The sequence below is a fragment of the Sturnira hondurensis genome, unplaced genomic scaffold (genome assembly GCF_014824575.4).
Source record: "Sturnira hondurensis isolate 20B ecotype Veracruz unplaced genomic scaffold, ASM1482457v3 Scaffold0011378, whole genome shotgun sequence".
NCBI lineage: Eukaryota > Metazoa > Chordata > Mammalia > Chiroptera > Phyllostomidae > Sturnira > Sturnira hondurensis.
In genome coordinates, this window is record NW_028084009.1 from 5,808,935 (window position 1) to 5,869,882 (window position 60,948).

The 60,948-nt window shown below is 57.6% G+C and overlaps 2 protein-coding genes across 6 annotated transcripts; one reads left to right on the top strand and one right to left on the bottom strand.

Moving 5' to 3' along the window:
• Positions 1 to 16,251: 16,251 nt before the first annotated feature.
• On the top strand, positions 16,252 to 21,394 carry PCK1 (phosphoenolpyruvate carboxykinase 1). 2 transcript variants are annotated; one of them, XM_037059963.1, is made up of 10 exons: positions 16,252 to 16,363; positions 16,560 to 16,824; positions 17,302 to 17,483; positions 17,870 to 18,073; positions 18,233 to 18,420; positions 18,748 to 18,910; positions 19,327 to 19,551; positions 19,641 to 19,772; positions 20,145 to 20,240; positions 20,460 to 21,394. In XM_037059963.1, exons 2-10 carry the CDS (start codon positions 16,601 to 16,603, stop codon positions 20,912 to 20,914), a joined length of 1,869 nt encoding a protein of 622 aa, XP_036915858.1. In that variant the 5' UTR covers positions 16,252 to 16,363; positions 16,560 to 16,600; the 3' UTR covers positions 20,915 to 21,394. The 2 variants fall into 2 exon arrangements, with proteins under 2 accessions (XP_036915858.1, XP_036915859.1); XM_037059964.1 differs by lacking the exon at positions 17,870 to 18,073.
• A 29,220-nt stretch (positions 21,395 to 50,614) lies between these two features.
• On the bottom strand, positions 50,615 to 60,599 carry ZBP1 (Z-DNA binding protein 1). Of its 4 annotated transcripts, XM_037059966.1 has the most exons (9): positions 60,354 to 60,599; positions 58,078 to 58,299; positions 57,439 to 57,504; positions 56,899 to 57,072; positions 55,561 to 55,728; positions 53,763 to 53,981; positions 52,542 to 52,772; positions 51,273 to 51,450; positions 50,615 to 50,910 (listed from the first exon to the last, which is right to left on the bottom strand). In XM_037059966.1, the coding sequence occupies exons 1-8, from the start codon at positions 60,385 to 60,387 to the stop codon at positions 51,296 to 51,298; spliced, it is 1,269 nt and encodes a 422-aa protein (XP_036915861.1). In that variant the 5' UTR covers positions 60,388 to 60,599; the 3' UTR covers positions 50,615 to 50,910; positions 51,273 to 51,295. The 4 variants fall into 4 exon arrangements, with proteins under 4 accessions (XP_036915861.1, XP_036915862.1, XP_036915863.1 ...); XM_037059967.1 differs by lacking the exon at positions 50,615 to 50,910 and having other exon boundaries at positions 51,157 to 51,450; positions 60,363 to 60,599; XM_037059968.1 differs by lacking the exon at positions 50,615 to 50,910 and having other exon boundaries at positions 51,157 to 51,450; positions 53,763 to 53,948.
• Positions 60,600 to 60,948: the final 349 nt, after the last annotated feature.

Sequence of the window (60,948 nt, forward strand, 5' to 3'; positions counted from 1 at the left end):
AAAGACCTGGGGGTGACCTTGGGGTTGGGCTCAGGACCTGAAATTTGGTTCTGTTAGGACTCCACGGTGGAACTAACCGAACCCAGAAGGCACTTGCTGCATCCACCAAGGTGCCGATTTCTTAATTTACAAAGAAAGCGCTACCTTTCTGGGGAGACAGACCCCAGCTCTGCCATCCAAGGTGCCCCGTCCCTATAGCTGCTGTGACCAGGTGGAAAGAGAGGCCCAGTACAGGGTCTCAGCCCCACGAATGACCTCAGACAAGCCTGCACCTTTCTGAGCCTCAGTTTCCCCATGTGTAAGACAGCCATCCTGCTTCCTATTCCGAGGGTGGTAGTGAAAGTCAAAGGGGAACATGTGTAAACTGCTGGGTCTGAGAGGAAGCGCCGAACGATTTTGACAAGACGGCCAAGTGCAATGGCGAAGGGCGTAGACTTTGGAGTCAGCGTGTGGATGCCCTTCACAGCGGCGGCCGCCCGAATAAGTGGCCCCACGTTCCTGAGACTCAGCGTCCGCATCTACGCCTCGGGACGGGAACGTCATCTAACTCAAGGACTTGTTGTTGCATGGAATGAGCTGCCACGTGGGAAGGCAGGTGGCCTGGGGCTTGTGGCCCGTGGACGTCGTAGGAGCTCCAAGGAATGGCAGCTGCCATGGCTTGTAGGCATATCCGCAGACACCAGCAGGAGCAGCGACTGCGGCACCAGCAGCAGCGCGAGCCAGAGAGCCAGCCGGTGCTGGTCGCTGGGTGGGCAGGCACTGGAACCAAGGGCGGACTGTCTGGGGAATCCATCCAGGCACTGTTGGTGCTTTGGGCTGGCTGGCTCTCTTGGGTGGGGGGCTGTCCTGTCCACCATGGGATGCTTGGCGGCATCTCTGGCCTCTGTCTGCCAGATGCTGGGAGCACCACCCAGTGGTCACAATCAAAGATGTCTCTGGATCTTGTCAAGTACCCCCAGGGAAGGGTGCACTCACCCAGCTTGAGAAGCTCGGGTCTGGGGGGGGCCTCTTCCCCCAGACCGTGGAGAGGCCTGAGGACCCCCAGGCCATGCCCGCACCTTTACGAACCCACACCAGTGTTTTGCTTTGATCCTCCTTTATCTAGATTTAGTCTCTTCTGTCCATTTGCGACAAATATCAAGTGGCCTTTGTGAATCCAGCGTCTGGAGGATAATCTAGGGGAGAACAAGGCTCAGCCCTTGCCCTGGGAGAGACCCCTGCAGACCCCCCCTCACCGGCTTCTGGCAGCTCTTCCTTCACTCCCATGGGTCACAGGGCCATTGACTAGGTCACAGCTTTCTTCTGAACCTTGCTGCTGTACAGACATGGCCCTGCAGTGACAATCCTCGTCTGCATGGAATGACTTCTTCTGAGAGTTTGACTTTTTCCTCGGGCAGATGCCCATGGTATTTACTAGTGTAATAACCCTGGGGACATGGATGTACCACGCTGGGTCTCAGATTCCTGTGCAAGACAGGGGCAGTGAAACAGTCTTCAGCGGTACCTGTGAGCAGATGGGTTCTGAGAGTCTGTGGGCTCTTTCCTTGTCTCTCCCCTCTCCGATGTCAACCCTCTTCCAAACTGAAGATGCACCTCACCAGGCCCCTTAGTATTTGCCACAGAGTGGCTTTTAAGGACAGAATTTACCTTAATATGTCTAAGCTCCCCTTTTCTGTTCTATTATCCCAGTGCCTATATTTGTCTGCATCAATGCTCCATTTGAAATGTCCCCTGCCAGCGGAACGCGGTGGCTTGCAAATCTCTAGATTTCAACCAGAGTAGTTGGAGCCATTGTAATTTCGACTGCTGTCTGGGAAGGCCTGCCTGAATGAGTAAAAGTTCAAATTATTTTCCAATTAAAAAAAGGCGTTTCATTGCCTTCAAAGTGAGCAAGAACTGAGCTAGGCAACCGTGACAATGACATTCTTTAGGGAGCTATTAAGTATAAGATAAGAGTGACTATTAACTATTAACTATTAAGATAAGAGTGACTCTGGACTTCATTCCGGGAGCTCCGTATAGATTACTCACCCGAGTCCACACAGAGTCCTCAAGGGGAGGAGACTGAGCAGAGGAGCCCAGCTCTGTTAACAGGTTTGGAAATTGCTCTCATTCCCACACAGTTTCAACAGCCCCCAAGACGGGGTCAGCATGGGGTTGTCGATTGACTTAGCAAAGGCACCCTGCAAAGACTTCGGAAGACGAACTTGAACCCGGCCCCTCTCAGAAGTCCTATTAGACATACAGCCTCGACGTGGTTTATGTAGCTCGCTTCCTTTTTGAGGGTAGCCGTTCCACGCATCTCAGATATGCAGCGTCCATGTCACATTTCATATTACAGAGGCTTCATCCAATGTCATGTGGGGCGCCCATGGTTAACCGTGCCCTGTCTTACTTACCAATGTGTTCCTGAAAAAATAAAATGGTTGTAAAAATAAATGGTTGTAAAAAGGATTTTAATCCGTGTTCCCAGGCGCTGGCTCTCTACCTCTCTCTGGTACGTTTCTGAATGACTGCCATGGGGCCTGCCAGCAAGTTCACGGCACTGGGCATCGGCAGACAGGGGCCAGATTCGGGTCTGTCTCCGATGGGCTCTGTAAACGTCTTCGGTATTCCGCTTTCTTGCTTTTGAATCCCCTTCCATCTTTCCAGCTATCAGAGCTGTGATGGTGGAGTTTGGGAAGCTGGTGGGGGGGGGGGGGCTGCACAGTCTGGAGACTAAAAGCAGAACTATTTTATACAACCCCCTGTCAACAGGGCCCTGTAAGCAAAATGAAAGTGGATGGGTTGGCATACCGGCATTCTGGAACGATCTTTGCGAGAGTGTGCAGAAAGGGAGCTGGGGAGAAAATGCAGGTGCTGTGAGGGACATTTCACAACCCCACGCTGCCATTTAGAGACAATTTCAAGTTTAAGGCAGGAGACACAGCGCCCTCTGAGGAGAGGAGGGCAGGGCTGGCCTGGGGGATGCTTGGTCTTCGGTTACGCGGGTCTGAGGGTCAGACAGGCAAGATGAGCAGATGGAAGGTAGGTTGGCGGTTGCCAAGGGGGGAGGTGGGGATGCGGAGTGGCTGCTGATGCGGAAGGGGTTTCTTTAGGGGCTGACAAAATGTTCTAAAAGTGATCGGGGCGATGGTTGTACACAGCTGTGACTATACGGAAAGTCACTGAATTCCGTAGTTTTAAAGGATGAATTTTAGGGTGTGTTTGTTGTATCTCAGCACAGTTGTTAAGGAGACAGAGGAAGAGAGAGGATTCAAAGGTTATGATCACAAAAACTGGAGATAGGATTTTTTTAAAAAAGATTTTATTTATTTATTTATTTTAGAGAGCAGGAGGGAGGTAGAAAGAGGGAGAGAAACATCAATGCGTGGTTGCCTCTCGAGTGATGCCCCCTACTGGGGACCTGGCCTGTGCCCTGAGTGGAATCGAACCAGCGACCCTTTGGTTCTCAGGCCAGAGCTCAACGCACTGAGCTACACCAGCCAGGGCTGAACTTTTTAAAAAATTATAATTTCTGAGAGACTTCGCCAAGATGGAGGCATAGGTGGAAACACTGTGCCTTCTCCCACAACCAAGTTGAAATACAACAAAGGTTTGGAGAACAAAGACACAGCCAAAGAACAGAAAATTGAATTATACGGAAGTCTGACTATAACGACCGTTCAACCGGGACGGTAAGAGGGGCGGAGCCAGCAGCAGAGCAGGGTCGGGCAGGAAAGATCCCCCAACCTAGGCGCACAGGCAGCCCGGACCCAGTAGGGGTGTGGGGCAGACCGACCGCGGTGGCACATTTGCGCACAGTGAGACGGACCACGCAGGCCCCAGGGGGCGAACCCAGTGGTGGAGGGCTGATGGTGGTGGCACACTCGTGTGCAGTGGGACAAAACGAGCGGGCCCCGGTGACGGTGGCAGCTGCTGCACCTGTGGAGGCCGCAACGGGAGGCGGCAGACGGGACACTATTGCTCCTTGTTGACGCTGCCCCCACATACAGTGTCACAACCCAGCGACTGAGTTGCCCTGCTCTGGTGAACACCTACGGCTCTGATCCTGCTTTGTAACAGGCACGAACAGCCCNGGTTATAAACTAAGGGGGGGAGAATGGTGGGGGAGGGAGTGTGCGGGTGGAGGGGAATGAAGAGGGGTAATAGAACAACTGTAAGGGTATAATCAATAAAATATGTTTTAAAAAATTATAATTTCTGTTCATAAAAATTCTGCTTCCAGAAGCTGAATTGCCAGAAAGAGTTGGGTTTTGGAGTCAAGAGACCTGGCTCTAGTCCTGGAGCAAGTCTCTCTGCCTCCCGGGGCCTCAGTTTCCCCAACGGACTATTAGGGAGTCTGATAAAAAATGACCCACAGGTTCCTTTCTGGCTCTAAAGACTACAATTGCCGAGATCCTCCCCCCGGACCCCCCCCCCCCGTCTGCTTTCTCCCCAAGCATCGCCCCAGGACATTCTCCTTTTGCCAGCTCTTACATGAGCAGAACCCACTGCGTTATGTGACTCCGGGTATTTTATGCGTTGGGTTTCCTTTGAGCGGGGCATCTTGGAACAAGAAGTTTCTAATTCTCCTTCAACTGTCCTATATGAGCCTAAAAACTCTTAGATACCCCACACCTGGGTCGCCAGAACCGTGACTGTGAACTCACTTTTACATAACCTCCTGGTTACGTAATAATCCAGTTCAGGTTAGAAAGCAGCATCTTGACTTCAGTCTTGGGTCCAACACCTGCCTGGCGGACTGATTTATGGCTTTATTTTTCTTCTCAGTCTCTGTTTATCTCTCCTGTTCTTACTCGAGGAGACTTGAAACCCTGAAGTACAGCATTTCAGCTGATTAAAACGATTAGTCAAAACCCAGACTGCTGGTCCGAAGCTGCAGATAAGACCGTGTCCCAGGGCACTGTGGACCCGGGACTTTAACTGGGCTGACACCTGAAAGTTGAAGGTGAAGGAGGCTGGGGAGGAGGAAGGAAGGATCAGCAAAGAAGCTGTGTTTGTTACAGCCGGCGAAGTTTCGCCATGCGTCACCAGAGCAGGGTTGGAAACCGAGTCATGTAATAAGGGCATAACGGTGGGCTGCCAGGCAGACAGTGGGCTAATGGCGAGGTGACGATGGATCCAGCGGGGGGCTGAGCCTCGCGAGGAGAGACGTGGGCTGGAGGGAAAACTCGAGGAAGGAATCGTCAAAGCCGGCACCGCAGGGGGAGCAGAGGCGTCTGTCACTTTGTCTTGGGAGAAATGAAGAAGCCAGACAAATTACGTGCACTTTCCTGTGGAAGCGCGATCAGGCAGTCTGAGATTGGCACTCTGCAGGGACGATGCGTGGCGCTGGAGGGTCCTGGGAGTGGCCTGCTATGACACGGCATGGGGACAGTCGGGACTTGCCGACGTGTGTAGGTGTCAGTGAAGTGCAGGGCAGGCTGAAGTCAGGGGTTTCGCTGGGTGCCCTTGACTTTGCTGTTCAGAAAGGGACTAGGAGATAAAGATAGGGACAGCCATGCTGACAGAGGGCCCCTGTCACCTCTGTCGTGGGTTCTCTCATATAACTGTCACACAGCTCCAACAGTCACGAGGGGGCACTGAGGCTGCCTGAGAAAGATCACACAGCTAGGACTCCTCACCCCCCGCCTTCCCCCTCCCTGGGGGTCCTTCTGAAACCTTCTGGGTCAAAGTGCTTCTCCCAGGGAGGGCAGAGGGAAGTCCAGCCACAGAGGAGGGTTTTCAGGGACCACCTCGGCTTGGGGGACACTGATGTCCTTTGTGCTGTGACCAACAAGGAAAAGGGAGAGGCCGCTCTGAACACTTGATCTTCTTCAGCGTCCGGTTACCTGCTGAAGAAGATGTTTCTTCTTTTCATTGGCCATTGGTTCACCAGTCTCTCTGCCCAAATAGTGCCTCAGAGGGTGTGCCTCCGTGTGTCTGGGGAACAAGTGTGCAAAGGACCCTGCCCTGCACACACACATGGTGGTGCCCAACCAGAAGGGTGTGGCAAAGACCCGCAGCTCAGATGAGCTTCAGGCCCGTGGACAGACTCAGGCCTGGTGTCCGGCAAGAGTGGGGCCTAGAAAGGCGGGGCTCCTCCCTCCAATGTGCTCCCAAGTTCACGTCCAGTCCTGCTCAGTCGGTCCCTGTGACCTCTGTGCGTGGAAGGGAGGTTCAGTATCTTTCTAGAAGGTTCCCTCCAGGTCTCAAATGTCATGCCTAAAGGAAGAGAGGAATGCGGGTCTCACAGTCGATGCTGGCTTCTTGGCCGGTGCACTCAGAGAGTGGTCGCTGCCCTTCATCAGGAAGGACCAGCGGGCGGCTCCACCTTTGTCTTCGTCTGCCCTGAAGTGAGACTTCAGGGCATGCGTGTGGGTGGCCGTGTCTGCCCCAATCTCCCCCAGAGAAGCTCAGAGCAAGACCAAGAGAGCTTCCCCTAATGTTGGAGCCCAGCTAATGTTGCATGAGGTTGACAGAAGGCATAATGTGTTTTCGGAATGTAACTTTATTACACCTTCATGCAAAAAGGGTGAGATGGATTCCCAATTATTTTGTAATAACTCTATCAACTTTCTAACACCATACTCTTATGAGAACCAGTTTACTGAGAGGGATAAATAGGTAATTGCATTTCTTACCTGTGAGCGTATTGTAATTTGCTTCCACAGACATTGCTCTTTTATCCCCTTACTTTCACTATGAAAAAATACTTTTCAAATTTTTCTAAAGCGGCTCATTCAGGCTTGTGCTGAGGACTTTCTTCGTCAAACCCGTCTTTCTGCCATCATCTCTCTTTTCTGAAAGCAAATTACCCAGAAAGGTTTGATAAATAAATGAGTGAAGGAAGTAATGGTGACCAGGAAAAGGTCCCAGGACAGTGGCCTGTGTTCAGGGACCTCGGCTGACATTTGGCAAATGCTCACTGGGGACGGCCTTATGATTGAAGACGCGTTTAATGTCCCCCCCCGCCCCCGACGCCCTCCTTCCTGACTAATCATAGTCTTCACTGGCACAGTTACGTAATTTTCTTTCTTTCTTCTTTCCTTTATTTTTATTGTTGACACTATTGCAGATGCTCCCATCCCCGCCCCACATTGGTTGCCCTCCTCACAGACCCTGCTCCTCCTCCCCTCTGGCTGGCACAGTTACATAAACGAGCATGAGGGAAATTATTGTTTAATCTCCAAAACGAGAATGAGTCCCGGAGGCAAAGTGCACCTGTGCTGCACACCTGTAGGTCTCAGGTGACTCACGGTGCAGCCCTGAGCTTTCAGAGGTAGGGCCTGGGGCGAGCTGAAAGGTCTGTCAGAGGACACGGTGTTCCTCCGTGAGCCACGGGGAATCGGGAAGCTCCACGTGTGGGCAGCGTTTACCCTGAGCACGCTCCACCGAAAATCCAAGGTGTTAGCGCAGGACAGGCACGGAGCCCCGTCCAGCCCTTCGAGCGGCAAGGAGCGTCCCTGGCTCCCACCCACTAAGTTCCAGTCATGATTCCCTGTCTTTGTGAGAACCCCAGAGACCCCCGTGTTCCCAAAGGGGGTCCCCTGGCAGGTGGAACTGAGGGCTCTGTTCCTGGGAGGGAAGGTGCCCCAGAAAGTGAGGCTTGGCCGAGCTCTCAGACTTGGTATGTGCCCACATCGCTAAATGCCCACTGGTGTCTTTGGTGTCGGCCACTCAGCCAACCTATAATCCACCCAGTTTGGTGCTGTTGTTATCTGTTCCTGCAAGACACTTGTTTTCAGTGTGTGTTCTAAAGGAAGAACTCTTGTACAAATGGGCTCTGGGGTCTCAGGCAAGGAGAAGGGTAAAGCGTCCCATTGTACACATAAAACCTAGAACCTTCTCGGGGATCTGTAAGAACCCCGAGTAAGATACAACAGAGGGGGCAGTTTCAGGCCGGGACATGAGCCCCAGGGGTGTCCCCAAGCTTCCACCCTTAGATCCAGTGTTATGAGCAACACAGCCACGGATGGCTTTCTGCGGTGCAGGGCAGGGGGGCAGCTCTCTTTACCAACTCATGAGACTGATGTCTCCTACGAGGAAGTCACCGTGCCAGTCGGCAGTGGAGCCAGGGCTGGGCTGGGACCCACTGGCCTTTGCAAACCCAGTTATAATCTCACGGTGCCCAGGAGCAGAGATTTGGAGCGAAGGGGTTGGTGAACAGACTGAGTTCACTCACTCACACCACAAATATTACTGAGCACTCAACGGTCAGGACTGGGACATGGCTGTAGCCAGGACTGACAAGATACTTTCCAACATGAAGCTCACGCTTGAATCAGGGATCCTGGGATTTAACACGTAGACAAATGAAGACACTGGTGTCAGACAGTCATAAATGCAGGAAGGATACACAGCGGGGGGCCACGGGTTGGTGGGGGTCTGGAAAGCCGGAGCTCTGTGCGACAAGGTGGCCCAGCCATGCACAAACCAGGTGCAGTGCTCTGGGCCAACAGGAGAGCGGGTGCAAAGGCCCTGAGGTAGGAAGGAAGGTGGCGCCAGGATGTGGCAGAGTTTCACTTACCCAGGAAAAGCTGACCATGAAGTTCTGAGGAGACCCTGGGAGCCCCCAGGGGCTGGCCACAGTCTGATCTCCAGGGAGGGGCCGGCAGATGGAACAGTTACAAAACAACAGACTACGGGTGTTCAGGATTCTTCTGGTCGCTCTGTGCGCCTCCCCACGCCTGTCTCACCCCTCAGAACATGGACACGGTGCTTGGTCTGTTAATCAGTAATGAGTGTCCCAGGCCCTGCAGAAAGTGGAATGAAGCGACAACGGGCAAACCAGCAGTAAATAAAGGCTCTTTTGTTAAAATGCAGGTGTCGGCAGCTGGGGTAACGGGTCCCCGTGTTCACAGGGTGGGCCTGTTCAGGCCTCGGTTTCCCTTGAAAAGTTAGATTCCATCTCCGCCTTGGAATTTTTCTTTTGCAAGGAACAACCTATGTCACGGGGAACTTTTCTTTGACATGACAATACCTAGAATAATTAGACACGTAAAGAACAATGAGGAGCTAAGCGTTTCTAAGTATATTCTGAGCACTTATCACCCAGTGCCAGCGTCTTTCAAATGTCACTTGTGGAGTGTTGGTGTGTTTGTGCTGAAGCACAGAACGTTTTCTCTGTTCTCCTCCAAAGTACTGGAGAGCATTTAAAATCTCTGTGGCGTGTCGCTCCGAAATTAAAATGCTCAAGAACCTCTATTTTGAAAAGCCCAGCTGGTGCCCATCAAAGACGCTGGGACCTCTCTCCCTCTCAGAACTCACTGAGCTGCACCCCTGGAAGGTCCTGTAAACACTCGTTTAAATAACATGACAAGTTGCAAAGAGACCTCAGTGGGGTGCGTGTCACCTTCAAGCACTAGAAGAGAAACAAAGGAAGTCCGAGAAGTCTTTTCTTTCCCAAAGAATCCTTGATTTATCATCGTTCCTCTCCCTGTCTCTGCAGACGGAGGCTGGCAAGCCTCGTGTTTACGTCACGGGCCCCTGGGGACAAAAAGCAAAGGGGCAAGGCTGCTTGCGTGGGTCCCATGCATTCTGGCATTCTGACGGGATGCAGCCGTGTCTGGCGCGAGAGAGTGCTCGGTGCCCGCCTTTAAATGCACGTGTTAGAAACTTGCTGTGATCTCAGCATGCGAACTCCTCGGGCACCACCGCCGGACGGCTCACCAAAAATTCGGTCCTGCTGGTGTGCGGGGTGTCGTGCTGTTTTTCAAGAAGGGCTCAATGTGCAGGGTGGTGAACTTTTATCCTGAAAGTTACGGTTTGCTGAGTGGTAATAAACAAGAGCCCCTGAAGGACCAGTCCACGGCCAGCCATTGTGTCCCTGAGATGTCACTGGCCTGGGTGTGGGGGAGGTGGGGCAGATGTTGGGCTTTCTGGTTGCTGTGCTCCTGTGGGACCAGTGAGGCCAGCGTGTGGGAAGGGTGCCCCGGGACTCCAGGGAGAGGACAGCCCGCCCTGGTGCCTGGGCTCAGCCTTCCCCTCGGCCCATCTTCCTCCTCCTTTCCCCACCACCCTTGGGAGAAAATGCAGCGTCCTGACACACGCTCTGGCTCTGTAATAGCCGGAGCCGAAGGCCGACCTCGGTGCCGGCTGAGCTCTGGAGATGGGGCAGCTCCCGCGGCTCACGGACCAGCCCACAGACCAGCCCCGGCTCCTGCGCTGCTGGGGAGCAAGGTGGGGCACCAGGACACAGTCAGGAAGCCTTTGCAGGCACAGGAAAGAGCCCTCTAAGGGGGAAAGTGTCCTCTGTCACAGCAGGTTGAGTCCGGCCGGCCTGAGTCACTGGGCAGATTGGGGATACAGGCAGTGCCATAGGAGGGGTGGCACGTCACCAGGGAGGGGACGTGCCCTGGGCCACCGTGTCCATTATTTCCTTCAGGTATGCCTGTCATTTAACAATGGTCAGTAGAGGGAACCTATTATTAATAACAACTAAGCCCCCGGCTCGAGGATGGGCTTTTGTTCGCGCCTCAGCAGAAGGCGAGAGGCCAAAGAATGTTTTCGGCAGCTTGTGGTCGGGATGAGCGGGGCCAGGTGGGCAGTGAATCCGGCTGGCCGCCAGGGCTGTCCTGCCGCATGTCCCGCCACAGGCAATATTCACAGAGCCCCTCCCACGGATGTCAGCGGCCCTGCCCGCCGACAGAAATGATGAGCCAGTGTCTGCCTCAGCCGGCCTTGGTGGGCAAACCGGATCGAATGCCCGGGGGGACTGACCCACCTCTGTACAGAAGGTGGTGCCTGGGAGGCCAGGCGCCCCGCCGCTTCTTAGCCCCGGGCAGCCGGCCGGAGGCTTGTAGAGAGGGCTCTCGGGGCCCCCGAGCTGCGGCCAGCCCTGACTCGGATGCTTGAGCCCTGGTGGTCCCAGCTAGTGGGCTCTGGCCGGGCAGAGAGGGCTGGACAGGGGCCTGAGGCGCCCTGGCTTGCTTAGTCCAAGCTGAGGGGAGAAGATTACACAGCTGTAGCCAGCTTTCGGCAGAATAACTGTGGGGCAGAAGTCGGCCTGATTGAGAACGGAGGAGTCACAGCATCTACTCCATCTGAGGGTGCAGAGGCGCCCTCAGCCCCTGCGCCCCGTGTCTCCATCTGGAATGCCGACTTCCCAACAGGACGACAGCCCCCCACCCACCTGGGCTCTGACAGCCCAGCCCTTGTCCCCAGCTATTTTACATTTTCTTTAAACATCCCAAACTCCAAAGTGAACGTTTCTTCCCCCATTTACAATTTAGTGTACTTGGTTGCCTCTTCCAAGCAGTGCAGGCTGGTTTGGGGAAGGGGCTTATTATGGGCTGGCATCTTTTCTGTCAGACTTGGGGGTCCTCGTGCAGACGGACAGGGGTTTCTGGCTGCGTGGAGACGGGCTTTGCTCCTGTCCTGGCATCCGAGCGCATCAGTCCCGAGGGGCTGTTTCCACTCCATCCCAACTTGGAAATATCCCAGGTTTCTGCAGCCGAGTTAGGAGCTCCAGCCCCCGGAGAGACGTGCTGGCTCACACGCCAGGGGGTGTGCTGTCAAGTCTCAGGGTGCAAATCCTCGCCCCCGCCCCAGGAGAGGAGCTGAGAGCGTGAGTTGGATGTCCTGGGTTTGGGAGTTATCTCGGCACCGATCAGAAAAGGCATCTTTTGTTCTGAGCGTAGACGTTGCGGGGAAGGGAGGAATTTGCCTAGTTACCAGGGAGGGCTCAGTTTCCCAGCCATAACCGCTATTTCCAATCGAGTTACCTGCACCTCGAAGTGGGTCCGTTTTCTCGCTGCAAAGTAAGCACCTTGGACTGTTTTTGTGGGAACTATGCAGTCGGGCCTGCTGGCCCCGCCTTTGCCTGGGGCTGCCGCCTCTCCTCTGCGTGTGTGTCTGGAGCAGAATTGGTGGCAAACTTGTTCTCGCTCCCTTTGCCACAAAACTCTCTCGGGAGATGGACTCGCTGGCTCCAGAACACCGGAAATCAGGGGCACTCGGAGCCAGAATGGCCATCTCAGGTTAGAGATGAGGAAACCAAGGCCGTGAGAGACCCATCCAGGGACACCGAGCGCTGGGCGGGGCCGGTATGGGGACATCTGTTGCCCACTCTCCGTCGGTCATTCTGGAGAGTGGAAGAGAATACAGATGACACAGCCCTTCGAAGCCACAGGGAACCCCGCTTGTTCGCACTCATTGGACATAATTTCTGCGCCCATCTCTGCAAAACTCATGCGTGATGAGCCCACGCCAAGCAGTGGGGTTTACCCCTCGTTTCGTTTCGTATTTTCATTGTGGAAAGAATATGCAAAAACAGTCACGACCCTCCCTGGGGAAAGTCTCCTGATGACATAAATTGTCTTCTCTGCATTCAGCCCGAGATGAATATCTTAAGACATTATGAGGCTATCGAGAGACGTGATAAAGATTAGGAAGAGGGCTGGTGGCTGGTGAGGGCTGACGGAAGGTGCGGGAGACATGCCCGCATCCTGGGGCTTTAAAAAGCCCCTCCCACGATATTCCCACCTTTGCCCTGGGCCATTGTTTCTGCACCTTCAACATAACAGACTGGACTCTTTTCTTTTTTTAATTGCGGTGGACTTCGCATAACGTAAAATGAGGCATTTTGCAGTGGGCAATGCAGTGCCATTCACCACATTCGCAGTTATGCGAACCCCACCTCTGTCTAATAGTTCCAGAACATTCTATCACCCCCAAAGGAGACCCCCTACGCATTAAGCTGGCTGACCATAATCTTTTAAGGACCCTTTTAAAAAAAGATTTTATTTATTTATCTTTAGAGGGGAAGGGAAGAAGAGAGGGAGAGAAATATCAATGTATGGTTGCCTCTCGTGCGTCCCCTGCTGGGAACTGGCCTGCAACCCAGGCATGTGCCCTGACTGGGGATCGAACCACGATCATCTGGTTCGCAGGCCCACACTCAATCCACTGAGCTACACCAGCCAGGGCCAGGACCCTTTGAACTACATAATTCTATAGCTGCAAAATGGGAAATCGACTCATTCAGCTCTGTAACAATACCCTCTGGCCTGCAGAGACGTGAAGATTGCCCCACGGGTGCAGGACATCTAAATATTCATCCCTAACAAACACTCCAGGGGTGGACAAGGGACAGCCGGGGCAGATGATTCCTTGGCCAATCGCTGGCACAGCCCAACAGTGCTGGAAATTTCCACAGCTGGGCTCCCTGGCAGCGGAGGCCTGGAGTTGATTTGTACGCATATCTTTGGCTCCGGGACAAGACACGGGATTTCCATTGTTAGTCTCTCACCCACTCTGGAAAAACCACCGTCCCCTCTGTCTTTATCAGACAAGGGTCTGTGAGTTCCAGTTTTTGAACCGAGGGGCATTTTGGGGGCCACTCCCTGGATGCAATGAGCTTTTAATGTCCCCTCTATCAGCAATGGGGTGAGACGGGAGGCTGTGACATTACAGTTAGGAGCCTTCGCTTGGGAAAGTGGTCTGTCTGTCTGCTTGTCCTCTCGGGACCTCGGCTGGCTCACATCCCCAGTGAGAGGACGACTGTGGATTTCCAACATGTCCGGCCTCGGAAATTCCTTGGTCTAAGATCCAATATGAGGAGGGTGCTGAGCACATCTTACTTGGCTTCCCCACCCCCCATTATGGGGCTCAGTGGACCCCCTCCAGTTCCCTCACGCACAGTGTGGAGACCACCCACCCTGACTCTGGGCGGAGCTCCAAGCACCGGTGTCTTCAGACCATCTGTTCATCATCTGTGGGTGTCTTCTTTTTTACTGGCCACCGGGGAACCAAGAAATGTCAGTGTATGTCACCGCCCCCCTCCAGAACCCTCTGTGAGACCCCTTGCGAGTTCAAGGCTCTGTTCTCCATCAGATACCTAGAACACAGCCATTTCCCACCCCGACATCTACCTGCCCAGACCTCTGAAGTCTCCTGGGGCCCTGCCCAGTTCCCAGGCTCACACACAGGTTCTTCACTGCTTGGTTCCCTACTGCACTTACAAGTGCCGTGGTGACTCGCCGCACCTCTTTCTAGTTGAACTTGCTGTTTCTCCCCTGGAAGACTCGGGACACGAATTCCTACTGGTGTTTAGAACTGCTAATGAGTCCCTGCTTCACATGTCTGCTTTCAGTCTATGTGCTCCTGGAGGGAATGAAACCCCTCATTGCTTCACCAGCTAAATGGGTGCCGGACCCATTTGTTGGGAAGAACCACACTTTGGTGTGAATGTGTCTTTTTTTTTAATCCTTACCTAATGGAGGATATATTTATGGACTCTATTATTTTTATTTTTAAATATTTTACTTATTTATTTTTAGAGGGGGGGAAGGAGGGAGAAAGAGAGGGAGAGAAATATCCATGTGTGGTTGCCTCTCACATGGCCCCCACTGGGGACCTGGCCCCCAACCCAGGCCTGTGCCCTGACTGGGATTCGAACCAGCGACCCTTTGGTTCGTAGTCCATGCTCAATCCACTGAGCTACGCCAGCCAGGGCTGTATTTATTGATTTTAAGGAGAAGAGAAGAGGGAGGGAGGAAGGGAGGGGGGAGAGAGAAAAAGAGAGAGAGATGTGGGAGAGAAATGTCAGTCGGTTGCCCCCTGCATGCGCCCTGACCTGGGATCGAACCCATAACCTTCTGGTGCACTCCAAACAACTGGGCCACCTGGCCAGGGCCCTGTTGCATCTTTATGGCTGTGCACTGGGCAGGCTAATTTCGTTGACGTCACAGGCTAAGAAAGCCCCTCAGCAACTCAGCATGTTTGCATCAGGGTTACATCTGGGCACGCACTTGTACGTGGTTGGCGATGCCACTGGTACTGAGTTGTAAGGCTCTAGACGGGCAATAATCACAACCAAACAGCCACAGCTCACAGTGCATTGCCATTTCGAGACTCCACTGGTTGGAGGGGAATCTAGAGACAGGAGCCACAGCTGTGGGGGGGGGGGCAGATTTGATGGGAGGTGGTAGCGTGTGCACAATGTTGCCATGCGAAAGAAGCTCTCCAGGACAGTCCTCTGATTGCTCTGGGTCCGACACTGCCCCTTCCCAGTTCCCCTCTGTTTGCCACAGCTCCTCGCAGGCACCGGCAGGGGCTCATCTCTGTGCACACACCGGGTGGCGGGCAGGTGAGTCCCCACCCAACCTCACTGGAGGGAGGGGCCGCCCTGAGCCATCGGGCTGGCTGTGGGGAGTCAGGGCCAGGCCCCCTTCTCCTGACTTCTCACCAAGTTCTCTTGAAATACCAGCAGCCACTGCACAGTTCACTAAACTGAACCGAAGTGCCAACGGCTTGCCAAGCGCATTTTCTGAAAGAACTGTTATAAAGGTCTTGTTGCTCAAGTGTGGTCCAGCGAAGCGGCCAAGCCCCTTCCTCCTCCGCTCCCCAGATGCTCGGACTGACAAGGGCAGTGAAAAGTGAGAGCTGGCACCAGGAATAACTGTACCTGGCCCAGAACCACTTGGAGAATACACGGAAAGTTCCAGAAGAGGCCCTGGCATCTCACAAGGGCTTCAGAGCCCAGCTTGCTTGCCCTGCAACCCTCCCCCTGACGCCCTCCAGCGGGGAGGCTGGGAGCAGCTACTTTGCCTCTCTGAGCCTCAGTTTTCTTGTCTGCACCTAGAGTTGTTCATCCCTCCTCAGAAGCCAGTGATGAGCCAGCTGACGCAAAGCACTTTAGGACAATGCTCACCTTCTGGTTGTTCTGTGCCTACTACGTGCCAGACGCTGTACCTCCAAATGAAAGGAACAAAATAGGCAGAAATCCCTGCCCTTCTGTTTGGGGAGGGGCACACAGTGAACACTCAGTAGGCTCATTAGTCCCCAATTAGGTCAGACCTTTGCCGCTAAGTCACCCTCTCGCCAGCATTTGGGCACATCATTCCCTGAGGCTTTTCACCACGGGCTGACACCTGCCAGTGTAATGACCTGCCAACAAGATGCCATCAGCACACATCTTGCTGGCAGCTTGTGCCCTGTGCACACTCACACCCTAGGAGCTGCTTCCGCCTGTCAGTGAAAGGGCCCCGGGTTTTTGCATCAGCAGTGAACTGGGGCAAAGTTCAGTCACTCAGAAGTTGTGTAAGGACTTGCTGTGCCCGGTCGAGGGGTCGGAGGCCTCCCAGTGCTTGTTCACAACGAGCTGTTCAATGATTATCTCCTTGGGGTTTGTTGTGGGGAGTTGGGCCAAAGCGAGACTGACCGTGGCCGTGATCCAGAAGCCTGCCCCTGACGTCAGGGACGAGCCTCCCAGGTGGGGCCGAGGGGCGGACCTTGCTTGCCCAGGGCCCATAAAGCCAGGCGGTTCTGCCACCAGGCACCAGACGCAGCCTTCCCACTGCGAAAGCGCGCTGACTGGTGGGAAGAACCGGGAAGCGAGCCCTGGCTCTCTGATCGAGGTGGCCCAGAGAGACGGAAGGTGGGTCGAGCTTCTGCATTTATATCGCTAAAGATCCCAGAGACAACACACACCCGGGTCCTCGTTCCCTCCCAGCTGTGACTTTTTCCTTTCCAGCTATGACCGTCTGCAGGTGTGAGGCCCAAGCAAAGCAGGTGGCGCTCGTTGGAGGCGTGGGTTCCTGTTGGGTTCAGGAAGCCTGCACTCTCTATTTCAGGGAACCTTGGTGTCCGGGACCCCCAGCACAACTCTGCAGAAATGCCTCCTCGGATCCAAAACGGCCTCAACTTCTCAGCCAAGGTCGTCCAGGGCACCCTGGACAGCCTGCCCCGGGCAGTGCGGGAGTTCGTGGAGAACAGCGCCAAGCTGTGTCAGCCCGAATGTATCCACATCTGTGACGGCTCCGAGGAGGAGAACCGCCAGCTGCTGCACCAGATGGAGGAAGAGGGGACCATCAGGAGGCTGCAGAAGTATGACAACTGGTGAGTGCAGCCTGCGGCCCCGCCCCCGCCCCGCCCCGCCAGTGGGGGATTGGTGGAAAGAGATGGATGAAGATCTCTGGGGAGGAGGGGCCATAGGTCCTGGGAAACTCTGTAATGGCCAGAACCATACAGACTTCAACTGAACCACATTTGCAGAGCCCACATCTCTGACGAGATGTACAGACAAACGCTTTTTGCAAACTAAATCCTGGATAACCATGAAAGTCAGAACGTCCCTGTCCTCCCGGACTAGCTCACAGTCTATTTAATATTTTCTTGACTATGTCGCAGCTGCTGTGGCCGCCCTCGTCGGTACAACACCGTCAGTGCGCTCGGCACCTGCTAGGTGTGGGAGGGACTTGACGATGAGCAAACAGGTGCCTTCCTGAATGACGCTTGGCTGAAGGGACCCAGCACACAGGTGCCTTCAAAATTCCCTCCCCAATCCTACGCTGTGTGTGTTTTTGATTTTCGCAGCTGGTTGGCTCTCACTGACCCCAGGGACGTGGCCAGAATCGAAAGCAAGACGGTCATCATTACCCAAGACCAAAGAGACACAGTGCCCATCCCCCAGAGCGGTCCCAGCCAGCTGGGTCGCTGGATGTCCGAGGAGGACTTTGAGAAAGCGTTCAACGCCCGATTCCCAGGGTGCATGAAAGGTAAATAAAACATTTATGTGGGCGAAAGGCCCACAAGCCTTTCACTGTTTGTCTTCGCGGTAGTTGTCACAGTAAGGGGAACACATGGCCTCCTGGGCCTTCACGCTCCATACGTGAAACTGGCAACACACTGGAAATGTACATCTCGGCTTTAGATTTACACACTGTCTCATAGGAACGTGAAAACTATTTCCACACACGGTGGAAGCCACATCACACGTGGATAAACACGCTTTTGTTTGGGCACTCTGTGTGCTTTCCGATGGGCTTGTGCAACCAGGGGGGCCGGCGGCGAGCAGGGCACTGGGTCACCCGTGGAAAACAGTGCCGGCTGCTGGGAGCCCAGGGTTCTTTCTCACCCGTGCCCCCCATGACTGCCCCCCCAGGTCGCACCATGTACGTCATCCCGTTCAGCATGGGGCCCCTGGGCTCGCCCCTGTCCAAGATCGGCGTAGAGCTATCGGACTCTCCCTACGTGGTGGCCAGCATGCGCATCATGACGAGAATGGGGACGTCGGTCCTGGAAGCTCTGGGGGACGGAGAATTCATCAAGTGCCTCCATTCCGTGGGCTGCCCTCTGCCTTTAAAGAGTAAGTACGCGATTTCAAAATCCAAAGCTAGACTTTTTCAAAGCAAGCTCAGCCTGCAGCCCCGGGCCCCGTGGCCCCACCCGCCTGCCGCCCGGCCCCGCCCCGGGGACCTCCGGCGGTGCGGTGCCCCGCTGACGCGGCCTGCGTCTCTCTCCGCAGAGCCTTTGGTTAACAACTGGCCCTGCAACCCGGAGCTGACACTCATTGCCCACCTGCCCGACCGCCGGGAGATCATCTCCTTTGGGAGCGGGTACGGCGGGAACTCGCTTCTCGGGAAGAAGTGCTTTGCCCTCAGGATTGCCAGCCGGCTGGCCAAGGAGGAGGGATGGCTGGCCGAGCACATGCTGGTAAGATGCAGGGAACTCCAAGAGTGCAGGGGCGGGGGCTGACAAAGGCCTAGGGCATTCCCAGGCCCGTCTGGCAAGAGGGTAGGCTTGGTAACTCCACCCATCATTGTGAATACATTCACGGGGGCCTCTTTAGAAGGACTTCAAAGACAACCTGACCTAGAGAGAGCCTTGGGCGTCATCCAGAATATTTGTGTTGATACCCGAAGAAATAGATGTTGGGGACCTAGCCTTTGGGGCCTTCTAGGCACAGTCTGAGGCTGCAGTGGTGACCACCGACTGGGAAGGAGAGGGGAAAGAGCTCATGGAGGCTTCTTGTCCCTGCAGATCCTGGGCATCACCAACCCCAAAGGCCAGAAGAAGTACTTTGCAGCCGCCTTCCCCAGCGCCTGCGGGAAGACCAACCTGGCTATGATGAAGCCCAGCCTGCCGGGCTGGAAGATAGAGTGTGTCGGCGACGACATCGCCTGGATGAAGTTCGACCAGCAAGGTGACTCTCCGAGGCCCCTCGGTTGCTGACAGTGACTGGTTCGCAGGGAACTTCGGGCGTTTTCCAGACGTGCCAAGTTCCCCTAAGTTCACACAATTTGGATTTTGAATTTCGTCATTTCATGTCTTGCAAAGTCCTAGAAATATGTATTTTGCGTAAGCGTTCTTTCACTTAATGTCAAGTCTGGACTGAAACGGGTCCCTCCGTGGCTGTTGGTTTGTATAGTACCCAGGTTCAAGCAGCATTGGTAGAAAACTGATGAGGAAGAAAGAGTTGAAAATGCAATTGTTTGGGTGAGAAAGGATAGATATAGTCTAAGGAGGAGGGAAAAAAAGATTTGAGAATTTGAGACAAAAGTATCAGAGCATGCAACTGCTGTGCACTGACTTCTACTTCTCGGTTCTAAAACTTCCCAGGCAACCTCAGGGCTATCAACCCAGAAAATGGGTTCTTTGGTGTCGCTCCTGGGACCTCTGTGAAGACGAACCCCAATGCCATCGAGACCATCCGGAAGAACACCATCTTCACCAACGTGGCCCAGACCAGCGACGGGGGCGTCTACTGGGAGGGCATCGACCAGCCGCTGGCGGATGGTGTCAGGCTCATCTCCTGGAAGAACAAGGAGTGGGGCCCCGAGGATGGTGAGCCCTCCAGAGGCCCACTGCCCCAGCCCCCAGATGCCCTGTGTTTGGGCCAGGCACTCAGGGCCTCTCCTCTCTGCTTGTTGTAGGGGAACCTTGTGCCCATCCCAACTCGCGGTTCTGCACCCCCGCCAGCCAGTGCCCCATCATCGACCCTGCCTGGGAAGACCCGGAGGGTGTGCCCATCGAGGCTATCATCTTTGGAGGGCGCCGACCTGCTGGTGAGCCCCCCTTTACCCAGGCTGGGAGGGTCTGTTAAATCGCTTCTTTTCCGCGGCCTCGCCAGAGGGCGCCAGAGACCCAGCTTCCTTTCCCAGCATCTAGCGTGATGAGTGAGCTCAGGTGTATTGCAGAAGCTCCCCTGGGGGCCACCCAGAGCCTTGCTGGGTCCTTGATCCCACGTAGCTTTGCCCATTTTCCCCTCGGCTGCGTGGCCGCAGGGGTGTGACTGGCGACTCCCCGCCCTGGGGCTCGGAGAGTACGGAACTTGAGGGGTCAGGAAGATGCTGCTCTTTCCGTTTTGTGAGATGGCGTTGCCGACGGGAGAGTCTGAGTGTCAGAGCCTTTAAGGACACTTCTTCTTTCCCGTTAAGGTGTCCCTCTCGTCTACGAAGCTCTCAGCTGGCAGCACGGAGTGTTCGTGGGGGCGGCCATGAGATCCGAGGCCACGGCGGCCGCCGAACACAAAGGTAAATCCATGTCGGAATCTGGAAGCCCTGAGAACGGTGACTGCACGCTCTCCGTCTGTCTCTATTTCTGGGTCTCTCCACCTGTTTGTATTGGTATCTCTGTCTCCGTCCGTGGAGAGAGAGAGGGGGGAAACCAAGCGTGCTTATGTCAGCAATAACCATGTCCACGTTGTCCTATGAGGGTGTCATTTACCAACAGAGTCCTCTCTCTGTTGACAGGCAAAGTCATCATGCATGACCCCTTTGCCATGCGGCCCTTCTTTGGCTACAACTTCGGCAAATACCTGGCCCACTGGCTCAGCATGGCCCAGCGCCCCGCAGCCAAGCTGCCCAAGATCTTCCACGTCAACTGGTTCCGGAAGGACCAGGAAGGCAAGTTCCTGTGGCCCGGGTTTGGAGAGAACTCCCGGGTGCTGGAGTGGATGTTCAACCGGGTCAACGGGGAGGGCGGCGCCAGGCTCACACCCATCGGCTACATCCCCGAGGAGGACGCCCTGAATCTGAAGGGCCTGGGAGCCATCAACACAAAGGAGCTCTTCGGCATCTCCAAGGAGTTCTGGGAGAAGGAGGTGGAAGACATCCGGACGTACCTGGAGGAGCAAGTGAACGCCGACCTCCCCTACGAAATCGAGAGGGAGATCCTGGCTCTGAAGCAGAGAGTCGGCCAGATGTGAGGGGGGCCCCGCGCTCCACCCGCCGAAGCAGCCCCTTTCCGACCCGGGAGACGGACTAGCCCCTCGCGAGCTGGGGGCGGGAATCTTAGCGTGTCTCCGAAATTCACGATTCTGTGCACGTCGGTTCAGTCTGAAGGGCACACAGGCATTTTATCATTTTTCACGGTAGTTGTATCTGTTAGCGGCAAGGCACAGAATGAAGCATACTTGAGCTGTGTGTGAGCATATATGAGTGTGAGCGTGTGCGTGTGGAGTGTTTGTGCATCATGTGCATGTGTCATTATCTAGCATATATTTAATAATACCTTTGGAAAAATCTTGGGCACGGTTTCCTACTAGTTGTTGCTAGAAATGTCACTTCATTGTCAATACGTGTGTTTAAATTATTTTTGTATACCATTGTTTCTCACCCTGGCATAATTTCAGTTTTCCCCCTTATCACTTCTCAGAAAATTACAAAATAAACTTTTACAGAAAGATGGGTTTGTTTGCTTGGGTTTTAAAAACTTGAACCACCAAGAAGGGGGGACTCTTGGAGGAAACATGTCGTGATTCGAACCCCCCCAAAAAGGGTTGAATAGGGGGATGGAGGGAGGAGAAAGGGGGTCTGACAAGGACCTCTGACCAGAGAATGTCGCCCAGAAGGCACATGGCACCACCTTGTGGCTTTCCCAAATGAACCGCTGGTTAAGGCCCAGACACCTTTAAAGGTGGCTCTTGTGTATCTGGAATGGGGAAGGTTAAAATGTGCTTTTGAGCCAAAACCTGGGTCTGGGAATGGGCCTCTGCAAGGCTGAGACTGTGGCCAGTTTCACAGGCTTTTGTCCACAGCATCCTGAGCGATGCTCTGCCGCCCGGGGAGGAGGGCGGGGAGAACAGTGTTCTTCCGAAGGAGCAGCCAAGGGCATCTCCAAGGCCCCGGAGTCAGCTGCCAACAGTGGGCTCACTGGGGGCTGCGCCTGGCGTCGGCCTGAAGCCCTCGCCTGGTCACTCTGCTCCCAGCGTTTGTTGAGTGTCGGGGAGTAACCCAGACCAGCCACACACGCGACCTGGAGAAGCGTGACTTGCTCAGGTTGTTTCCTTTCGGGGCCCAGGCCCAGGTTCGAGTGGCTTCACTCCTCTCCAGGTTGACCAGACACCTTGGCTTTCCTCTTACAAACTCGCCCGTCCCCCTAAACAGCCTTGCACCCTGCAACAGCTTCATGTGGAAGGTGAAGCACAGGCCACCCCCATTTCATCAATGGGGAAACTGAGGCCTGGAGTGTCCCCAGGGCTGGCAAATAACAACCGGAGTTTTCTTGCCCTTTAAGGAGCCGAGAGCAGACCCGCTCTCTCTCCTGACACAGACGCGTCCTAACATGGGAACCCCAGGCAGGTGGGGGCGCTGAGTACGATGAAATGCTATTAATTTAAATCAATGGCTTTCACACCGGTTTGTTGTTTCTCTGTGTGAGCCTTGGTTGGCATGCGCTCTGGCTCAGAATCCGGATGTCCAAGGGAAATGGGACAGAAGGCAGCCCTCTTGAGGCTGAGCAGGGGCGCAGGGGGACCCAGGACACACAGTTCCTGTTTTTCCCCCGTCTGGCGGCTTCTGAGGGGGTTCCTCAGACCCCTATAAGGGGCGTCCAGAACAGAGACTGGGCACCACTGTGAAAGTGCCTGCCTCAGGCCCAGTGTTCTAGTCTGTCCTCAGCAGGTCTTGTGCCTTTGCAGGCAAAGCTGGTCATTTTGGAATTCCGCGGGCCCCCGCCCAGCTTCACCTACTCACCCACCAGCCTTGCATACAACCACATTGCCACCAGTCCCTGGAAGCCTGGAGGACAGCCTAGAGGAGGTGTCTTATGTAGAATAAGAATGTTTAAGAAACCAGAAGGACTCAACAGTTACCATTGATTGGCCCTCGACTCAGCTGCCCCAGTTGGCCAGCTGAGTGTTCCCTCCAGCTCCAAGTCCTGGCCCCTGTGCATGTGTGAGTCCCCTCTCAGGACCCTGTTGTGTTCCTTTGGTGCCAGTTGGCAGGAGGCTGCCCTGAGGCCCTAGGAGGGGGAGTGGCTCCCCACTGGGAGAGTGGAAACCCAGTGCCCTAATTCCTGGTCAGCCCTCCCCACGCGGCCCCAAATCAACACCAGGGCTGACGTCTCCAATGGGGTCAATGCAGGAGCTGCTCCTGACTCCCGAGGCCTCCCGGAGCTCTGCCAAGGTGAAAGGGCAGACTGGGTTGGAGCCCGGCAAACACCGAGCCAGGACGGCAAGCCTGCCCTGAGCTCCCCAGGGGGATCGGGGGGGATCGGGTGGGCCTCCGCTGGGGTGTGCCTTCTAGGGCTTTCAGCCCACAGGGCACTGGCCCTGGAGGCTCCCTGACCTGCCCCCTGCCGGGGCCCCTGAGCCACAGTGGTGACCTCTGCTTTGGGGTCACTGTCGCCAGTTGCAGTAATGAGGCACCAGTGAGGGCATCTGAGGGGACGGGCTGGCCACCTGCTCCCTCCCTCCTGCCCTCTTGTATTCCTGGGGGCGGGGGGGAACGGTGGTAAACACTGTTGANCTGGGTTGGAGCCTGGCAAACACCGAGCCAGGACGGCAAGCCTGCCCTGAGCTCCCCAGGGGGATCGGGGGGGATCGGGTGGGCCTCCGCTGGGGTGTGCCTTCTAGGGCTTTCAGCCCACAGGGCACTGGCCCTGGAGGCTCCCTGACCTGCCCCCTGCCGGGGCCCCTGAGCCACAGTGGTGACCTCTGCTTTGGGGTCACTGTCGCCAGTTGCAGTAATGAGGCACCAGTGAGGGCATCTGAGGGGACGGGCTGGCCACCTGCTCCCTCCCTCCTGCCCTCTTGTATTCCTGGGGGCGGGGGGGGGGAACGGTGGTAAACACTGTCGACCTTGGTAAATGGTGGTAAACACTGTCGGCCTTGGTAAATGGTGGTAAACACTGTCGGCCTTGGTAAATGGTGGCCTTGGACAGGTCCCAGCACTGCCTCTGGCCAGCAGCGTCACCTGGAGCGACACTCCAATCTATGCCATGGGGTAACAATGTCCCTACTGGGGTCAGGTGAGGATGAAATGAAATGTCCCCGCCGGCGCAGACTCCTCTGTCTTGGGGCTGAACGCTCAGCGATTGCACAGACTCTGAGCCGCAGAGTCCCCAGCTGTGCTCTGGGCATAGTAGCCGTCCTTTCTCAGGAGGGCCGGTGAAGATATGCAGGGAGCGGAGGCCTGTAAGGGACAGAGGCCACAGCGGGGCCCGTGGGGACAGCGGTTCCCATTTGTTTTTCTCCAGATCTTCAGACGAGATGTGATGGCGGGACATGTAAGGACAGGGACCCCGCCTGTCCCACTGGGGCCCAGCCCTGGCTCGGGGGAGGGCGGCATCTGCCTCGCACAGCCTCCCTGGGTTTCACTGCTGATCTCAGGAAGGTCGTGTATGTTTTCTCCACTTTGTCTGGACCCACACATAATGCCCCCGTGCCAGGGGCCATTCAGTGCCAAGGGTGCTGGCTGAGGGAAGGGAGCAAGCCGGGCCCCGCTCTGGAGCCCTGCCCGCTGGCAGGACCGCTCTGGACGCAGCCCTCCGCCAAGACACAGGGCTGACTCTGCTCAGGGGATGGTGGGCCCTTCCCAGGAGAGCACCAGGCAGCTAAGGTCGCCCCCACTGTGCGCTGAGGAGGCCCCGACCAGAGACGTCCTGCTGCTAACCTTTGTTCACCAGCAGCCTGAGGGACGGGGAGCAGGGACAGAGGTCAGGCTGACCCCAAGCCCTGCCTCCTTCCACGCATCACTTTGCTTCTCTCCAGGGGTGGCTGGTCCCAGAGCTCAGCAGGGTGAGGAGATGGGGCGGGATGCCGGAGCACCTCTGAGAAGGGGCCCCGTCCTGCTTCAGGGGAGCCTGGGTGGCACTGGGCAGGCCCGACCATTTGGGCAGGGACCCTGCCCGATTTCCAGTTGCGGCCAAGCCTCAGAGTGCCCCTGCTGTGTGCAGGGCTGTGTGCATGTGGCTGGTCGGGACTGAGAAGGCATAAGCCAAGTCCGCCCTGGACTCTGGGACCCGGGCACAGCCACCCAGAGCAAGGTGGAGAGAGGACCAGCCCTCTACCCACTCAGGGCTGACATTCAAGGGGCAGGAGCTGGAGGGGAGAAGCTAAAATCACCCCACCCCACTGCTGGATGCCCACCGCCCCTGCCCCCCAACACCCTGCCTCAACCACTTCCCATTCCAGGTCCTTTCCCAGAACCCCCAGATCTTCCTACACAGCTGAGGGGCTCTGAGCACCCCCTGGGTCGTCTCCCACTGGTCACGCCTGTCCACCCCAACCCCAATGCCTGATGTTACACCAGCCCCGCTACCCCACCCAGAACTTTGCTGCAAACGCAGAGATTGGCAGGGGGAGAGAACACCTGTGAATGGGGAAACCCCGAGTTAACTGGCCCCAGCTGCGCACCCAGGAACCCGGATCAAGTGCCCCCCGCCCACGGAAGGGTCAGGCAGGTTGGGATGGAGACGAGGCTCAGAGGGAGGAAAGGGAGTGACTTTCTCGGCAAGTCGGAAGTTTTGCCTGGAGATTTCCCTGCCCTGACGCCCACAGGAAGCGGAGCACCACGGGGTCTCAGAGAGCGGTTCTGCCCACGCTGGTGTTAAGGACAGCTCCCGGGCCATTGCCAGGATGACAGGAAGACAGCAGGCGTGTGATGGATGCGGCTCTGGCCATCACCGAGTTGCTCCCCCACAGGGTGGGCAGGGCCCAAGGGTCCCTCCAACGTGGCAGAGCTGGGGCTTCAGGCCGCTGCTGAGGCAGCGGGCGTCATCGGTTCTCCGTGGCATGGCGGTGGGAGCCAGAGCACGGCTGCCTGGCTGACACCTGCCGGGTCTCCGCAGGGACGCTCTGCCCTGGGGGCTCACTGGCCTGCCACCTGCTCACACAGCGTGGCCCTCTGGTACCGGGGGGTATGAATGCATGAATCAGCCCGGCGTGCCAGCCCCAGTGGTAGAACCTGTCTCCGGGCGAAGCAATTTGCAGCGAAATATGCTGTAAATATTTGTTCAGCCCAGGAAAATGACTTTAATTGCATAATTAAACTCGTTGTCGATTATGCTTCCGGACAAAACGACTGGGGAGAAGCTGGGACCACAGCTGTCCCTCTGAATTTGTTGATTAGAGGCCCAGACGGTTTGTTTGCAAAGATTTTGTGTCCCCCGTCTTCCCTCCCCACAATGGGGGTTTTGAGAACAGCGGAGAGGAGGGAGGAAGGGGGCTCCAGGCTTTGGAGAGAGGAGGGGGAGGGAAAGTTCCCCAAATCAGAAACCCAGTCCCAAGGGGACTCCCAGGCCCTGGTATGGAATCCACCCTGTGCTTTGTAAATGCCTGGTGCACTTCCCACTTCTGTGGATAACTGGTAACCTGAGCAAATAATCAGTTCACGGAGGTAGAACAGAATCAGAGTTGATTGAAAGACATTTGCCTGAGAAGGAAGCATTGCATTCCAACCGTTAATTAGAAACCAGCCTTCCTTCTGCGGTAACCACATAAATGCCACACTTACCCAGACACGACAGGCCACATACTGGCAAACCCACGGAGACGGAAGGCAGATTGACGGTTGCCAGGGATCACGGGGTGGTAGCGCCGGGGCTGTGACTGCTGATGGGAAGAGGATTTCTTTTGGGGGTGGTGAAAATGTTCGAAAACTAGATCGTGGCCAAGGCCGCTCAATCCTGTGATGGTATGAAAAACCACCGAATTGTACCCTTTAAGTGGGCGGATTTACGGCACGTGAATTACAGCTCCGTGAAGTAGTTTTAGAGAAGAATAGATACAGTGGAGACGAAATTGTGTCTGGATGCGCATTAGCAACCAGCTGTTTACCGAAGGCTCTGAGTTGGAAGCCTGCATCTACCTGGTCAAAAGAGAGATGACCAGCCCTGGCCGGGTGGCTCAGTTTGTTAGAGCGTCGTCCGGTGCCCCCAGGGGTGGCGGGTTCCTTCCCCTGTCCAGTGCGGTCAGGTTGGGGCTCATTCGGTAGAAAACCAATCAGTGTTTCTCTCTTACACTGATGTTCCTTCTCTCTCTCCCCTTCCTCTCTCTTTAACACCAATGAACATATCCTCAGGTGAAGATTTAAAGAAGAGAGAGAGAGGTGACCAGGGAAGAAGGAGACCTTGGGGCAGAGGCAGCCCGCTGAGATGCTGTCCCAAAGAGAACCAGGGAGCCTCAGGGAAAAGGGAGAGGTTTTCTCCTTGTGGGGTTCAGTGTCAAGGCGGTGAACATCTGTCAATGATCACTGAGCCCCAGAAGACAAACAGGCCTAGCACAGACGCCTGCAACGGCGAGAGGCCAGCAGGTGGCAGCACTGAGACGCCCAGCGCCCCACATCCCAGGCTGCATGCAAGCTCACTGACTTTGAGTCCTGATGCCAAGCCCGTCCCCAGCAGAGGGGAGGACCCCAGGGGCAGGAGGCCAGGACCCCTGCCCCAGCTCTGAAAGTGCATCAAGAAACTCACACAGGCCAGTGTGGCAAGGAAAGGAGGTTCAAGCTCGAGTCACCAGTTGGCTGAGGGTCTAGACCCTGGGGCTCCAGCCCTCAGGGCGCCCACTCTCCTTCTCCCCCTTCCCTCCCCCCCACCCCCATGGCAGGAGCCTGAGGAATGGATGCTGGGTTATGAAACGAGTGCCTGCCACAGCAGCTAGACTCCTGGTGTGGCCTGGCGACAGGCCCTTCTTCCCTGAGCCTCAGTTTCCCCAGCTGTACTGCAGTGCTTTGTCTGGCCCCACAGAAGTCCTTCCACCTCTCACCTGCCCTGCAGCCTGAGCCATGTGGTTCTTGGCGGTGGGGTGGAGCTTAGAATTGGGCCTTAAAGGGGCCGGGTGCCGGTGTGTGGAGCGTGATGGTTCAGAAAGCCGGGGCTGACTTCCAGGGCCAGGGGTATGCTCCACCCCCACAGGTTCACCCAGACATCCTCAGCATGGGGCCATCCCCCCAGGATGCCGCCATTCTACGTGCCACCAGATGACACATCTGCCCCTCAATTCTTCTGACTCCAGGATTCCCCAGCCCCGGGAAGGGAGGTGGGGAGCGGGGCGCTCAAACTCTGGGGCACACTGCAGGCCCCCTGCCCCTTGCCCCTCCCACCCTGCTGCTGGTTTTGTCCTTAGGGGCATGGTGAGCTCCAGAAATAGGGTACTCAGGGGCCTTTGAGAGGCCCTTCACATCCCCTGGGAGACAGAGGGATCTGTTCTGTGGCGCAGGGGCAGCTCGGGGACCACCTCAGACACAGGGAAACCGGCCTCTGGAAGACACTGGCCGCCATCCAATGCCAGACCCTGGAAAGTTCAAGGTTATGTTTCACGGCTGGGTGAAGACAGCTCCCTCCTGACCGGCAGTGAAATTCTCTGCCCCGCCAGGGCCAAGACTCCTGAATCAGGGGAGCAGGCTGCCCCTGAGGCAGACTGGTCTGACCCAGCTGGGCTCAGCATGGCCCCAGGGGTTGGCATTTACCTCCTGCCCCACCGCCAGCCCCCAGCCCCAGTTAATAGAACACTCCAGAACACTCTGCCCCCAGAGGTGAGCTCAGGTCCGGCCTTGGGGGGCACGGAGGCTGTGCCGGTGAGAGGCCTCTGGGAGGCCTTCGTCGCCACGGACAGCAGAGACCTGAGCGCCAGAGGCCTGGTGACTCACTGGGCATGGCAGCTGCTTCCTGCCCTGTGAGGCGGAGCACGGAGCCATCAGCCCTCAGGAGATGGAATTTATATTTTGAATTAAGTGGATCATCAGACCCAAGGAAATTAAACATAAGCTGGAGGACACTGTGGGCTGGAGAGGTAGCGACTCAGTCAAGCGTGCCACACTGGCGTTTTCTTATTTTTTCCAATGGGCTGCAGCCGAGAGGGGACGTGAGGGCACCACCTCCAGGCTGCGGCCGGCCTCGGAGACCAGGGGGACAATGGTGATTTGTCGAGGGCTCGCTTTGGCCCAACCCTCAGGGAATGGCTCTTGAGATGAGGTAGAAGGGAGTTCATGCCCCTCTTTATCCCTCCACCTGCATTCTCACCGGGAGGGGGTCCGATGGAGGTGGTAAAGAGCGTTGGGTTAGGGGAGTTTTGTTTGTCTTGCAGATGTACCCTTGGGGAACCAGAGCCCTATCGCCCACCCCCCACACAATGAAGCTTTGAAACGCACCCCCCTTTCCCGCTGTCTGGGGGTGGACACTCCACAGCGCCCAGCCCCCCGGGGGCACTCTGCACCTGCAAATCAGATGGCGCTCGCAGGCTGGGTGCAGGCTCAGGGCACCTCCCCGTGGCCTCTGAGTGTGTCTGTGGCCCGTGCCTACCAGGAAAGGACTGTGTCCCCACAGCCCCCTAAGCTGGTGCAGAAGAGACCTCTGGTCACCCAGCCTCCCAACCACTCTGTGGGGCGGGTCCCCTATCTTGGCCTCCCTGGCTTCATGGATGCGTTGACTCCCAGGAACGGGTCGTAACTCAAGGTGCCTTGAGCTGACCGGAGCCAGCCTCGTGTCCTTCACATTCTGAGCCCACACGAGTGAGAGGAGGCCCCATCTCCTCGTAGCAGGGGGGTTGGATCCGGTAGGAAGGCCTGTGCTCTGGGGCCCCTCTAACGTCTGGGTTCCAGTCAACACACACACAGGGGGCAGGTGAAACAGGGTCGAGCTTTCCTCCTGCTGAGTGAGAGAGCGAGAGAATGCTCTGGTGCATGAGATGGTGGGGTTCTAGCCGCCGGCCACGCTCCCTCAGACGGCGTTGGCCCGAGATCAATCCGTCATTTTCCAGTGAATAGTTATTGAACACCTGCCGGCTGCCTGGGGCTTCAGGTTGGCCCATGTGCTTAGATGAGCTGATCAGGACGGTCCCTTTAATGCATGGGTCCCCCGGGCGCCTTGTCTTTCTCCTTGGGCCACGGAAAAGCTTTGAGCCTCAAGTCACAAGGAGCAGAACATCATCTTTGGAAAGCCAAATCCAAAGGGCAAAGTGTAGGAGTTCCAGGTGAGCAGGATTCGGGTGGGATGAGGGCGCAGTATGTCTCGGGGTGGGGGGTTGGGGGTGAGGGCAGATGATAGATAGATGGTTGAAGGTTCAGTGGAAGGGGGTGTGCTTTGGTCAGAGTCAAGGGTGTGGATGGTGGAAAGGAGAGGAGAGCCACGCCCCAACTTTGCGGACCTAGTTATGAAAAGTCAGGCCAGGTAACTCAGCTGGGACCCATTCTGTGGGCACAGGGGGACGGGAAGCTGGTCGGTGACAGACGCACCCAACTCCGACCGAGAGCAGGCCCTGGAATTGCATGCCCTCTGTTTTGGGGGTGCAGGTTGGCCCTGTCCTCCTCAGCCCGGGGAGGGGGCCCAGAGCTGTCAGTCAGGACAGGCCCAGGCCACCTGGCTGTCCCGGGGTCTCAGAGGAGCTCAGCCAGCAGGGGAGGGTCAAGAGCACGGCAGACCATGGCTGAGCAAACGTCCCCGGCGGTTCCCTAGTGGTCACTGTGGCCCCGGCGGATGGGCCGGGGACAAAATGGCAGAGGAAGCCAACTTCCCAGGGTCTTGCAGGGGACAAATCTAGGGCTTTTATGGTCTCAGACATAAGAACTAGCCTGCTATTGATGCTAAAAACTTCAGCATCAGAAAAGTTCTGAGCTAATTTTCAGGGGAGAACTTAGACGAGAAATGGCTTTTAAAACCCGGAGAACCTCGTGTTCAAAACTTGGTTGCCATGGAAACTCCAGTTCCCCAACCCTCCTTCGCCACCACATTATCAATGAAACCCTGTACGTGGAGGGTAATGGAGGTAATAGCTGGCCCTGCTGCAGAGAGAGGAGGCGGCAAGCCAGCTCGGGGGAGGAGCCCCAACCTCTCAGGGCACGAGGCCCCCGTCTGCCCTGGGAGAGTGGGCCTTCCTGCCCGCGGGGGTCTGGAAACACCTTCCGAGAGAGTGGGAGCCACGGGGCAGCTGCGTGCCCTGTGCTGCTGAAGGCCAAGCCTTCAGTGATGGCTACAAGGCCATCTTAAATGTCACGCACAGCGCCCCCCCGCCCCGCCCCCCGGAGGTTTTTGAGGAGGTGGAGAGCCTGAGTCAATACTCCACCCCCTGCGGCCACCTCAATGCCTGTGGTGCCAGGCAGGAGCCAGAACAGTTGCTATCTGCCAGCTTCAGGAGGGAAGCGATTTAGTGTTTCGTGTGTGGCCTCAGCCATCTCGCCCTCCATCTGTCCATTCATCTAATTGTCCACAGGAGCATCCATCCGTCCACCCATCGTCTGTGAGCCCATTCATGTACTCATCTGCCCATCCATCTCTCTGTCTAACAGTCCACCCCACTCCCTATCTGCCTGGCCACACGCGTGTGCATATGCATACAGGAGTAAATGGACGGATGGGCAGACGGGCGGATCAACGAAGGGATGGTGGATGAGTCACCAGTCTCCTGACTGTCTGCCTGCATCTCCCGAGCTAGGTACCTACTCACTCACAGGTTCATCTGCCCACCCTTCACCCATCCGTCCACCCAGGCCGCCACCCTTTACTCAGTTCCCACCTACTGAATGCCAGGTGTCAGTCATCTCTTTACTTCCTCCTCTCAATGCTGAGCTTGGGTGTCAGCTTTGTCCCCTCCCCACAGACGAGGCAGTGGGGGAGTTCTCAGCACTCACCAGGGTGGGAGCTTGCCTTTCAACCCTCGTCTTCACCCTGGGTGGAGATCCCCAGAGGGGGGCTGTGGGCCCGGGGTCATCCACCCACCAGTGTTTCAGCCCATGGGCAAAAGGTGAAGGAGCTTGTGGGGGACAGAGGGGGAGTGGGGAGTACCAGGAGGAAACCCACACCCAAGACTCCAGAGACCAGGTTGCATTGGCGCTGGCCTCCTGCCCCTCACCCTGTCCCCCCGACACACATTCACACACTGACCGTACACTTGGCCCCTTCCCAGGGCAAATAACTGCCAGCGTGGTCATGGAGCCGGTGCCAAGGTGAAAAGTCCACGGGCTAGAACCTTAGCCACAGAGGCCAAGTGCCCGGGAAGTTCCGTTCCCAGAAGCCACGGCTTTTTCCCCAGTGAGCTTTGGTCCGCCGCCTCCACCCCCTTTCAGGGAATGCCTAGTATGTAAGCTGGCGCCCCAGCCTTGGCCTCTGCTACCCTTTCACCTCCTTCTAAGGTTCCTTCTCCCCCCAGAACAGGGCTGGTAATCCCCCAGCTCCTGACACACAGGGAATCGAGGAAGGAGAGGGGTGCTTACTGAGTGCTCCCCACGGGCCAGCTCGGTGCTTGGGGCTCTAGGTACCTCTTCATACTCAATGCAGCCAATGTCCCGGCTGGGAGTGGGCCCATCGTTCTCATCCTGCAGAGGAGGAGACTGAGGTTCAGAGTGGCGAGGAGACACCTCAGGCCGTGCACCTCATTTTCAAGGAGGTGCCTCCTTGGAACCCAGGTACCACGACGCACCGGGAAGGGGTGCGGAGCAGCCGGAGCCGGCCGCAGTGGGCAGCCACGTGACCTTGAGTGAGCCACCTCAGCTCTCCGTGCCTCTGCCCCCTGTTCTGTACGAGGGGCCGGTAGCAGAGCCTGCTCTCAGGGGCTGCTCTGTATGCGCGTGGCACGCAGTGGGCAGCCCTCTGTGACAGCCGTGTCCTGGGGTCCTGGGACTTGCTGGGGCGGACTGATGGCTAAGAGAGCCCTGCTGGGCCGGGGCTGCCGTGTCCCCCGCAAAGGCCCAAGGGCCCACCTGGGCAGCACCTTGGAGAGGGTTCTGGAAGGGCACCCTGAAGCCTGGCAGCTCCTGTGTCCCAGGAGAGGCTGCCACCGTGCAGAGGCCAGTGGGAGCTGGGACTTGAAGAGGGGGCGCCCCTCGGTGTCCTTGGGGAGAGTTGTGGTGATCTGAAGGCTCTGACGGTCACATGCTGAGTGACCCGAGGTGGAGCGGGGCCTACTAGCAGCAGAGACGCCAACCCCAAACCCGTACCAGGTACACTGCCCGGCATCCGGCCAACACTCAGAAATACCACGGTGCTACCACCCGAGGTCTGCCATCTGCCAGGAGGGCACTCAGAACAGGCTGCCTCCCTGAGCCCCCAGTGCACCCTCTGAGCCAGTGGTGACCCTCCTGTCCAGCTTATGGGGTTCAGGGGGTGAGTGACTGGCCAGCATCGCTGGGTGCTAAGGCGCAGAGCAGAATCTGAACCCCAGTGGGTCGGAGGCAGCCACCTGCTGACTGGGCACAGGTTTCTGCAGATATTAACCATGACTTACTGGCTGGCAAAGGTTTCATCGACCCCGGGGCCATTTGCTAAGTGTTACCCCTAAGGCAGGCTCTGGGAGGTTGTGGGGGGGCCAGAAGGGGGGGGCTCGGGACAGTAGATTTTCATCCAGGGGCCCCTGCCTGGGGGGGGGGGGCTCTGCCAACACTTCAGAGCTGCTTCCCGAGCCCCGAGCTAAGCCTGTGACATATGCTCCTTCCTGCGTAAAGATCGTGCCATCTGCTCCAGATCGATAGGGTGCCCGCCGGGTGCCTGGCGTCCCCACTCCAGCCCTCCAGCAAGCCCTCGAGGGAAATGTGCTCTTTCCCACTCTGTGTGGGAGAGCCCGAGGGGCTTGGCCAGGGGTACTGCTGTCTCCTCAAACACCCCATGTCACAGGAGCGGGGTCCTGGGGCTCACCTGCCCCCAGTCTCCCACCCAGGTCACATACACGGGGTGGGAGGGGGTGCTGCGCTCCCTACAGACGGGGAAACTGAGGCTCAGAGCCGGGAAGGGGCAGATCTGAGTTTCTCCCCCTCACTGCAGACAGTCTGAGGGAGTCATCCCAGGTCAGCAGAGCCGAGGCGGTGACGGCAGGACAGCAGCAGCTTTGGCTTCTGCTCGTCAGTCACGACGCGCTGCGCGGGGAGGGCAAGTGCGGGGGCCGCGGGGGCCGCCGGGGCCTCTTTAATTCATGAGTTACTGGCAGAAGCGCAATCTCGAGGGAAGATTGATGACCGGCTACAGGTATTGGTGGGTGGATTCATAAAGCTGTCAGCAGCCGGCCGTAAATCAGATGAATATTCAAGATTCCGCCTCGGGAGAAATTCTCCAGCGCTGGCAACAACAAGATGGATTGGAGGCAGGAAGCCGAGCGCGGTGGCCTCAGAAGCCCCCGGTCCCCCGGAACCGGGCTCCTCCCGCTTGCAAAGAACTTCTGCTTTATCTCGGAAAACTTGGGCAGCTCCAAAGAGAGAGGAGAGGAGAGGAGAGGTGGTCGTGGACCCCAAGCCCCCGAAGACCCCATTCTAGAGATATTTTATATGCAGGCAGAACTGACGTGTCATCACGCACAGGTCCTTCGTGTAAAGCGGCGTGAGTTTGGATGCCTCTGTGTCACCCCCCAGATCCAGACCTGGAACGTCCCACCATCGCCCAGAGAGTTCCCTTCTCTAGGGACCCCCGACTCCCCGGCCCGGCCTTGCTGTCACTGAGAGTAGTTGTGCCTTAACCCGTGACAGACCTAGTCTGAGAGAGACATGCATTCAGTTTGAGGGTCATGGTCCCCACTGGGAGGGTCAACACCTTTGGCTGAGACATGTCCCCCTGCATGACCCCTTGCTGTTTCCAATTCTGCCCGGTTGGGATGGGGCCACGGTGAATGCCCAGGCTGGTCTTCCTGGGCATGTCCCACTCCCACGTGGGGCTCTGATGGATCTTAGGGCAGTGGGGGCACTTTCCAAAACCCTCCAGTGGCTGCCACTGCACTCAGGGGACAAGGCAGACCTCTCCTGTGTGTGGCCACAGGCCCAGGGGGATCCCCCCGCCTGGGCCCTCATCTCAGGCTGTGGTCCTACCTGCTGCTGGGGTCAGACCTCACCCCAGGGCCTTTGCACTGGCTTCTGCTGGGAAAGTGGTCGAACGAGGGGCCTCACTTGGAGATGTCGATGTTTTCTCCTCCCTCACCCCTGTGTCCTCTGTAGCCGCCCATGACAGGGCCCCACAGGCCCATGAGCCAGAGACCCAGAGGATGCAAAGGACTCCCGACCCGCCACTGTCCCATCAGCCTGCAGGGGTGGGCCCACGGGAGGAGCCACAGATGCCCTTGGCCATGGGGAGTTGGCTTGCTTGGGGCAGGTGCTGGCTGTGGTGGCCGAGGGTGGTCCTGTCAGGGGCTTTAGCCTGCAAATCAGGACACTGAGGGTTCCGGAACACCCCGGGCCCCTCTGTCTCTGGCTGGGGGAATCCACCTCTCCCCAGGGGTCAAGGGAAGCCTTGAGGGGTCGAACATCTCCCCTGGTCAGGGGGCACTGCACTGGGCTCCCTGACTCTTCCCTCCTGGGGTCCATACCCACCCTGCAGGGCCACATCCTCCAGGGTGGGGGACAGATGTTCCTACCCCCTCCTCCAACTCCTACAAAGGGCATTCTCTCTAAATCCTCTGTCCCGAGGTACGGGGAACCTTTAGAAGTTACTACATGAGTGACCATCTCCCCCCTGGATCCCCCCATGTGTCTGGGGTCCCCCTCTCTGTCCAAGAACAAGGCTGAACCCCAGAACTCCTCCATGTCCCTGAAGTCAGAGCCCCTGAGGACGAGGAAGCCCAAATAACCTCTGTGCACAGGACCTGCACCCCTCTGCACCCCACCCCCTCCTGAGGAGGCTGTGGCCAGAGGACACGTCCCCCCACCTGCCCTGCCTTTGTCCCAAAGCTGCAAGGACCAACAACAGCTGCAGGTCTGGGGACAGGGGAATTGCCCCGGGGGTCACCCACCCGGACCTGCCAGCCACCCAGATTTCTTCTTACAAATACTGGTGCACCCACCAAGCCCCCAAATTGGCCCCCCAAAAGGCAGGCACCCCGGCCATCCCCCCGTGGAGTGAAAAGTTTCCTGCCCTAGACTTCCCAAGTCCGAGGGAGAGCCTTAGCAACCCAGGCACGTCAGCGGGCAGACGAGTGCGTCATGGAAAACTTGGAGGCTGGCGACTGGGCTGCCTCTGCAGCAGAGCCGAGTCCCCAAACGCCTGGAAAACAGTGTAATGTATTCCTGTCTGCAGCCCTGAGCGAAAGCTCATTTCGAGTCTTGTGTCTCCATTTCCTGAGGATTAATAAGTGTGGAGGGGGACTTGGGCTTCATGCCGAATATTTATTTAGTCAATATACACATCAATTTAGCAAATTAGAGATTGCAAGCCATTTCTAAGCAATGCTGTAAAAATAATAGCTGTACTTTAAACTTGTAATGGATTTTGGTGTGGGGGTGGCACCTACGTGCCTGGCACTTTATGAGCATGAAGTTTAGTTCTCCTTGAACTTCACTGAATGTCTGAGTCATCGTGGGTGTTTGTGCAGATAACAGACACCTCGACACTGTCATCCAGGTGCACAGAAGGGGTCTGGGGCTCGGGTCCTGAGAAGCATTTGGAGAGGTTGAAGGGTGAGGGCTTCAGGGCAGCTGACCCTGCATTGAGACCAGGACCCTGACCCCCTCCCCCCTGGCTGCATGGGGGTCCAGCTGGGGCACACTGCCTTTTGGGGCTGGGTGTCTCTGCTGTGGGGGCTGCTCTGGGTGTCATTGAAGGATGTTTCCAGCAGCATCCCTGGCCTCCACGCACCAGATGCCGTTAACAGCAGACCCCTCCCCAGATGTGACAAGCAGCAATGCCTCCTGACATTGGCACAGGTGCCCTGGTTTGGGGAAGGGGCAAAACCTTCCCTCCCTTGAGAACCAGGGATATGGAGCAAGTTCTCAGAGCCCCGGAGCCTCAGTTTCCTCATGGAGACTCTGTTCTGTGAGCAATCGCCCCCTCCCCGGCCACCACCCACCGAGACGGTGGCAGCAGCTCAGACCTCATTGGTGAGAAAACGGGCTCGGCTCAGCAGGGAACCGGGACTTGCCCAGGTCCGGGGCCAGCAGAGGCCAAGCTGGGGGGTGCAAGCCGTGTCCTGGTTCTTGGAAAGATCAACGGTTCCTTCTCACCCCTCAGGCCTCTGTCCAAATGTCACCTCCTCAGAAAAGCCCCCTCAGTCTTCCTGGTCTGCGGTGGAAGGGAGGGGGCTAACCCCTCTCCCCACAGCTCTTTTCACCACTGTGGTGCTCTTTCCAAGGCTGCGTCCAGTGGGCACTGAGCATGTGTGCATATTCTCTTGTTCTTGTCTGTCTCCCCACTGGCAGGCTGGCCCGGTCAGTAGTCAATAGGGGCTTTCTCCATCTTGTCCCCTGCGTGCTGCCTGGCACATAACAAATGAACTAAAGAATAACAGAGCTTCCCGCTGACCCACACCATTCCTTCTCTCCATATTCTTTAGCGAAGAGGCCTCTGATTTTTAGCTTATGAGCACATGGATGTGGACCAAGTGCTGGCCAATAAGATGTAAGTGGAAGTCTTATGTGTGGCATTTACCAGGAGAAAGCCAATTGTTTCTTACCCCAATCTCTTTTCTGATGTCTGGATTGGGGACATGATGTCTGGAGCACAAGCAGCCACTTTGGGCTATGAGGTAGAAGCTCTGTGTTGAGGATTGAGGGGCAACAAGGTGGAAGGGACCTGGACTCTGGTGACTTCTGCTGTTACCCAGGCTTCCCTGTTCTATGCACCACACAGGTTAGCCAATGCTCAGGCTTTTTGGAGTCCTCAGGGTGGAGGAAGAAGTGGACACTGTTTGTTCTGTCCAGGTTGTTTGCAGATCAAATGGTTTCATGGGGCCCTTCAGTTAGGAGTTCTCCCCTACAGTGTTGGGGGGAATTCCTCCAGCTCCCAAGTTCTGAGGGCTACTAATGGTGCAGGAGGGAGGCAAAGCACTGAGGGTCAGGAGGAGGGCACAGGCGAGGGCTGTGGTTCGAACTCAGGAGCCCGAGCTCTTAGATAACATTGCTGCTTCTGTGACCTTCAGCCAAGTACTTTCAGCCATTCATTCATTCACTCATTCACTCATTCAATGAATCCCACTCTATGCTTGCTAGAGGCTGGGGACCAGAGGCTGACACCAGAGCTTCTGGGATTCTTGGGTGAAGCCCACTCAGTGGGAGAGACAGACCAGGAACCAGTCGATGCGGAAACAGAAAGTTTCTGCCTCAACACGCCTGGCTGGGAGTGAGCGGGAGCGGGCTGGCTGGAGGTGGGGAGAGAGGTAAGTGCTCTGAGCAGGGAGTGAGGCCCACGGAGGGGCGGGAAGGGCGCGGGGGCAAAGGGAACAGCCAGTGGGAAGGGGAACAACAGAGGGAGGGCGCAGGGGGCCTGAGAGGGGGCAGGAGGGACACATGTCTGCCCCGATTTGCTCCCGTGGCTGATATTTTAAGCGGCTACTCATGCGCTCTTGGCATTCCCCTGGTGGTGCCCAGACAACTCCCATGACCTGGGGGTGGGAGGGCTCCCGCAGGCCCCTGGAGCTGCTCTTCCCTGGAGCTGTGGTCAGGCTGCTCACATCCCGCAGCCCCCACGGGGGTGCAGGCCTCAGCCCATGGCTGCCTGGGATGGTGGAGAAACACCTCAGCACCCTCCCCTCCGGCTGGAGTGACCAAGGCCATGGGTGGTGTGCGCTGCACTGGCTCCCAGGGCTCCAGCTGCCCACGAGGGTCACCTGCTTGCCCATCCTGGCTCCCTGCCCAGCCCCCTCCCCCAGCACTGCCTGGGTTGCTCATACCCTGTCCCTACTCCTGGGAGAACCCCACCGGAAACAGAGTGTCAGTTCATTTAATCCTCATGGGAACCCTGGGAAGGGCACACCATTGTGGCTCCCATTTTAAAGAGAAGTTAAGTCACTTGGTGAAGAACACACAGGAGGTGGCAGGGCCAGGACTCAGACCCAAACAGCCTGGGCCCCAGGCCTGTGTTAGCACCTGGCCCGCGGCTCAGTCACATTTGAGTCTGGCTCTGGTTTGAAGGCAGCGCAGGGCTCGGTGTGACCTGGCGTTCGCCCACCCCGGTCCCTCTCGGTGGCAGCAGAAGCACCCAGGAACTCGGTTCCAAAGCTGAGTCTGGGTCCTCACTCCTGACCTGCTGAACCCGAAAGTCGGGTGTAGGGCCCGGGATCTGCCCCCAGCGGCCCCCCTGAGAGCCACCCGTGTTCATGGGTGGCTGTCATGCAGGGGCGGGGGGGGGGCAGCAGAGTGGGTCTCTGTCCCGGGGGAGGGGCTCCAGCAGAGAGATGGGGGCTGTGGCGTGGAAAGAAGGCATCAGATTCAAGCCTGGGGGTTGAACCACCAGACTCGGAGATAGATGGGGGGTTGGGGGTGAGGCCCAGGGGAACAAAAGATGACCTCAGGTTTGGTTGGTGGCTTCAGCCAGCAAGTGGGTATAGGTCTGGAATGGGGGGTACTGGGGGTGAAGCCAGGGGGTGGGATAGAGTTGGGTCCCCCTGAAGAGGAGGGGCTGGTGAATGTCTGGTGGGGCTGCCACCTTGCGACTGACCTTTCACTTTTAAAAGCCAGACACTCCCCGGGGGGCTGGCTACCTCACAGGACAAAGCTGAACTGTGCAACCTTGCGGGGGGGGGGGTGCACAGGGAGAGGCGGGGGTCACAGGCCGTGCTGATGGTGGCACTCGGGCTCTGAAGTCCAGCCCTGTGGGGGGCAGTGCTGACGGGGCAGCTCTGCCCAGAGACTCCGGGTTTCCAGCCAGGTAGCGTGAGACCCAGCAGGGCGGGCCAGGCAGGGTGGAGCCGCCCCCTGCCTGTCTCCAGGCCTTGGAAGAGTCTCAGTCCTGCTATCCTGACTGCAAAGCCCCCAGGGCTCAGGGGAAAACAGACAGCTGGACTCCACAGTTGCACACAAAACTTAAAAACAATGCCTGTGCACCGCCCTGCACTGCCCCTGGGGCTGCTGGGAGGACATGGCAGGGGTGGTGGTGGGAGGGGCACCTGCCTGGTGCACTGCAGGCGCGGCTGACCTTGCACCCACACCCTGCACTCCTGCAAGCTCAGACAGGGCTGTGTTCTGATAAGCCTGGCTCTGGGGCCGGAGCCGCAGCTCAGAGGCACTCTGTCGCAGGGTGGGGGGTTCTGAGCCGAGAAGCCCCTCCCTGAGTCTCTGGCCCACTGGGCTCCCAGCCTGTGAGCGTGCAGTCCCTCCCTCCAGAAATACCTCCAGGTTCAAAATGAACCAAGGAAAGGATCGAGGGACGAACAGCAGCACCCCAGGCCCGGGGGCAAAGTGCAGGCCCCAGGCCCTGCCCATGGTGCGAGCTGCCCGACTTGGAGGAGTCTGCTGTTCTTGCGGGTGTTATGGAGGGGTGTGTGTGGGGCGGGGAGGGATGGTGGTCCATGCAGGGTCCCCTGTACTTGCCCGCCCTGCTCAGGCAGGACTTCGCACACCTTGCTTTTCCTGGCCCAGAGTGTTGAGCTGGGTGGTGGGGGGCACAGCCTGGGTGGGGCCGGGGGCACCGCCGCCAGCTGATCCAAATCCAGCGTTCTCAGGAAGAGATCCTGCTTATTAATCATTGTCTGTGATGGGGCCACGGCGACGATGACCTCCCCGGCCACAGGGGGCCCGGTCCAGCGGGACTCGGTCCAGCGAGCAGACTGGCCAAGATCACTGCAGTGGGGAGGTGAGGGGTCTGCTCGAGGGGTAGGGGTCAGCACTTCCTTATGTCCCTTCCAGGCCCCGATGGGTGTGGGACGAGAGGTGATTCGCAGAGATGCTGGGACCGGTGCACTGAAACTGGGCAGCCCTCGAGGTACCCGAGCTCCTGGAAGGAGGGCCGGGGTCTCCTCGGTGCCCTGGGAGCTGCTGCTGGTTCACAAAACACCCACGGAGCACCTGGCAGCATGAGCCACGCCAGGTGCAGGCATGAATAAGGAATCAGAGGTGTGAGAGATGCATGGTTATAAAAACAGCGTTCGTGTGTATCGAGCAGCTACCCATGTCAGGCACGGGCCTGCGTGCTCAGCACCCGCCCACCTCACGTGGTCCCCACCCGAGCAGTACAATCTGTCATAAACTCCACTTTTAGGGCAAAGGCGACAGAGGCTCGGAGGGGTGGGATCCTCGCCCGGAACCCCAGGCCCACAAGCGGCAGAGCAGGATTGAACCCTGAGCCCCTCAGTCCTCTCTGAGCCAATGGAGGTGGAGGGGGACCCCACGATATGGTGGGTGGGGCCAGTGGGGAACTTTGGGGACATGCACACCTTGAGGGGTCACCCCCCCAGGGCACGCCCGAGACCCTTTAACACCAGGTGAAGGGGAGGGGCCTGAGCAGGGGGTGGAGTGTATCTATGACGACAGGGCGGGGAGTCGGACTAGCCCCCATCGTTCTGTCCTGGGAGCAGTCACACCCTCCTCACCCAGTCCCATGTCCACCCAGCACCGCTTGTCTCCAATGGAAACTACGGAGCCGCTGAAGGCCAATTGCAGGGCCACACACGGCCATTAGATGGCGCCTCTGGGGGAGCCGGGACTCTCAGGGCAGAGAAGCAGGAGCCTCTTGCCTGGAAGAAGGACAATGAAACCCAGGTCGAAGCCATGAAAGAAGCGGGAAGGGCACCCATGGTGGGGGAACAGCATTATGTAGGAGCTCAGAGGCCAGGGCAGGGCTGAGGGTGCCAGGACCCAGACGTGGCAGTCTTGTTGGGCCTGCAGAGCCCAGCAGGGGGTGGGGAGACCAGGTGGGGCCAGGGAAGGCTGGGGCCAACTGGCCCGAAAGCCAAGTTCACAGGGCAGTGACTCCCCATCTCTAAGGGTCCTGGAGGAGGGAGTGTGGCAGGACTGGAATGGCATCTCCCAGTCCCCTGCGTGCTGAGTGGAGACTAGACAGAGAGGCAGGAGGGGAGGTCAGTGGGGCGGCTGCCACGGTGTCCGCAGGAAGACGGTTGTGGCCAGAGAGGGCGCCTTTGAGGGCGAGGCAGTGGTGGGTTAGAGAGGGTACTGACGAGGGTGTGTTGTCAGGAGACCCCTCTAAGAGGTTTGCCTGGGTCCTGGGAAGGCACGATAGGCAGGGACTGGGGACACCCAGAGCCCCCCCCAGCTGGGCCAGTCCCTGGTCCTGGGGTACAGGGAAGAGTCAGGACACAGAAGGCTGGTTCTCACTCAGGAGGCGGCGGGTAGGGCCCTGCCCCACCCCACCCAGGGAGGGCAGGCTGGAGGGGGTCTGGTGGGCAAAGGTGGGGAAGCTCCCCAGGGGTGCAGGCGCTGAGGCTGGGGCTGATGTTCGGGGACCCAGGAAGAGCGGAGGTTTGGTCTGGGCCCTGCATGTCACCCTTGGAGAGGGCCCAGAGGTGAGAGGGCAGCCCCACACCCCAGGCAGAAACCCTCTGGCTGCTGGTGCCACCCACAGCCAGCCCTTGGCAGTGCCCTTAGATGTCCCCTGTCTGGAGCCAGAATTCGCCAGAAAAATCAATGCGTAACCTGGTGACTCCAAGGGGAACCTCGGCCACCACGTCAGCACGAGGACGGAGACCTGGGTCTTTGTAAACAAACACCCTGCCCACAGTCCCCCGCCTGCCAGTGCGATTCAATTCCACATGCTTGGCTCCTTGTGGGAGCACTTGGCGGCTGGGGCCAAAGGGAAGTGGGTGAGGAGACTGCAGGGTTCCCAGGGCACCCCGATCTTCCCTGCGATGCAGGCCTGCTGGGATGGCTTCCTGAGGGACCTCAGTATGGGGAGGAGACAGGGCCACCCTGGCTTGAGCACAGGGGCAGGAGGGACAGGGACCAGTTTAGTGGAAGGACAGGCTGTAAGCTCCTCATGTCTGCCCAGGTGTGGGGTCAGTGCAGACCAGAAACCAGGCTCAGAGAGGGTGTGCGCCTGCCTGCAGCTGCACCGCCTGGGAGAGGGCTCGATCTGCTGAGGCGGCTCTGGGGCCAGCCCTTGACCTCCGGATCAGGTGGACGAGGAGGACTCAGGTCCTGCAAAGGGCCGAGGTCAGGAACTGCTCCTTCCCTATTCTGGACCTCTGAGGAGCAGGACCGAGTCGCCGAGATCAGCTTGGGAAAGGGGCTGCTAGGTGCCGATTCCCGGCTCACACTTGTCCTGCATGGCAGCTCCTCTGGGCTGGGAGCCCTGGCGCCGGCATTTCCAGGATGTTCCCATGGGTGCCAAGTGCGGTCCATCCAGGCGGGGCCCAGGGTGGGGGTGGCACTGACCCTTGAAAATACAGCAAGGGCCTCAAGATGGACCGTGAAGGACTGACAAGGTGAGGGAAGGCATTTCCAGGTCAGAGAGATAAACGTTGACTCAGGGAAAGTTCTTCTCGGGGGAGTGGGAGGCTGGTGGGGGGGCTCAGCAGTGAGAGTTCAGTGGAGCCCCCAGATGGAGGGCGAAGGCCCAGAGGCTGGAGTGGGGTGCTCCTGGACTGGAGTGGTCAGGCCTGGGGAGCCACAGAGGGCATGACGACAGGTGGGTGGGGCCAAATCTTGAAAGGCCCTGAATGACAGACTCGGTGTCCCGGTTTCCAGCCCCCACTGGGCATCAGTCACCTGCAGGAGTGAGTTCACTTGTTCGTTCATTCATTCATTCATTCATGAAATATATGTATTTCATCCTTACTTGTGGGCCTTACATTGCTCTTGACACTGAGCAGAAACGAATAGGCAGACCATCATCCTGGTTCCGCAGGGCATCATCTGGGAAGCCAGGCTCTAGTGACAAGAGCGAGCACATAAATGGAGGGCAGATGACCCCAGTGCTCTGGTAGCAAATAGGTCACAGATGTGGCACAGAGAACCTGGGGGAACGGGGAGGGCCTCCCTGAGGAGGGGGACATTTGAAATGAGGCCCAGGAGCGGAGTTGGCCTGAGGACTCACAGAAAGGATGGGAGGTAGAGGGCGTGTGTGTGCAAAGGTCCTGGGACAGGGAGACTCGAATACATCCCAGGTCGGTGAGGCTGGGGAGAGGGAGGGAGACAGAAGGGGGTCAGGAGGGCAAGGCCAAGGGGCCAGAGGGGTCAGGCCAGTCCTCCACACCAAGTCAGGAGCAACTCTGAGCGGCGAGCTACCCAGGCAGGGTTTTCAGCCAGGAACAGTCTGATGTAATTTACACAAAATGCAGATTCCCTGGCTGCACCCGTTAGACTGAGGATCTGCTGGGGCTTGGGACTCTTCCTGGGTGGACTCGGGAGTGTTCGGGACTTTGCCGAACAGCAAGACGTGATCCTGTAGGCGCGGGTGGTGAGCAGGAGGCATGGGGGAAAACAGACCGGCAGAGGCAGAGAGAGCCAGGCAGCCAGGGACCAAAAGCTACCAGCTTCCAGGGAGAGGCCCCGGGAAGAGGGACAGGCAGCAGCCCCCCGGGCATGAGACATCAGAGACGGCTGGACCCCGAAAGCTCCTGCAGGGGGCGGAAGCGCCCAGAGGTCACCTGGAGGACACACACTTCTGGGCGCAGCGGGGTGATGTGCAGGGTACAGGGTGGTCCCCCTGCTTTCACGGGAACTGCCAAGTTGGGGGTCCCACAGAGATGGGAGGGAGTAGGGGCGTCTTAGAGTCCAAAGACCCCGTTTTGGAAAGAACCCCAGGAACCAGCCCGCAGTTCCTGGGCGAGTTCAGCTCAATGGGGAGACAGAGACCTGACCCACTGCCCTGTAAACACCCAGCCTTAAGCTCTTCGCAAAAACAGATCGAGGGCGCCACCTGGTGGTTGAAGCCATGTCCAGGGCCCAGGAGGACGGTCCCGCAGGTCACCTCTGTTCTGGTAGGTGTTCATAGCTACCCAATTCTTATACGTGCCCGGCAGGAGAATGGAAGAGCCCAGGGAGAACAGAAGGAAACGACCCCCTGGAATTCCTCGGCCGGAGCCAGCGTTTCCTCACAGGTGCACTGCCTTCCCCCTAGACTTCACAAGTGTCTCGTCATCCAAAAAGGGAGCCGTGTCCCACAGAGTCCTGTGACCTGCTGGGGTTGTCCCTGCGCCGCCATCGCGGGTGACTGTCTCACCGTGTCAGTGAATATCCTCTGTCTTCACAATCTGAGAAGCTGGGCCTGCATTTCGGGGCACCCAGGGGCTGGCTCGGGACTGACTCGGGCCAACTCAACGCCGCAGATTTATGGGAGCAAAGTGAGTTTTCCAGAGTGCTTCATTTGTGTTTTTGCTTCCCTGGAGGAAGACACACTCGAAAGCCCTCAGCCCTGTGACGGGAAGGGGTGTGGGTAAAGCCACACTAGGGGGCAAACACTGGGGCGCTGGCCCCGGCCACTGCAGTCCCCCAGGGCCCGCCTGAGAGTGGCCCTTGACCCACACCAGACTTGGAGTTGGAGGGTCCTGATGGAGGGTCCTGTGTCATAAGGGACACACAGGGGCTGGAGGCATGCATGTGGGGAGTGGCTGCCCCTCTGGGCTGGGCGGGAGGGGGCCACACCCGGCAGCGTGGCCATGGTGGTCCCCGATGTGTGAGGTTGTGGGAAGGGGCAGCCCTGTCAGGGGGTCTGCTTATGTCTGCCCGGGGCACTGAGCTGTGAGTGCACTGGAGGGCTGGGGTGCTGAGGCCCTTGGTGATGGGTCACGGAGGGTGTGTCCCAGCCCAGAGAGTGACTGTGCATCAGCCACTGCCCACCAGGCCTGGACCAGGGCCACCTGGGGGCACTGTGGCTCCTGCCTCTGTCCTCCCTGAGCCGATTGTTGGACTAACTATTGGGGCTCTCCCAGGAGTCAGAGGAGGGAGAAGGGGCCTGGGAAGGCAAGATGCTGGGAGTGGGATGGCCTCTCAGGTGGGGGTGGCTCAGGACTGGGTGTGCTGGGGACTCCTGGGAGCAGGCATGGGCCCGTTTGAGCCTGACAACTGTCTTGAGGGGGAGGGACAAGGCTCCCATTTGACACTGTGGAAACCGAGGCAGAGACAGACTAGGCATCTGCCCAAGGTGGACCCATGTCAGGACATGAGGGCTGACTGTGCTTGGCGGGGACTGTCACCCTTCGGGCCCTGCTGCATTCATCAGTGGGGACCCCATCCCCACCTCCTCACCTCCCAGACCAGAGGTATCTCCCATGCAGACGGGCCCCCAAGAGCACCCTCTTTGTCCCCTGGGTCTAATCCTGGCTGTGTGACCTTGGGCAAGTAGCTTAACCTCTCTGTGCCTCAGGATTTTCAGCATGTGAAATTTGGTGGGAATCCCTTTCTTCACAGATGGGATGGGAGGTTTAAGTGAGGGGGGACAAGGAGTCCCATAAGCATCATCCCCCCCTGGGCTCAGGGCTGCAATGCTGCATAAAGGCTGCAGGTGAGATCCTCGGGGCTCCTGCAGGAGCTGCTTGGGGGACTTCGGGGGGTCACAGCTTGTAGGTGTGTTCTCTAACAGGGAAGTGAATCAGCTCTTAAGTTTCTGACTTTGGGGCACTGGTATCATTGAGCAAGGCGGCCCCCTGGTGCGGGCGGTGCAGCAACTTAACCTGGTGTCTGTGGTTGGGCTTAGGGTGCTGTGCACCCCCGAATCTATGGGAGAGACGTCACGTGTCTGGCCACTTTTAGGGGAAACCCTGGAAGTTCACAAGCTCAGCCAGTGCCGCCTCCAGACGGCAGCCAGGCAGCTCATGGCCAGCAGAGGGCGCTCGAACCAAGGCTGTGAATGGCCGGCAGCTGGCTCAGAGGGCGGCTGGGCAGGAAGATGCCAGCTTTACTGGGTTGGGACCTGGCTGGGCCTCCTCCTCCCGCAGATGCCCTCTCCTACTACAGAAGCTGCTGGGGTCACGACCACGTGGCGGTCCATTTGCGCCCTGGGTGTGCCCAGCTGGGGAGCTTTGAAAACTATGCCTGCCCAGATCCTGTCCTCTGAGACTGTTCTCAGTTGGTCTGGGGTGGGTCCGGACAGATGTCCCCAGGGCTGAGACTCACTGTGCAGGATCCCCTTTGACTTTCCCAGTGGCCTCTGGGGAGGCGCTGTCCTCATTTGTACCCATTTTACAGTCAGGAGCTGAGGCTCAGAGGTGATGAGACTTACCTAAGGTCACACTCAGGGTGCCCCCAGGGCGGTGACACTGAGCCCCGTGCACCCTCTTACCTTCACAATATTCACAGTGACAACATCACCTCCGCACTGCTGATGTCAGGAGCTTGAGAATTTTCCAGGATTCGGGGGCTGGCTGTCCAGCCCAGCAGAGTGTGAGGCTGAAGGATGCCTGCCCACCCCCCAGTGCAAGGAGGTCCATCCTAAGCCCCCTGAAGCGCCCTGATGGGAAAAACTGGCTTTGCCGATGTGACCAAGCGTTTTGAGAGAAGTGGGGTATTGGGGGTTGGTGGACTGGGCCCCAAACAATCACACAGGTCCTTCTAAAAGGAGAGGAGGGGGGAGGGAAAGAGGGAGAGACAGGATGGGACGCAGCTGGGTTGGAGGGGAGAGGAGGGAGGGCCCAGCCGAGGCAGCTCCGGGAGCGGGCCTGCGGGGCGCTGGGTGCTGTCCCGGAGCCTCCGGGAGGAGCCGGTTCAGCCAGCACCTGGACTCCCACCCAGACGCCCGAGCTGGTGCACGTCTCCTCCCGACTGAGAGAGAATAAGGCTGTGCTGCTTGACACTTCCTCTGTGGCGGTTTGTGACAGCTGCCATGGGAAGCTTCCCCCTTCCCCTTCCTGCGTCCACCCATGACAGCCGGCCCTGTCTCCTGACTTGTCACATACCTAGGATGTGGGTATGTGGGGGAACCACTGAACTAAAGTTACCCTTTACTGAGTTTTTCCCACGGGTGGCCTCGCCAGCTGCCTCCCCCACAATCTCATGGAACCCTCTTGGAAAACTGCCCCGAGTGGGCCCATGGCCTCCCGGCTTGATCTGCAGCAGAAGGCGCAGGGCCTCGAAGTGAGCAGTGGGGGCGGGTGCACTCAGACGGGAGGCCAGAGCTGGGATCCACCCCCAGGACCTCACAACCTCTGTTCCAAGGCCCGTGTGGGCGCACCCCCACGCTTCCCATGGGTGGCTGGGGCTGGGGCCACTGTCCCTGGCCCCAGCACTCCTGGCTTGGAGGCCTTTTCCTGGCTGGGCTGCTTCTCCATCAGCCGGCAGAGACTTAGCTGATGGCAGCAAAGGCCAAAGGTTCCAGGGTGGGAGGCCTTTTCCTGGCTGGGCTGCTTCTCCATCAGCCGGCAGAGACTTAGCTGATGGCAGCAAAGGCCAAAGGTTCCAGGGTGGGGGTGGGGCAGGAAATCTGTGAGTCACAAAAAGCGGGGCCAGGCAGTGAGAGCCAGGCCGGTTGTTGAATCCCTAACAGCTTCTTCAGCAGCATGGTCAGGGCACTGGCTTAGAAGTCAGGTGCCCTGGCTTCAAATTCTGTCTTTGTCCTTTGGGCCTAACCTCCCCGAGCCTCAGTTTGTCTGTCTGAGCAATGGGCTCCTTGAGCACCTGCACCTCTGGTTTAGTTGCTCAGGAACCCCCATTCCCCAGGGCCTCTGCAGGAGGCACACTCACAGAGCACAAATGCTGGTCCAGCCGGTCCCTCTTCCACACCTGGTGAGTGGGTGGGGTTCTGGTTTCCTCCACGGAGTGGGAGATGGGAGTCTGCTTCTGGGTGATGGGTTTACCATCAGGGCTGGAAAAGTCTGGATCAGGATCCGGAAGGCTCAGGCCCCATCTCGGGCTTCCCTTATCCTCATGGTCAAGTCATTTAGCCCCCCTTGGCCTCGGTATACTCATCTGCTTAAGGGGACGATGAAAAGATGCTTACAAAACACTGGGTGCTCAGCAGGTCATCATGAGTCTAAATCCCCCACCCACCCCCGATGTTGGGGAGGGGGGGGGCCTGGATTTGCTACAGCAAATGACTCTTATCACCAAGACCATAGGAAGATGATGAGTCCTGGGGTGGGTCAGAAGCTACTTTATTCCCCAGTAAGGATGTAAGGGCTGGAGCCACAGCAGCCTCTTTGTCACCACCAGAGCAGAACTCCTCAGGGTGGAAGGTCTCCATGTGAGAAATCTGAGTCTGCGGGAGGCCACACCTAGCCACGGAGGCACAAGTGGCCACGTGTGTGGCGGGGGGGGGGTGCTGAAAGAGGCCTTACCTGAAGTCGGTTTGTTTCTGGGAGCCAAGGTATCTACACACACACAGTTTTTTTAGAAGCAAAAACTTCAACAGATCTGTGATATGTCCATGTACACTTCTTCACAAATTCATAAATCTACACTTGAAAATCTCAATCTATGTTTTCAAACCTCAATTTCATTTTTCCGCTTGAAATTTAAACCTCACGTTCACCAGGCCTCCTAACTCCAGGCCAGCCCAGCTGACTTACCGATTTTCTGTGCAGCCGAGGCTCAGACTCCTCCCCTCCTCCCCCTGCCCCCCGCCCCGCGCTTTGCCTCGTGGACATCCTCAGTGTGCCCCTGTTTTAGGAGAAGGCGTCAACCTGCCTGTACATGAGAAAGGGGCTGTGGAAAGGAAGCCTGTGAACCGTTCCACTGGTGAAGGTCCTCACAGGTTCTCACTCGGTGAGAATGCCACGGGGGACAGCAACACCAGGCAGAAGGCCTTCCCCAGGAACCCAAAGGCTTTCCTTCCCCCTCCACACTGCCGTGGTGCCATCCTGTCGTTTGAACGGCGGCAACATGATCTTTGGCACGTGGTCCTTCTTTGTTTAAACCCTGAAGGCTTCTCGACATCTTCTCTTTGTTCCTGGCTTTCCAAAGCTTCCTTAGAACAGGTGCCCTGGCCAAGGCTGAGCAGTCACCGTGCCAACTAAGGGGGCGGGATTCCATCTACAAATTTACAGTCTTTCTGTGGGGGACTTGTTTTTGTTTGTCTGTTTTTTTTAATAGTTCACACCTTCTACTGTATCCATACTCTTTCTTACGAGGTGTAGGGTTGACTCAATGAGTCCGGTCGATTTCTCATTTCTCTTATTGTCCATTTTACAAGCAAATCTTTACCTACTATCTGGGAGATTTTTCTCATTGTCCTCCAACTCTTCTATTGTTTTTTATTTTACTTTATTTTGAATTTCAGCTTTCACATTTAAAATGTCGAGGAGCAGCTCCTTGTTCTCCTGGACTTTCTTTTTTTTTGAGCAAACCTTTTTTTCCTGCTTCCTGCTTGTGCTGGCCTTGCCCCCTCCAAGGGTGTTGACGATGGAGCTTTCCTTCCACCTCCGGCATTTTTCTCTAGTTCCTCATAATTCCTCTTTTTTTTTGTCTGACCTTCAAGTTGGAAGCTTTTTTCAAATATCTTGTGGAAATATCTTTTAAAATAAAATCCAATCTGAGTAGGATTTTTCTGTGATTACAGGCTACTAACGACCCCGTGCCTGCCCACCACGCACACCCCCCATTTACAGCTGCCTGTGTCCACTGACTGCACCTTGTCCCCACCCACTGGGTGAGAGAGGCAGAGGAAGCACAGATGCACAGAGAGGGCTGAGTGACTGGGCCTGGACACAAACACACAGTGACTCAGCTCCACGACTGTCCGGCAAATGAAGTGTCTTCTCGCCCACAGCCCTTCCCCAAGTGGACTCCTGAGGTTTGCCCGCTCAGCACCCTTCCTTCTCCTTCCCCAGCGAACAAGCCGGCGGATGACTTCACTTTCCCCACCAGCGCAGTTTATTGGAGGACACCACTTTCCCTGATTGGTTCCAGGATCAGCATGTGATGCATGCTCGACCAATCGGAATTCCCTCTGGGCCATTTCTCCAGCAGCCTTTGGTTAGAAGTATTCTCTTTCTGCTTGGTTGCCAAGTCGGCAGGCCATAGCTTTGGGTGACTGGTGGCCACAGAGAGACAGAGACAGAGACAGAGATAGAGAGAGAGAGAGACAGAGAGACAGAGAGAGAGAGAGACAGAGACAGACAGAGACAGAGACAGAGAGACAGAGACAGAGAGACAGAGACAGAGAGACAGAGAGAGAGAGAGAGAGAGGAGTCAAAAGGCTGGAGAGAAAGGGGCCTCAAAAGAACACGTGAGCCCCGGGTTCCAGCCAAATCAAGGGCTACGCGGATCAAGGAAGGCATCCCTTGCTTTTCCAATTGCATGAGAGAATAGAGTCCCTTTTCTAAGCCTGGGGGAGCTAGGTTTCAGCCACTCACAGCACAAACACTCTTGAATTAGTCCCTAGATTCCTTCTCTTGCTCTCAGTCTCTAATGCCATCTGTTTGCTGAATCCCCACAGGTGAGGAACCCTGTCTGCACTCACCTGAGACCCGTGGGGAAGCTGAGATGAGGAAAGAGAAGGGTCTTTGTGAGCAGATCATGGTGGTTTGGGAAAATCACTTTGGGGGGGATTTGATCTGGGCCCTGCAGGCTGCCTGAGCACCCCTCCCATCAGCCCACCTCCTCTCGGCACCCCAAGGATCCTGGGGGCCGCCCTGTCACTCTGCTCTTGGCCACTGCAGACCCAGCCTTGGCCCAGCCCACAGGCTGACCCATGCTGGCCACAGGTCAGGAGGCAACAAGGTCGACAATGACATTTATGGGACACGATCCAGGGCACAGTGCAAGGGCTCATGGGCTCCCCGGCTCCCACCCACCTCTGTCGAAGTATGTCCACCCACCAACCCTTTGTCCTGGCCCCACCTCCCCCAGGATCCCGTGCTGGGTCAGTCCACCAGGGGGCCGTCTTCTGTGGCATCTGGGTCCCTTCTTTCAAGAGTCAGAGCTTCCAGGTGGTCAGTGACGGTGGCCATGTCGGGGTCAGCCTGACGACCCTCCTGAGGGACCTTGCCTCTGGGCTCTGCAGCTTCGGACCGAGGAGCTGGGGAAGAGACAGTGTCGGAGAGATGCGTAAGCCGCCTCGTCTCCAAAACCACAGCAATTTGGTTCACTGGGGACCCAGACCACTGTCCCCTGACACAGGCCTGGCCCCGTCCTTTCTAACCTGGGCCTTTGCAGTAGCCACTTGCTCCTCCATGCCCCCCCTTCTCACTTTGTTCTGCCCCCAAATCGTCTTCATGGAGACTCGGAACTGCGCACCACATTGTGTCACCCCTGCTTCAGACCCTGCAGGGACACGCCAGCTCACTTCAGATGAGACCTCTGGGCTTCCCTGCTCTGAGGGATTCTAGCCCCCCCACCCCCACCCCGTCATCCGTTCTCTCCCTCCTGCAAGCTGAAGAGCTCACCCTGTTCCTACCTCAGGGCCTTTGCACCTGCCTCAGAGTCCCCAGACCTTTGATGGCTCAGGTGCCCCCACCCCCCAGAGCCCCCTCTGTTGCCCGGTGAGGGCAGGTCCTCCCACCATGGCACTGCCCACTGTGCCCAGGCTTTATGGTTTTGCGCAGTGCTGGCCGTTCTTTGGGAGGCCAGATTGCTCTGCAAGTTGTCTCCATTCCCTGCTGGACTCTGATTCCCCTGGGTGGGAACAGTTATCTGTCTTGCTCGGGACTGTCTCCGCGGAGAGGGAGCATTTGAGGGTGAGAGCAGCCAGAGTCAGTGAGGGCACGAAAGAACCGCATCTTCCTCACACAGGAAACAGGGAGGAAAGTGGCTACGATGTCGTATCTTGGCAAAAATCAGGGGACTGGGTGACTAAGGGCGGGTGGGAGAGCAGAGAGGAGGGGTATCCTGTTGCAAGGAAGGGCAATAGCACAGGCCCGTGGCCCGAGCAGGCTGTTTTCCTCATCCTTGTCTTACAGGTGGAGACTGGGGCTCGGTGCTCAGGGATGGGTTGGGTCTCGGGCTACAAAGATCCGACCTTGCGCCCTTGACACCCTCTTTACTATGACGCTCCACTGCCTGCCAGACTCTGGGGAGTGGGAGGCTTATGCCTGACTGCTGAATGAATGAATGGATGAGTGAAGGAGACAGAGAGAGAACTTTTGGAGGCCCCACTGTGCCCCGGCTCACCTTTACCGTCCGCCGGCTCCCCAGCCGGCTCCCCAGAGTCGCTGCTGTCCTCCGGCCCTGCCTTCCCCGGGCTGACGTGCATCCTGTTGCCGTTGCCGATGGTGGCGTCCTCCAGGAAGCAGGACTTCATGAGGACCCTCTGGGTCATGTCCCCGTCCCCCTCAGTCTGAGGTCCAGGTGTGGGCATTCGAATTTCGAACGAAGCTTCTGGGTCAGCAGGGGTGGCAGAGACTGTGGGTCCGTGGACAAGAGAGGCCGGGCGGGATGTGAGCAGCTAGCCCGGGCCCAGAGGCAGACCCCCCGCCTGGCCTTGGAGCCTCCGAGGCACTTCCTGGGGTGCCTCTGCACTCACGGTTCACCTGCCCGCCCACCTGGGGCTGCAGGCTCTCCGTTCCCCGCCCCCACCCCAGGTCGGCCAGCTTGGGTCTCACCCCCTCCCGCCGCCCAGTTGCCCAGCTGGCCTGGCCCTCCCTGCTGTGCCCCGGACTCAACCCCCACTCCTCCGCCTCCTGCCCCTCCTCCCCTCCTGCGGGCTGCCCAGCAGCTCCAGAATGATGTCCCCAACTGTGGTTCAAATCTGCTCAGTCCCCCAGCCCAGTCCCCAGCTGTCCTGCTCCTGCCTGTCCCACCCAAACTTGGAAAAGACTTGTGCACGCTCAGTCTCCCCTCCTCCCATGCCCCACGCTCCTTCTGTCCCCTCAGGCCACCACCGACCCCTTGCTTCTGGACCCCACGGAGCTCCCCCGAAGGTGTTGGCCTCCCCTCTCCCGGAAACCGCGTCCCACCTTTCCCCTCCCTCTCCCGGCTCTCTCCCCCAGCCTGTCCCTGGATTACCAGTGACAGGGAGGATGCAGTCTGCGCCCTCTGGTCTCCCTAGACAGTGCTTAGCAGGGTACCAGGTCCTGGGGTGGCTCCTGTCCTCTGCCCTCTTAGATGCCCTGCCGTCAGCCATCCCCTTAGACTCTGCTTCAGCCGGCCCAGCCCCTGCAGCCGCATGCCCACGGTACAGATGAAAACCCTGCGGCTTCCCGAGGGGCGTGGGAGGGCCGGGAGCCTGAGCACTGGATCTAAAAGCCCCACTGCTCCACTCTGTGGTACATCCTCTGGTGGATGGAAAGGAATTTCCCATCATGCCTCTCTGCCTGCAAATGCGAGCTGAGGGTCCTTCCATCCAGTGAGGTGCCAAATGGGGTAGGTGGGGCGAGATGGCCGGGTGATCACCTGGGGGGCTGACGGAGAAGCTGCTGACGAAAGGGCTGCGGTCGGGGCGTGTGGCCGGCACATCGGGAAGGCTCATCTCGTTGCCGTGTCCCATCTGCACCCGTCTGAGGACAGACTTCTCTAAGTGGATGTCCTGGGACCCCCAGGATGCAGCCAAGGGGTCCTGAGTTGAGGGATCAGCTGGTGCCAGTGGAGGGAAGCAGAGGGGAGCCGTGGAGCCTGGCAGGAAACACAGCAACATGACCTCTGGCCTCTACCCTCTGACCTTCCCAACCCCTACACACACAAACTCCTGGCTGGACAGAGGAGACAGGCCTCTGATTTCTTCCCGGGCACCACTGGACGGGTGGGCCCAGAGGGACATTCACGCAGGTTCCCTGGGGTCGTACCCCTGGTGCTGGGGGTATCACCGGGGCACTTGGTACTCAAACAGTGAGCACGCCCTCTGCTTGCTAGTCATCGTCCGGCCCCTGGGCCCCTTTGGAGAGAGTCCCCTTTGGTGTTAACACATCCTTAAGGAGGGCTCAGGGCCTCCTCTTGGCTTTTCTTTTCTCAGTATTATTTTTGGTGACCTTCCTGGTTTCCTACATCAGGCAATGTTATGCAAACTTACCGTAGTTTGCCGTGTAGAATGCACACTTTTTTGCCTAAATTTTTGAGGGAAAAAGAAGGGTGCGCATTATACACGGGTAGTGCCGAGTCTGTATCTATATAAATGCTTTTAATTCTTTTATTTACACTTACCCATTCAAAGTGTAATACTAGAAAGCAATCCATATGTAAAATAATATCCTGGAATACAATAATCTATTTTGTTTCTAAATATAATTAGATAAATAATTGAATTTAAAAATTAAAATGAAAGATTTTTTCCCTGAAAGTTTGGGCCCAAAACATGGGTGCGTTATACACGGCAAAACACAGAACTCTAAAATGAATTTGAGTAGAAGGAGAGGGAGGCCGTCTGACAACGGGAGGTCGCCGAGCAGACGCGGGCCTGGCCAGAACCAGGCAGCGGGGATCAGAGGGCTGACGTCAGGCAAACGTTGATCTAGATTCTAGAATGAAGTTCCTCGTGTCGCAGTTGGGAACACGGATGCCCAGAGAGGACAGGGGGGTCTCTTGGGGTGACACGGAGTGTTGCCACTTTTGGGTTGCTGTGCTCACTGGTGTCCCCTGGGGACGAAGGGTGGCCCTGTGCCCTCTCACCATGGTGCCTGACAGGACGGTGTTTCATCAAAGCTAGGACGCCACAGTCCTGGCCGGGTGGCTCAGTCGGTTGGAGCGTTGTCCCTGTATACCCAAAGGTCACAGGTTCCATTCCTGCCTGGTCAGGGTGCAGACAGGAGGCATTTGATTGATGTTTCTGTCTGTCTGTCTGTCTCTCTCTCTTACTCTCTCTCTAAAATCATTGAACATATCCTCTAGTGAAAATTTATAAAAACACAACTAGGATGCTGCTGGTGAAATGCATTCTAGTATCTGAGATGTTAAAATATGGGGGGAAAACAGCCTGTCTCAGAACAAACCAAACACTGAAATGACCCCTTGGGAGGTTCTACAGAGGGAGAGTGGACTGAATTGCTTCTCCTGGGAAAATATCGGGTCCCATGGAAAATGAGGCAGAAAGTATCAGAATGAAGGGAAATCAGGAGGGGGTTGATCCAGGCACAAAGAGAGACTCCTTCATTCCCAGCAGGCCACAAAGGTGAGCCTGGGCCATCTGAAAGCCACCCTGCTCCCCGCACCCTCCCAGACAGCAGAGCTGCCTCCGTGGCACCTTCTCCTGGCCACTCACTGTTGTCCCCACGGGCCGTTTGCCTCACTATGCTGTTCCCATGCCCGATCTGGATGGCTTCGGAGTTCTCGATGGAAATGTGGCTGTTCGGTCCGTTCTGACAGATCATGTTGATTGGACTTTGCTGGTAAATGATACTGGTGGCCTGACTTCTTTCCCTAGAATCTTCTGCAAAACAAAACTTCCACTCAATCCATTCGCCCCTCTTGGGCAGGGACCCCAATGCCAGCTTGTTGCACCAAAGTCCCCTAGAAAGCTTGGAGACACAGATTTCCAGGTGCCCACCCCGGGAGTACTGCGTCACCAGCATGTTGGACAAATGCCACCAGCAACTTGGATGACCCTCCCCTGGACATGGTCACAGCAGGTCACCCCTACCTGTGTGTCCTCTGCTACCCAGAGAGAATCATAGGACCTCACCGCTCCCCTTGCCTTTGCCCCTCTCCCTTGCAGGCAGCCCCAGGGTGCCCACCGAGCACCCTCTATCAAAGGCTGCAAGGTGGCTGTCTGTGGGCTGCTTCTGGCCACCCAATAAACTTCATTTGCCTCGCAAGGCAGTTTTAAGGTTATCATTCAGAGGATGCTGAGACCCCTCCCCCTTGGGGGTCTCCACAGCAGGGGCGTCCACCCCACGTGGGCCAGGTGGGCACCAGCCCGGGGCTTCGCCGACTCCACAGACGGGGCCACACTCCCACCTTCATGGGCCCCTTCCGCCATTATTAAAATATTCAGAGTATGAGTTATGGCCACGTATGGGATAAAGACATGTGATCCAGGCAAGAGTCATTACTAGCCATTCATTGTTATTATAATGTTCGTTTTCTCCTTCTGATTTGAAGAGAAATTAGAGAGTTCCACAGCCCGTGGAAGCACTGTGGGCCCCAGGCCCTGAGCTGCACCTGGTGGATAAGAAGCCCTGGGACTCCACCCTGCGGATATCGGAGCCCCCGCCTGGTCCCTTCCACGCGTGGCCAAGTGCTTGCAGAAAACCGTGAGCAAACTCGGGCTGAGCCTTGCAGCCACGGCTGATACCATCAGGCGTGGGCGTCCCCTCCCTCCAGCTCCTTGCCTTCTGCAAGGACAGCCTCAGGCCACACCTCTAGGAAGCCCTCTCTGGTTACTCCCCCAGCACACCCCTCCCTCCAGGAACCCCCTCCCTGTGACCGGTCCGCAACACCACAGAACGCCAGCGTAAGCTTCTGGTAAGTTCTGAAGATGGGGCAGGCCATCTGCAGGCCACCCCTTGCTCAGCAGGGTGCCCAGCAAGGACCAAGTGCTGGGCGTTAGGGTGTCTCCTCCTCCGCTCTCTGCAGGCGTGGGAAGCAGGTAAGGGCCTACCTGGTTGGTAAATCGCCCATGCGTTTGAGTTCTGGTCACAGTGCAGAAGGTGCTTGTTTCGCAGAGCGTACAAGTCCGGGTTGACTTCTTTTGCCGTCTTCAGCCCCAGGGACTGGGCGACGATCAGGGCCTTCGAGGGCCCATTGGCTTCCAGAAACCTGTAGATCGCTTCCTCTGGGAGGTAGGATGTCAGCTGGTCAATGAAGAGCGCCCCCCACCCTGACCCCACCCCCAGTTCCAATCTGAATCTGCTCGTTTCCTAGCCATGTGACTCCGGGCAGACCCACCCCCTCTGCGCCCGGCCCCCTCCTCTGTGAAATGCGCAGAACACTAATGCGCACTGGGGCGTTCCCGAGGACCAGGGACAGACCGCGGGCACTCGGAGCACTGTGTGGACCGCATGGGCGCACGGTGAACGCCCTCTACCGATGGGGGAGATCAGCTCTCGGCCAGTTAGCCCTTCTCCCACGCAGAAGAGTGTGTGGGGGTCAGAGGACATGGGCCCCCTGTCCCAGCAACTGAAAGGAAACGGGTGCTTACGCTGTTTACTGAGCTGACAGTTGAGTTTCAGTGGAGCTGCAACCGTGAGCTGCCGTGGCCTGTCTGCTGCCGGAAGAAAGAGGGGAGGAAACAAGGACTCGACCAGATGCAGATGGACCCCGGGCGCTCCAAGCTCGGATTCAAGAGTTCACCAGACTTGGCTTCAGGTCCCGCCCTGCCTCTTCCCTGCTGCCCCGCTTCTCTGGGGGAGGGGGTCGAATATTGCCTCCTGCCCCCAGGCGGACCCTGGGCGCTGCACCGGCCCGTGGTGAGAGCTGGACCAATGCCAGCTCCTTTGGGGCATTTGTGGGCTGCCGAACTAGAGCAGAGGAGCTTGTTCGGTTCATTCTGTTGTCATCACCATCATCCCTGTTATTGTCATCATCATTAGTTCCTGTTATCATTATTATAGTTTGCTGAGCACCTACTATGTGCTGGCACTAGGCTGAACCCTTGGCCTGTAATCCCACAGCTCTACACAGCATCCGCTGGCCAGCAAAGGCCATCAGGGCCCAAGGAGGGGACATCCTGCAGCTCCGAGGGGCGGAGCCTGTATCTACACCCAGGCCCAGAGCCGGCTGGCTTGCTGCTGGGCCTGCTGGCACTGCATCCCACCCGCCCCCCAGGATGGCGGGTTACCACTGCGGGCCAGAGCCAGCTCTGTGCCGACCAGCTCTCCAGTCCCAGGCCCGCCCAACTGCCATGTGGCAGGGCCAGTGAGGGCCACTCGGGACTCTTTCTTCATCCGGTAGAGAACTTGGTTGAGTTTCTTCTTGGGCACTTGGCAATCCTTCACCAGCTGCGCAGTCTTCACTGGGGATCTGGCCACCCTCAACACCTGGAGGATCTTCTGCTCAAGGTCTAGAAGAGGAGAGAGGGGGCGGGGGCGGGGACTGAGTGCTGCACGTGGGAACCTGGGCGGAAGGCTCGGAGTGGGGGGCAGCAGGGCTCCAAGAGAGAGGCCTGGGGCAGAGATCCACACATACACCTGCCAACACCTCTGCTCAGTGCGGGGCATGTGGACTGGTCAGACGTGACCTTGGCTGGATGGCCTGGTGGCCTGAGGAGGCGCCCAGGCCTTTAGTGTGTCCTCTGCCCACTGAGTGGCTGGAGGGCAGGTAGATGCTTGGCTGGCAGGTGTCCTCAAAGCAGAGGGGACTGGAGGGGCAGGGGGGCAGGAGAAGCAGTGGGGCAGAGTCTCCCCCCACCCCTTCCCAGAAGGCACGCCACTCTGCCCCCAGCTCCCATGGTCTTCCAATCCCTCCCAGGACTTGACACCCCCATCAGTGAGTGCTGCTTTTGCCCAGACTGGATGCCTAACAGGCATCCAGAAACATCTCTCTCTCTCGGTGCCCACACACGACGCCCAGGAAGTACTGTTCCCGGTGCTCTCGAGGCCCCTCGCCCCCTCTCCTCTGCTTCCACCTCCCTGAAGCAGGGTCCCACACACCCTGCCAGCTGCTCTGCAGGTGCTGTGAGGATGGCATGGTACAGACGTGGCGCCCCAGCCAGCCACCCCACCCCAGGGAGCCGCTGAGGGCCGCTGTAGGCAGCAGCCCAGCCCGTCATCAGAAAAATGTCAGCCCCAAGAACCCCAAGGGAAATGCTAAGCAGGGCTCTTCTGGGGAAGTCTGGTCTCCTCCCTGGTGGTGGCAGTGCAAGTGGGGGAGGGGACCATCCAGTTCCGGGCTGTGCAGCTGGGAGTTGCAGCTTGCCTTTGTGGTCAGAATGTTTTTGTCGCTGCGGGGTAGGTAAAGTGTGGTTAGAATACCCCCGCCACCCATCAAATTTGGCCCCAAACAGTCATCAGTGCCCAGAAATCCTCGTCCAATCGAAAACACACTTGGCTTCACCTGGTCTTGAAAAGAGTTTTGATTCTTGAAAAGCCTGCCCCTGGGTGAGCCTCTTCCCTCCACCCTTGTCCACCTCCCCAACCGCAAAGGAGACATAAGGTCACAAGTGTGGAAATGTGGTTAGGGAAGGCAGAAGTCCAGGGTGGGCGGGGCTGTTGGGGGGGGGGGCTGAATCCTCCAGCAATGGGAAGTTGGGACAGGGTCAGGGGTGTGGGTAAGCGATCAGTTGGCAAGGAAAGGAAAACCCACCAGGGAAGCAGTAACATTTGGTTATTAAGGGCCCTCGAGCGGTACCCGAGAGTCCTTCTTTCGGAAGCATGACAGGGACCTGCGGACCTGTCCGGGCCCTGGGCCACACCCTCCCCTCCCCCCTCCCCTCTCTTTTCCCCTCTCCTGCTCCCTGAGGACTAGCTTCCTGGCTGGGGCTCCAGCTCTGCCACCTCCTAGCTGTGTGAACGCCCTGTGCCTCAGTTTCCCCACCTGTGAAGTGAGGGTGTTAGCACCTACTTCGAAGATTGTGGTGAAGATGAAATGAGCTGATGACAATAACAACAACAACAAACGAACCCCCAAACTACACCCACAGCCCCCAGCTGCTGGGAGGACACCTTCGGGGTGGGGTGTGTGGAGGGGCGGGGGGGGGGGCCGGGCGGGGAGCCAGCAGTGAAGCGTCATCAGAGGGAAGAGTGCGCAGGGGCAAGTGTGCATTTTAATCAAAGTAACAGCTGCTGTTTCTCCAAATGAGTGTGAAGCCGGGTGCTCGGCCCCGGCGGCGTCGGCCCGAGCCCTGAGTGGTTCTACCTCCCCAGCCTTGGTGACCTCCGGTGCGAAGTGGAAGCATCACCGTGCTCACCACTGAGGTCACTGTGAAGTTCGAGGTCAGCATGCTGCCAGGTGCCCTGGGCAGAGCGAGCCTCCCCCACCAGCCTGTGTTCCCCGCCTCTTCCTGGGGCTGCGTGCACCAGGGTCCAGGATACCTTTGCTGTAACTGCTGGAGTCGGAACCAAGCAGAGGAGCTCTGTCCCCCTGGATTCCCACCCTTCCCTGGAAGGAGGAAAGTACCTGTCTCTCCAGGGTCTGCAGATGCCTCGTCCATGCTGCCAGCAGCTGCTGGAGACACCTGGAGCCGCGGGGGGGTGGGGGGGGTGGCCAGCTCCTGTGCTGGGCCCTGGAGGGGGTGGGCTGGGTTAAGGCTGGGTATCCCTGTGTGGCCAAGCCTGGGGCTTCTGGCAGCTGTGACAAGAGAGCAGCTTCACTGGGCAGGTGTCAGCCGTTCACACCGGAAAGAGCCCAGTGAGCCTGAACTGATTAGCTTAGAAGAGAAAAAGAAAATGAAACTCCTGTGTGTGATTTCCTAAAGAAACAAAATCGAAAGCAGAATACGTGAGCAAGAGGGAGTGGGGAAGGGATGAGTAAGGTTCCCCGAACTTCCAGGTGTCCCTCGATGCCCACCCTGACACCCCCACAGCAGAGGCTAAGACACCCGGGTGGGTGGACTGGTGCCTGCCGTTGTGTGCATCTCAAAGTGACAGCTGTTTTTAACGAGTGCCTACGAGGTGCTTTCAAATCTCCTGCCCCAACTCACCTACAAGGCGGGGACTAGTACTGGCCTCTTTCCTCAGAGGGGACACCGAGGCTCAGGTCAGTGAGCAAGCTC

Bases quoted from the DNA above. Each gene is read 5' to 3' on its own strand.
- PCK1 (XM_037059963.1), top strand. From the start codon at position 16,601: ATGCCTCCTCGGATCCAAAACGGCCTCAACTTCTCAGCCAAGGTCGTC. The intron at 19,552-19,640 runs GTGAGCCCTCCA...TGCTTGTTGTAG, and splicing joins GGAGTGGGGCCCCGAGGATG to GGGAACCTTGTGCCCATCCC. The intron at 20,241-20,459 runs GTAAATCCATGT...CTCTGTTGACAG, and splicing joins GGCGGCCGCCGAACACAAAG to GCAAAGTCATCATGCATGAC.
- ZBP1 (XM_037059966.1), bottom strand. From the start codon at position 60,387: ATGGACGAGGCATCTGCAGACCCTGGAGAGACAG. The intron at 58,300-60,353 runs GTACTTTCCTCC...CTCCTCTTCTAG, and splicing joins TGCAGACCCTGGAGAGACAG to ACCTTGAGCAGAAGATCCTC. The intron at 53,982-55,560 runs GTGAGTGGCCAG...GTTTCCTGCCAG, and splicing joins AACGGCCCGTGGGGACAACA to GCTCCACGGCTCCCCTCTGC.